Here is a 70,527-nt window from a genome sequence, read left to right as displayed (position 1 = left end):
AATAGTGGAGTGATAACTGTTATTATATGCAAACTACACTAAAGGTAAGTATCTGTCCCAGCTACCTCTGAAATCCAGTACACACATTCTGAGCATATCCTCGAGGGTCTGAATGGTCCTCTCCGATTGCCCATCTGTTTGAGGGTGAAATGCTGTACTGAAATCAAGCTGAGTTCCTAATGCCTCATGGAGTTTCTGCCAAAATCTAGAGGTAAACTGTGAACCTCTATCTGATATAATAGAAACTGGCAATCCATGTAGAGATACTATTTTATTCACATATATTTCGGCATACTGAGCTACTGAATATGTGGTTTTCACCGGTAGAAAATGGGCTGATTTTGTCAATCTATCCACAATCACCCAGATGGAATCATATCCTTTTTGTGTTCTGGGCAGCCCGACCACAAAATCCATAGTTATCCTTTCCCATTTCCACTCGGGCAAAGGTAACTCTTGCAAAAGCCCTGTTGGCTTCTGATGTTCAAATTTCACTTGTTGACAAGTCAAACAAGAAGCCACATATTTGGCCACATCCCTTTTTAATCCGTTCCACCAATATATGCCTTTGATATCATGATACATTTTGGTGGAACCAGGATGAATGCTATAGGGAGTATTGTGTGCTTCATGCATAATCCTCTGTCTCAGATCTTCCACATTTGGCACACATAGCCTACTGCCACACCTCAACATTCCATCTACAATCTGAAACCTTTCTGACTGTCCTGATTGCACTTCTCCTTTCAGTTTCACAAGGATTGGATCTAAATCCTGTGAAACTTTGATTTCATCTATCAACCTCGGTTTCACCTGAAACTGTGCAATCAAAGGACGAACCTCTAATAACTCAAAAGATAGTCCCTGAGCAAATAAATCTGCCAGATCTCTGACTATCTCTCTCCTCTGGATGGTGATGTGAGATAAACTGCCCATTGACTTCCGGCTTAATGCATCTGCTACTACATTAGCCTTGCCCGGATGATACAGGATTTGGCAGTCATAATCCTTCAACAGCTCTATCCATCTCCTCTGTCTGAGATTCAAATCTCTTTGCTGCTGAATGTACTGGAGGCTTTTATGATCAGTATATATTTCACATTTCTCACCATATAAATAATGCCTCCATATCTTTAATGCAAATATGACAGCAGCCATTTCCAAGTCATGAGTGGGATAGTTTACTTCATGCTTTCTTAGCTGTCTGGATGCATATGCAATCACCTTGCCATTCTGCATCAACACACATCCCAATCCCACTTTAGAAGCATCACAGTAGACTACAAATCCGCTTGTATCTGTGGGTAGAGTCAAAACTGGAGCTGATGTGAGGCAATCTTTCAGCTTCTGGAAGCTCTGTTCACAAGAATCTGTCCAAGTGAACTTAACCTGCTTCCGAGTCAGCTTTGTTAATGGGGTAGCTATTTTTGAAAAGTCCTTTACAAACTTCCTATAGTACCCAGCCAGACCCAGAAAGCTCCTGATTTCTGTTACATTTGTTGGTCTCGGCCAATCCATAACTGCCTCAATCTTCTTGGGATCCACCCTGTTCCTTCCTTACATATTATGTGTCCCAAGAATCCAACTTCTTGTAGCCAGAACTCACATTTGGTAAGTTTGGCATACAATTCATGTTCTCTCAAGGTTTGTAGTGCTATCCTCAAATGCTTTTCATGATCAGCCTGACTCTTAGAATATATGAGGATATCATCTATAAAGACTATCACAAATCTGTCAAGATAGGGTTTAAAGACCCTATTCATCAAATCCATGAATGCTGCTGGGGCATTTGTCAGCCCAAATGGAAGCACTAGAAACTCATAGTGCCCATATCTCGTTCTGAATGCAGTCTTCAATATATCTTCCTTTCTTATTTTTAACTGATGATACCCAGACTGCAGATCAATCTTCGAGAAGTACTCAGCCCCTTGTAATTGATCAAACAGGTCATCTATCCTGGGGAGTGGGTATCTATTTTTGATGGTCACTTTATTCAGCTGTCTATAATCTATACATAATCTCAGCGATCCATCCTTCTTCTTCACAAACAGAACTGGGGCACCCCATGGTGATGTACTGGGCCTAACAAACCCCTTGTCTAGCAGATCCTGCAACTGGACCTTCAACTCCCTCAGCTCTGTAGGTGCCATACGATAGGGAGCAATCGATATAGGGTTTGTACCAGGAAGAAGTTCAATACTGAACTCAATTTCTCTATCAAGTGGCAATCCTGGTAATTCTCCTGGAAATACATCAGGATACTCCCTAACAACTGGAATCTGCTGCAGATCCACAGACTCTACCTGGGTGTCCATCACATAAGCTAGATAGCTTTGACACCCTTTCTCAGCAGCCTCTTTGCTTTTACTGCAGACCCCAAATTCATTGGGATCTCACTCCTGTCCCCTTGATATGTAAATTTTCCCTTATCTAAAGGTCTGAAAATAACACTCTTTTCTTGGCAGTTAATGGTGGCACGATTGTCTGATAACCAATCCATGCCCAGTATGACATCAAAGTCTAACAATGCCAACTCAATCAAATCGACTGGGAGTGTCTTACCTTCTACCTCTACCACACAGGTAGGATACACATATCTCACTTCTATACTATCCCCTACAGGTGTGCTAATAACTAAGGGAATATGCATCAATATCTTATCCTTAGCTAACTTTTTAGCAAAATAAGGGGACACAAATGAATGGGTAGCTCCAGAATCAAATAACACTCTAGCTTTAATCTTATCAATGAGGAGCATACCTGTCACAGCTGCATTTGATGCATGTGCCTCCTGTGGATTTACCGTGAACACCCTTCCTTGCCCTCTGCCTGCTGGAGCTAACAGCTGAGATGGTCCAACACTCTGCTGTGACGTTGGTGTCTGACCTCTGCCTCTGCCTACAGGCCCCCTACTACTAGGCCTGTCCATCTGCACAGAAGGGTAGGATGTTAAAGGCACAAACTGCTGGGTGGCACCCTGCGGGCATTCTCTGACAAAATGACCCGGCTGTCCACATCTGTAGCACACTCCCTGACCCATTCTGCATCTGCCAGGGTGCTGCTTCCCACATATGCCACACATTGGCCATGATTGGAACTTAGATTCAGTTCTGGCCATAGTGACCGGAGGACGAGGTGCTAATGGTAAAGAAGCATCCTGTGACTGACCTCTTCTCCTCCACTTCCTCTTACGTGGGGCAGGTGGAGCTGAGCGTACAGACTGCTCTGTCGGGCCCTCCGGGAGACTTGCTCCCTCAGATCTACCTCGGCTGCTTTGCCCTTTCCCCTTACTCATTTTCCTCTGTTCTATTTCAGCCCTTTCCTCTTTGTTTCTGATCTCCCACTGTTTTGCTTTATCAATCAGCCTAGACAAGGTGGGGACCTCTACTGCCAGTATTGCATTATAAAGCGGGGAAATCAGACCCCGCCTGAATCTTTCTATCCTGGCAGCTTCAGTGGGGATGATGTAAGAAGCATACTTCCCCAATCTAGTGAACTCACGAGCGTACTCAGATACGCTCATTTCGGGCATCTGCTTCAGCCTCTCAAACTGAAGAGCCCGATTCTGCCTCTCAACCGGAGACAAAAACTCATCCATCACTGCTTGCCTGAACTCTTCCCAGGTTGGAGGATTCCTACTGTACAATTTATCCTCCACTTGTCTCTGGTACCAGTCCCAAGCATCTTCCTTCATTGTAAGCCCTACAAGTTCTATAGCTCTTGCATCAGAACAGGGCAGTCTCCGTATCATCTTTTCAGTCTCCTCCAGAAATCTCTGAGGATCTTCACCTTCTTCCCCCTTAAACTCCGGGGTTCTGAGCCTCAGAAATTCCTGTACAGTAATCCCCTCATCATCTAGAGCCCGCCTGGCCAAACTTCTTGGCACAGGTACAGGAGGTGGGATGGATACTACTGACGGGGCAGGAGATTTCCCCCGAGCAATCTGCTCCCTCAGAGCCTGATTCTTCGCCAGTAACTGTTCCATCAATGTATCTCTACTTCCTACATCTCCTTGATCATCAACCCTCCGTCTATCAGCAGGAGGAGGTTTTTCTCTTTGGGGCTCGACATGTGCAGAACCCGCATCCAATGCTATATCTGGCTCCATCCTCCTTCCAGGACGAGCAGGTCCTCTCCTTGGAGGTATTCTTTATATCTCTCTAAAAAAGTCAAAAAGAGAGGATGGTCGTTACACACTGAGTCATGATATATTTTACTGAGTTGTAAATGACTCATAAAATAACATACAGAAAAATCCTATGCTCCATAGTATAATCCTATACTTAATCCTGACTCACCCTATTGCTCTGACAGGACTCTTGTTTAACCTTTGCTCTGATACCAAGCTTTGTCACGACCCCCGCCCCGTTCCCGGCGGGCCGCCGCGACGGTCCTAGGGTGCGGGTAGGCATAAGGCCACCAGCCACCGCGTAGAACCCTACTACCTATCAATCATCAATAGATCTTGAAAAATTTGGCATGATACATGCACAAAAATGATCACTTTTCCTATAGTGACCTGTCAGGATTATCTCAATACATACAACACACTACCTATCAGAGCATTAATCACATAATCTGTCACATAATAAACCTGGACAATATATAGCAATACATTATCACAGGCACACAACTGATCTGCACACACATATATATATATATACCTGCTTCCTAATCCATCCATGGTCAAACCCATATCCACAACAGGATCTACGACTGTAACTATGCACTATATACAATAGAAGGTTTATAATACACCAAAAGGTATAAACCTCTATCTACATTATACTATACTATACTATGGAGCGGCACAGCTAGCAGGCAACCACTAATCCTGCTCCTCTCTATACAATACCTGCCCTGCAATCAAAAACACCAAACTGGGGAGTGAGTATATAAATACTCAGTGAGTGGAGTAGAGAGTACTATGCACATGAGACAGAATATAATCATGGCTCGAGATGAAATCTCAAGATCAATAACAACATGAACATGAACTCAACATAGAGAATATGGAATAAATCATCAATATCACCTCAATCAATATCAACTCATCTGAAGCATATATGGAATAATCAAGCAAACATATATGCTACTCATGAATATGCTCAACAGATCATAATGCTGGAACATACAAATCAGGTGTCAATATGCTGAAATCATCACTAGACAGCTGTCGGGAGGTGGGTTTTACGCCCCAGGCGAACCAGCAACAACTCCTTACTGTCACATGCATATGCAGGATAAGACACCATACCGATAACATAAATGCTAGACAGCTATCGGGAGGTGGGTTTTACGCCCCAGGCGAACCAGCAACAACTCCCTACTGTCACATGCATATGCAGGATAAGACACCACACTGATCATATAAATGCTGGCCAGTATCCAGAACAGAAATCCATCTTACATCTACATACTAAACGGCACCTCGCGGGAATTCTACATCCGCGGAAAGCCATACTGCACCTCGCGGGGTCTTACTATGCCCGGCGGCAAGCAGAATATAAGTCGTAGGACCGGCCGATCCTACGCCTAGGGCCGTGTCCCCCCTAGGAAGGGACTGGGCTCCGCCCACCCAGAAGGCTACTATGTGCCCAAAGGCCGATGTTCAACCCCATCAACTATAGGTGTCCTGCAGATACTGCCAAGCCATGCATAAATGCCATAATGCACCCTCCCAATACTCTACTAAAAAGGAGCATAATCAAGACTACCACTCACTCGATCATGACCCAATCATAAACTAACATCAGGGTTAGGAGTGAGGGTCAAGAAAGTGCAACACAACTCAATATACCACTAAAAAGGCTCTACAAATCTTTGAAATAGAGGAAATGAAATCAATTTACAAAAGAAATCATTTCACAATTCGGAATCAATTTGATTACTCATCAACCCCTCGTAATTCCTCTCAATGTTTCCTCAAATGCATGTACAGAATAATCAAGCATGGAGAATCAAGATTATAGAGGAATCTACTACAACATCAATCAATATGCTCAAGTGGAATCAATTCACACTTAGCGACATTCATGAAAATGAATTAAGGAAGCTCATGGTGCAAAGTACATGACTCCCACTCACCTGCCAATCCGGCACGGCCTCGATACGCCTCTAGAATTCTACAGCAGGCAGTGGGGAACTTCTTCCTCTCGTTCCCTAGCTTCTTGCCCAACTGTGACATGCATTTACCATACATTTAGTCTTGTATCAAGGTCATAATCTACGTGCCAATTATAATATAGGGAACTTTAATTGATTCAACTCCCCCGTTCCCTAAATCTTTTCTTTTCTTTCTCTTTTTCTTTTTCTATTAATTAACTCATCATTTATGTGTATTAGGGACTCCCTTGCACGAGTACAAGGTCTCCCTTAGCCTAATCTAGGCTTAATACCCTATTATGGCATGAAATCCCTTATTTTCCACCCGGATGAACAGTAACCCGAACTGACAGTGGGTTACTTCATCTCGGTTTTGATCCACTTTCAGGACTCCAAATTTGATGAAATTTTTACCTAACATTCTACACTCATAGAGGATTCCAAAGAGATAACATGCATCATCATCGGAGGCCGTTTGACCCCCTAAATAATTCGCCAAAGTTGGGACTTCGACACAGTTTTTCCGTAGTGCCGGAAAAATTTGTTAAAATCCGATTCTTCCTCTTTTAACCACCTCTACAATCCTTATCCGACCCCTCTAGACTATATCCACCCTTTGTATAGCCTAATGTCATCAAAAGACTAGATAGGGATGGATATTTACCTTTTTCTTTTTGGAAATCGAGGTCCTTGCGTAGAGGGGAAGGAGATCTACGTTTTTTCCTTCAGCTGGAAGTGCAACCGGGATCCCCCTCCTCCTCGAATCCCCTTCCTCTTCTTCTTTCTTCTTCTTCTTCTTCTCCTTTTCTTTCCTTCTTTCCTCTGTTTCACGCCTGAGAACCCCCTCTCTGTGACTCTCTCTCGGTTTCATTCCCGTGAGCCACCAACCACCCCATTTAAATCACATCAAAGCACTATTCACCTTTGTTTAATATTATTAAATTTCCATTTTGCCCCTAACACTTCAACATATCTACAACTATGCCATTATCTTTTGATTTCTTCCAATTTTACCCCTAATATCAATTTTAAAGGACTATTCTATCCCTTTTTATATTAAAAAAAATTTTGGGGTTATTACATTACTCCTCTGTTTGCTTTGAGAAAAACTTCAATCCTTTTTGGTGGATGTAAACTTGAATACTCTTTTAATGGATACTTTGTTCTCGTCTCCTTTCTCCTTTTAAACACGTTTCAGAGTCTTTCTTTTTGAAAACTAGCCGTTACAAAAGGTGAAAGAGCCATTCTGACTCAACTGTGTAACCTGATAATATGACCATTAAGATTAGAGTCGACTCGCGCGACTTGGAGACGGCTCGACTGTGGTTGGAGTCGACTCATGTTCTTCAGGTGACGACTCCCTCACTTTATCTTTTAAAAGTACTTACCCGACAGTCCTCCAGGAGTCGGCTCGTGACATTTCGGAGTCGACTCTCCACAAGCAGGAGACGGCTCACATCTTTCAAGCATCGGCTCGATCTCAGAGTGCCAAAGACTAATCTTTCTATCTTTTCTTATTGGAGTCGACTCGCGTCATCTTGTGTCGAGTCACCAAAAGTTGGAGGCGGCTCGCGGTCTTTAGGAGTTGATTTGATCTCAATGAGGTAGAAAAAAACACTCTTCTGTCTTTCTTTTTGGAGTCGACTCGGTAACGGTTGGAGTCGACTCGATATCAGTTAGATTGATAAATAGATCTTCTGTCTTTTTGTTGGAGTCAACTCGGTATCATGCGGAGTCGACTTGATATCAGTCGGGTTGAAATGAGTCTTCTGTCTTTTCTTTGGGGTCGACTCAATCTCAGGTGGAGTCGACTTGCGCTCTGAACTCGGTAATTCTGCTTTTAGCCAATCTATCCAGAGTCGACTCGCCCAATCTGGATGTCGATTCGAGGTCGTGCTAGATAAAATCTTTTATGCCGGAGTCGACTCGAGTGCAGGTCAAGGTAAAAATGGTTCCAAACATTATAATAACTGGTCTCAATAATCCTTAACCATTTTCTAAGTTATCCTAATGTATATAGCAATATATTCCCTAAAAAATACTCACTTGAATTCATTAGTATAATATGAAATATACTCAAGTGTTTTGGGCTCATCAAAATCAAATCAAGAAACAACAATCACTTAACAGTTTCTATATCCTGAACATTATTCTCCTTAACAGAACTCTCTAACTCCACCTGCACCACTTGCTTATTGCTGCTGCAACTTTCTGGCATCTGCTACTCTTCTTCTTAAGTACTTTTCAATATAGCTTTCTCATCAAAAACCACATCTCTGCTGATCACCACCTTGTGTTGCCTTCAGATCCCAAAGCTTGTATCCTTTCACCCCTTTCTAATACCCCAGAAAGATACACTGTCTAGACTTCGGGTCTAGCTTTGACCTCTCCTCACTAAGAATATGCACATAGGTAGGACATCCAAATACTTTCCTCATTACCTGTCCATACCTTCTGCAACCTTACCATCTAGTGCTACCCTCGGTAACCTGTTAATCAAGAAGCATGTCATATTCACTACCTCTGCCCAGAAGTTCTTTGCAAGCTCTACATTTAACCTGAGACACCGTGCTTTTTCAGCTATAGTCCTGTTCGTCGTTTCCACCACACCATTCTGCTAAGGTGTCTTGTGTACGGTGAAGTGTCTCTTAATCCCATGCTGCTCACAAAACTCTATGAACTTTGAATCTGTGTACTCAATCTCATTGTCTGACCTGAGGCATTTGACCTTTCTTCCTGTCTGATTCTCTACTTCAGCTTTCCACAACTTGAACTTGGCAAACGTTTCTGACTTGTGCTGCATGAAGTACACCCAAATCTTTCTGAAGAAATCATCAATAAAAGTTACGAAATATGTATGTCCACCCCGTGATGCTACTCTGACTGGTCCCCAAACATCTGCATGAACATAGTTAAGAATACCCTCTGTCTTGTGCGTGGAAGTCCTAAATCGAACCCTGTTCTGTTTTCCAAGAACACAATACTTGCATAAATCCAGTTTGCAAGTTTTAACACCCTTCAGGAGATTTCTTTTATGTAGTTCCAGCATACCACATCCACTCATATGACCCAAACACACATGCCACAAGACTGTATTATCAGACTCAGACTCTACAGTAGCAACTCCACCTACAACAGTAGTCCCTATCAACCTGTAGATGTTCCCTGCTACTTTTTGCCCTTTCATCACTGTCATAGCACATCTACTAACATTCATTACTCCACCTTGAGACTTGTAACAAAACCCGTTAGAGTCTAAGGTACCCAATGAAATTAGATTCTTTCTCAAATCTGGAACATGTCTAACATTACACAACGTTCTAACCACACCATCAAACATAGTATCTGATATTCCCTATTCCAATGACTTTGCAAGATGCATCATTCCCATCAAATTAGAATCAGAATTAACTAACATGTAGGTGTCAAACCAATTTTCATAGGGCGTCATGTGATAAGAACATGCTGAATCCAGAATCTAAGAATCCGCGAGATAATCTGAACTACATGAAACTGAAAGTGTATCACCGTCACTGCTATTTGTGTCTTCTTTCACTATATTTGCAGACTTGAACCCTTCAGATCTGTTGTCATCTTTATCCTTCTTTCTTTCAGAACAATTTCGCTTTATGTGACCCTATTTTCCACACTTGTAGCACGTTATGCTCTTCTTTTTTTTGAATTTAGATCGAGATTTACTACGATTTGATCCATTCCTTGTGTTGCTTCTTCCACGCTCCTCATTACCCTTCGCCACTAAGCCTTCTTCCTGAGAACACTCAGCACTGGCTTTCTTCCTCTGATGAAAACCTAACAAGGCTCCAATGACGTCCTCTAACTCTAGGGTCTCCTTTCCCCACGTTAGAGTTGTAACCAAATTTTCATTTGTAGGAGAAGCGAGTAAATAATACAATAATATCAACGTTTTGTCTTCGTCTTCGAACTTCACATCAACTCGTTGCAGATCACTGATAATCTGATTGAACACGTTGATATGTTGACTTAAATCAGCACCCTCTGCCATCTTAAGATCGTACAGTTTCTGCTTAAGATAGAGCTTGCTCATCAATGACTTGGACATATACCGACTCTCTAATTTTGACCAAATTGCCATCGGCGATTCCTCGTCCATGACATGATACATCACGTCATCAGCTAGACAAAATCGTATATTTGAAACAGCCTTCGCCTCCAATTCCTTCCACTCTGCATCACCAATGTCATTTGGTTTCTTTCCGTATAGGGCCTTTACCATACCCTGCGATACTAACAGATCTTTCACCCTCCTCTACCATAGCCCGAAATTTTCAGTTCCATCAAACTTTATCACATCGAAATTTGCAGAAGACATCCCTGCAATTTTTATATTTTTGCAAAATAAAATAGAAAAATAGGATCTGATTAAAAATAAAAAATACCAAATAATGCTCATGTTCTCCGGATTAGAATGTGGGCAAGATATGGTCAGAAAACTCCTTTTCCTTCGGATCAGACGCGCGGTAACGGCACACATGGAGTCGGCGCCCTCCTCTCCTTTGGATCCTGCCACATGAGGCAGAGATCCTCTCCTCCCTTCTGACACACGGTTGCGGTGGAAATGCACGGGATCAAGTGCGCAGCGGCGGCGTGGGACGGCGAGTGCGGAACACACGGGGAGTTCTCTCCTTCCTTCCATGCGGAAGCCGCCGCAAACAAGGAACCACCACAGGGAGAAGAAACTTGGGTTTCGGTTTTGGGAAGAAGACGCCTTGGGAGAAACAACCCACCACGTGAAGCAAACCTCCCACGGCTTGGAGCAACCCCTCCTGTGAAACAGAACGCCCGAAAAAGAAACCACTGGACCTTCGTTCCTTCTCTCACGCTCCTTCCTCTGTTCTTCTTCTCGTTTTGGGAAGAGAGGACACCCAAAAAATATGAGCCCTCCACGTGAAGCAAAGTTTTTCCCTTCACGTGAAGCAGAAATCACCCATAGCACCGTGGGGATTTCGTTTTGGGAAGAAGACACCCAAAAAACCCACGCAGGGAGAAACGATGTTTTCGGCTTGGGAGAAGACGAGACGCCCTCTGATCTCCCCACGTGAAGAACACCGCCCACGGTCGCAGGAAATAACACCTGAGCTCTTATACCAGTTGTTGCGGAAAATATAGGATCCAGACAGCAAACAGAACAATGCATAGAATTGAGAGAAGAAGAGGAAGAAAAAATGAACACAGAGATTTACGTGGTTCGGCAATGTGCCTACGTCCACGGGAGCGAAACGGCCGTAACTTTCATTATCTCTCAAATAACAAGGGTTACAAAATATTTATAAATAAACCCTAACCCTAGAGTCCCAATCCCTATCAGCATCCCTGGTAAAATAAAACATACATAATAATTCCAAAGATAAACATATCACGTCGCTTCGATCCGCTCCATTAGAATACCAGTATTCACTCAAATAAGAATACCACTTAATACGAGCTACTTATTCTAGCAACGTCACTATATCCCAACTAGAGAAAATCTGTATTGCTTTAGACACAATCTGCATGACCTCCTTTCTTCCGTCCGATCGCAATCCAATAGGATTTAGCATATTGACAGTTAGTCTTTGCATGGTGGTCAAAGAGAACCTTCCCTTTCTCTTTATTCTTGACGGCAAGTCACATGAAAGCTTTAAGCATTTCAGGTACTACAACGACCTTCCAAATAGTAGGGGTAATGCGATATATCACTCCACCATGGTTAAATAAATCTACAGTATGATTTCACTTGGCATGCTTCTCGCTCGTAGGAGGAATGAGAATAAAAAAAAAATCATGTTTTTCCAATTTGCGATGCATATGCAAAAAAAATAGTATATTCCCATATGACATTATTCAATTAAGTTGTAGAATTTTCTTTTCTTTCTTTTTTTTTTTTTTTTTGCCTAAAACGAATATTTCATATATTACGAATACAGATACATCCAATAAAGTCAGAAAATAATAAATTTTGAAATGCTCTAAACAGTTCTGTCTAAAATTTTTTTTTATATTACTCTAGATTTTTTTTTAATGAGTTTTGTCAAGAAACATAATCACTATCTTACATCATTTGCGACCATTTAATATGGTTACTCCGAGAAGAATTCTCCAACATAGCAGAAAAAAAGAACAAAAAATCTATGGTATATACACCTAAAAAGAAGATGATCGAAATACTCTTATGTAAGATCCACGGGCTAACAAGCGGGCGAGCAATGGTCGATATCGACCAAACCAAAACCTAAGTCCACCGTAGAATTATATTTAACTCTCCTTGTTTTTTTTTATTTCTAAGAAAAAGTAATATAAAACACGTGAGGCGAGCATCCAACCACCCCCGCCTGCAGCGACGCGTTTACATTTTGCGGTTAAACAACGCCGCAGGGGGATTGAGAATGCCCCCTGAGTGCGGGGCATGCGGAGCCGATGAGTCGATGGACCATGCACTGTTTCAGTGCACATGGGCGAGGACGGCGTGGCGTGCGGCGGGGCTGCTATGGGAGGGTTGGTCTCGGGGGATCAATTCTTACGGACCATCCGTTAGTGGTCGGCCAACCCATTGACACGCCAAGAGGCAGTTAGAGCGTCCTGCATAGCATACCAGATATGGCTGGCAAGGAATGCTCGAACCTTCGGCGAGCAGAGCATGTCGCCAAGGCTCGTGGTGGAGAGCGCCCGAGCGCAGGCGGCAGAGATTAGTCATGTCTTCTCCTTAGAAGGACTTTTGATAGGTCAGGATATCTGGGGTTCCCATTTTGCCTCGGCAGCTTCTCATACGGTGTTTTTCACCTGGGAGCCCCCATCCCCAAGCTTTCTCAAGGTCAATTTTAATGGATCGGTGCTGGATGGTGGCACAAAGGATGGAGCGGGTTTCATCATTAAGGATCCGAACTCCAGGGTCGTGGCAGCATGAGGCTGTCAGTTATTTGACTATATAGTTTCTGAAGCGGAGCTGAGAGCTACCTGGGCGGGTCTTCGACACGCTCAGCGTGTGCTCTTAGCTAGTTTAGTCATTTTGGAAGGTGACTCGGCTACGGTTATCAGTTAGATTCAAGGAGGTCTGAGGGTCGATGCTGCTGACCATCCCTTAATTCACGATATCTGGATGATGATGATGGACGAAGGGATTGTTCAGGCGAAGTATGTGTTTAGAGAAGCCAACAGGGCTGCGAATTGGATGGCTACGTATATGGCTAACCATGCCAGTAGTACTCTATGGGCAGGAGATAGGGAGCTGCCTCGGGAGCTCCGTGATATTTTGTTTTTCAATTTTATTGAGTGCATCCGTATACGTGTTATATAGATCACTCGGTCTAGAAAAAAAAAAAGAAAACAATGCCGCGGGGATTTATCTTCTTTCGTGATGTTGCCCGTTGGATCGTAATATGCACAAGTCTCAAAGTTTTTAAAACAATGATCAGACGGTGGATTCGGACGAAGGAAGGTGAATCCTTCAACCCCTATCCTTTCCTAGATGGAGTCCAATCCGCAGCACGCCCACGGGAAGCGGCCGCTCGGTCCTTGACACCACCATCCGCGGAACGGCAGTCCTCCGTCTCCGCATGGAAATTCCTCTAGGATCCCCTCCAATGCAAAGGGAGTAGCGGTTGAAATAAAAATATTAAAAAAATATTATTATTTTTTAATGTCAACTTACGTAAGAGTGCACGGAAATCAAAGAGCAAAAGTAAACGCCACCAAGGTGGTAGCCTAGTGGTACTGGGCAGCAATTCTAACCACAAGGTCCCAAGTTCGAATCACTGCGGCGACGATTAAATTGTGGACCGGAGCTCACTACTTTGGCCACTGCTTGGACTTGTGGTGTAGGACCGCTCTTGAACCGCTAGTAGCCGGGGTGGTGCCGGGTGTGACGTACTCACACGTGGGACTCGAGCCAGAGCTCAGAGGAGTAGCTGAGCCGGGCCCACGGGTGGGGAGGGTATGAGTAAAACCGGTCGGGGTGCCCAACACACGGCCATTTCTGCCCGCATCGAACATTCTCCTGGCGGGACGGGGGCCCAGTGGGGGCTGCTACGCGGGGATGGGCTTGTCCCTTCCTCCCCCTACCCCTTTTTTTCCAGCAAAAAAAAAAAAAAAAAAAAAAAGCGCAAAAGTAAACAAAAGAGATGGAAAATAGAAAACTTTTCCCGGTGGTGCATTGCATAGGATGCAACTTAATGGAACGTCCATACCATTCATCTTTTTATAGACGTGAATTCATATGTATCGAAAGACGCTGGTCGCCTTATATATGGCACGTCGTTTTGAAGACGTCATATGGACGAATTTAGCATGTGTTTTCTACTGGCTGCTTTGCAGAATGTACTCAAATTTGGGTTGTTGGAGATAAAACGCGGTTTTGAAAAAAAAAAAAAAAATCGCTTGATGGGGAAGTTATACCTATATAAAAAAAAAAACTACGGCTTTTTGAACTTTGGGGGGAGGTATGCTCCGTCCAGGTTCATGCACCTTCCCCACATCTCCTTTTATCACCGCCGCTCTCTCTCTCTCTCTCTCTCTCTCTCTGTGATACTTTTTATCGCTGTCTTCTTCGCCTATACGCTACCTCTACTTGCTCCGTTATCTCAGATCGGATGTTGGTGTTTAAATCATTATCCTCGTCCAAGAATAGAGACAGGAGACGTAATCTGCACTCAAAATCTTCTTCTTCTTGATCCGAAAAAAGGTCAGCTCTTATCCAATCTCCTTAACTTCGGTTAAGATTTGGTACGCATGTGCTGTGTTTCTCTTTTGAATTTGATTCATGTTGATGCTTCCGGATCGATCTTCTTCTTGTTAGCTTTGGAAGTTCTTTCTTGTGTGTGTGTGTGTTGGGTGTGAAGTTCTTTTGTCTGTTTATTTTTTTGTGTTGTCGATGCCCTAGGAGTTAAAGGGTGTTTGGATCATGTGGATTGGGGGATTCGACTAGCATGGAGAGAGAAGTAGAATTGATAGGTTTAGGTGATTAGTATGAGTGGATTCATGTCCATCAAGGGTTTGATTTTTATTTCTACGAAGACTACAAAGAAAAAATGGCAAGAAGGAATGCGCCGCTCGAGTGTATTGGATTAGAGAAGATGTTTTGGATATATGAAAACAATTTTAGGACCTGTTTGCTGAAAAATCCCGTAGGAATTGGAACCGTTGGTCTATCTATCTTGCATTTTCTAAAAGTCTGTCCAAATCCTTGGCTTTGGGATGCCGGAAGGGAAAAAAAATATCTATGAATATTTGGGCTGGATGGTATTTGGTTCGTACAGGGATATGCTTAAATAGACGGTCCAATACATGAATCCTACAGGATTTTCAGCATAATCCTGTAAGAATACCCTGGATCTCCTATTGGATTCTTTACTAACTGGACTCGAGGATACACACTATTGGTTAGTAATCTGTGGCTTTTCGTATTTTTAAACTATAGCCTGGTTTTCTGAACTATGGCTAGATTTTTCCACATAGCCAGGATGGGCGATACATGTCATGTCTCGTCGATTCATTATCTCTGCTTAAAATCTTTGGTTGGTTGCATCTAAAGTAGTCCATTTGACAAATAATGAATCTGATACCTGATTGTGAAATTATGTAGATACTTGTCATGCCCTGGGGCAGCCTGCTTGCCAAGTTGAAAATAGTGCTCCCTGCAAGCTTACTCTTATTTAGCCAGTGGTTGACCATGGTAAGCATGAACAATGTCTGAGTTCAGCTTTATTGTTGCTACAGAATTATAGACAAATTCAGTATGTGAGAATGTCTTTGATTGCATGTCAGGAGGATGGATCTTGTAGGCATATGCTGAGGATTTAGTCCTTAGGGTAGTTGTCAGGATTTTTTGAACTGAGCCTAAAACAAATATCATCTGCTTTTTTTTTTTTGGTTGCAGTTCCAAATAAATTGGAATTCATTTTGACAAAGGACCGCAATACATAGCAAAATGGAAACTATAACTGTGACAGCAGATAATGGGAATATGGGATCACACTATTATATGCTGCATTATGCACTTGACAAGAAGTAACTGATTATATAGTTAGATGCTAGTTAAGAAAGAAAAATTTAAATTTGATTTTTAAACTTTGTGTCAGAGAATATTTTGAACATGTAAAGTTTGCATGTCATTCTCATGTTCTGTCACCATCAAAAGTCATTTTTGAGTGTATGTTATTTATGCTAAATTATTGTACAGGTTAAATGCTTCCGAAAAAGGTCATCTGAGACAAAGCAGGAATGCATGAAAAAGTCCCATGGAATTCAAATGTTCACCGATCAGTTATTTGTAGTTGTGCAACCTGCTTTTTTAATTCTTTTAGGTGCCATTCTCAGTTTGAAGAAAAAATTAAGCATTCTTCTCCATATGCCGATGCAGAACATGAGTTGATTGAATGTTGCATGGGGTTTTAGCTCTATATGGCTATGTTTCGACAATCCAGTGAAGGCCGCATGTCTCCAAAAACAGTTCCAATGGAGCTTGAAGCTGCTGTTGACAGTGAGGATGCTAGTTCTAATCAAAGATTGCATGATCTGTGGCCGCTGGGTGAAGTGGACCCAAAGAGGGCAAGATTTCCTTGCTGCATCGTCTGGACTCCTCTTCCAATTGTTTCGTGGTTGGCGCCATATATTGGTCATGTTGGAATTGGCCGGGAGGATGGGGCAGTGCTGGATTTTGCTGGTTCAAACTTTGTTAGTGAAGATAATTTTGCATATGGAGCAGTTGCCAGATATCTTCAACTAGACAGAAAACAGGTACGATAGAGTCCCTAAGTTTCACAGTCCTTTCTTTCTTTTTTCTTGTTTGTGTTCACGGATCATCACAAGTTATGAGATTAAGTTGTCAATATCTTTTCTCTAAAATCTTTTAAATCAAACTGTCAATTATAGTTTAATTCATTCTCTTTATTCTATATTTTCTTCTGGCACTGTAGCATATCAGTTCATTGTAGTCCGTGGTTTTACAAGGTGCAAGATGAACAAAATAAATCAGCTAATCTCTGTGAGCACTGATGGATTCAAGCTCCTTGGATAAGCTGCAGCCCGTGGCACCAACAATTGGCACATCTGAGTTATTAGCTATAGCCTGTCCCAAGTAGTCATAGACTGGTGGGCATTTGTATCTAATGGACATGCTTTACAATATCACACCACTGGATTTCTGCAGGAAGAAAGCAATAAATTGATTAAGTTGAACTTAGGTTTCATGTTTACATATATGTGAAACATCGAGGAGACCCTGACTAACCTTTGATCTTTGTTGGAACCATTGGACAGTGCTGCTTTCCTCCGAATCTGGCGGGGCATACATGCGAGCAGAATTACAGGCATGCAGAACGTGGGACAGCAATCTCATGGGACGATGCATTGCACTCAAGCATGCAGCATTTCCAGCACAAGTACTACAACCTCTTCACCTGCAACTGCCACTCGTTTGTGGCCAACTGCCTGAACAGGCTTGCTTATAATGGGTGTGTGAGATGGAACGTGGTTACCTTGGCTTCTCTAATCCTGTGGAGAGGAAAATGGGTGGACGGCAAGTCCGTTGTCCGGTCGTTCTTGCCCTTTGTTTCAGTGTTATGCATTGGGATTTTGATGGCTGGTTGGCCATTTCTTATTGGGATGGCTGTTTTCTCATCACTATTGGTTGGCTGGTTTCTTTTTGGGATATACTGCACGAGGAGTTTGATAGAATGATTCCCTGTCATTTTTAGTGCGGGAAAAGTGAGGTGGATTATGAACAATTGTTCTGAACATTTTGTTTACCCTTACTTTCTATATATCTTAAAACAGTTGCCAATCAGCACTTATTATCCTAGCATTTCAGTGCTTCAAATTTTGAGACAGCGAAAGGGATGTTAACCTTTTAAGTACACTGATGTTTTTGTTCCCCACTTAGAAACATTATTGTATTTTAGATTGTTTATTTTGTAGTCTGTCATATATTTTTTTAATTTTTACTTTTCAGTGCATAGGTAGTCTAGGGGTGGCAATGCTTGATCGATTCAACCCATTGTAGATCAGATCAGGTTATCTGTCTAATAAAATGATTAAGAAGTTTGGATTTTTGACTGGCTTAATAAAAATATTGAGTTCAGATCGACATGTTTTAGATTTATTATTTATTGAAAATGATCTGTATTTTGTCTGATCTGACTTGATTGCCGATTTTTTTTGTTTTTTCCTATTTTTGCAAGCTGAGTGCTGCTTGGATGCTGTCATGTTTCCTGTGTTATTGTCTCAAGATCACCTTTCTAGGAGCCACTGTAAGCTAGCATGGACTTACTGAGTGCGTCTTGTTTGGTGTTGGATTTCCCGATCCTTCTTAGAATCTTAGGTGTTATTTGTTGTTGATCTCACTGCAGTCTGTTTCTTTAATCCTTGCTCACAGCTTTCAGTATCATGCAAGAAAGAAACCATTTTCTATATATTCAGGCCGTTAGATTCAAAAAAGTGAGGGGAAGTTTCTTTAAGACCCGTTTATGGTCATCGCGCTTGCTTTCTCTTGGCATGCTCTGATCCACCGTGGGGAACGGAGAACTAGAGAAAGAAATTGCGGTAAAATTGTAACTAAAGAAAGAAAAATTGCCGGAAAATCTTTCTGACTGTAGATTTCTCACCACTCCTCTTCCCGCTAGAGGGCACCTGCTCCTAGTGGTGGTGGTTGGGAGCATTCGTGTCGTATTATGAGGACTCTGTTTACTCTGACATTGGATATTTGTTGAACAAATTTTGGATGTTTATATAGAACTAAATAATTCAAAAAAAAAATCTTTGGGCTAGTCTTTATGAATGAGGTGCTAGGTTGTGACAAATAGTATCAGAGCAAATCTAGCTCATAATTTTTGTAGACTAGAAAATATTGCAGTACGAATTTTTTAGGACTGACCACAGACCGATCGTGGTGCTTGTGGTTAGATTTAAACTCTTAGCCTGACGAGGATGTTAGGACTTAAACGGAAAAAGAGTGCGAAGAGCCGTGCGGACATGTATTTAGTTCTATACCGATTATTTGGTAGGTAGATTTTAGGTATTTGTATAAGATTAAAATATCCAAATAATACTTGGATGCGGTTCTATATATATATATATATATATATATATATATATATATATATATATATATATATATATATATATATATATATATATATATATATATATATATATATATATATATATACATGTACAAGGTTCTGTGGATGGCTCATTCACTTCCTAGCTCCAGTTTTTGTTCTAATTCATGGGCTCACCCTTTTCTCCTGAAAGAAAATATCTCAAGTTTTTTTTAGTAAATCCTGATCACAGAATCGGAATAGGGAATTCGATGTTCCTCCTCCCATGCAACTCCAACTCCGGATAAGCCGATGCTCTCTACCTTTGCACCGACTGCCCAAAATTTTGGCCGTCTCCCTCAATGCTGGGGACAAATTTTGGGAGCTCATGAGCTCACGGCCTACGTTAAAACAGCAACAAGCGGGCCCTCATTGATTACGCTCGGCCACAAATCCACGCTCCAATATCCGCCACGATTCCAATTTTGGCCGTCTTCAAACAAAAACCTTACGGCCACCACCGGCAGACCGCGATCCTCGCCTGCGACGCCGAGCTCCGTCTCTCCTCGCCGAGACCCAACGATGCCGGGCACCATCCAAGTCTCTGGTAAGCAGTATGAACCCAACCACCTCCCTTAATCTCGCCGTTTATAATATAAACCGAGTCCACAAACGACTTGAGCCCGAAGCTCGCCTCGGATTGCAGTGCTGGAGTTGGTGGACCTCCCTCCACCTCCCGCGCCGTGCCCATCGGAAGCCAATTCCAGCTTCGTCTCTTTGAAGGGTGCGCCGTTTCCTCTCAATCATGTCCTTTTCTTTGTTCGGTTCTCTGCGTATCTTGTTAATCTTTGTTTGGTTGCTGCAGTTGTGATGGGGAAGAGAGAGTACCAGAGCGTGGGCAGAGGGCACTTCTTGTTGTGAGTGATCTTTCCCTTCTTACTTATCCTGTCTATGTTGTTGTTGTTGTTGGTTTTTTTCTTGGGGGGGATTGAATCCAGCTTTATCCTAGCATAGACTTGATATAATATCATCAGCTAGGCCTGTGCAATGAAATCAGTTTTGGACATTTATGATGACTGTATCCATCAATCCTATCAACACCGTGGATCAAATTTCTGGCTTGTGCGATGCCATAAAGAAACGACGATAAATGATGACATGTAAAAGAAAATTGTAGTTATCTTGGTGCTGACTTTGTGGGTGCAGCCCGGTGACTTCTCTGCGCGAGAATCTGATCTTGATGCTGCACGACATGGCGGGGAATTTGTTATCCCGGACAGGTCTTCATTATCTCAAATGGATCATGAACTATAAACGAAATCTTCGGTCACTATTGCTGATGAGTTTTTTTTTTTTTTTTTTTAACTTTTTTCTCCCCCTGACAGAGTTCAAAATCAGGTTGGTGGTGGAGAAGGGAATTTGGGATGATGTGTTTCCCCTAGAGGGCGGTGGAAGTGTCCGCATGAAGCTGCAGTTCGTACTTAGTGAAGAAGAACGCCAAAGGATTCATGAAATGGTATTTTGTGTTCCTTCTAAGTTCTAATGAAAGTTGTCAATCTTACCCAGTTTAATCATAAAAGTTGTCTACTTTGATGGATATACATTGAATGTTTTATAATTGTTAGAGGTACTCCGCACTAAAAAGGAAACACATGGAACTACTCAAGGGTGGCTGTGAAAGTCCTGTTTCTGGTAACATTACAAATTCAAATGATCTCCTATCAGATATTCCATGAATTCATTTGAAACAGTTGCTGCTGCTTAGTATTAGAAAGCAGATTACTAAAAGTTTGGTACCATATTGCATTACAGAACTTAATGCAGAAGGAGATGGGATCGGCCGGTTAAAGCAAATAGACCCAGTTAAGGATTCTTTCTCAGTGCAACCTTAGCTTTACTGTCTCATTTGAAGAATCAGTATATGAAGATTTAACTGGTTATAATAGCAAAAAAGATTTGGTCATGCATAGGATATGAGGCTTATGTGAGTCGAAGTACATACACATGGGTGCAGTTGTGTTTGTGTCTATATGTTTTTCCATTTCAATAAGCATCATAACATTTGTTTATGCATTTGAGTTCTTCAATGCTAAAGGTGGCTGTCAGATTTTAATTATATGAGGATGTTGCCACAATCACCCATCCCCCCTTCCCGCCTTCCCCCCCCCCCTCCCCCCCGGAACACACACACACACGCACTTGGTAACTCTTAATTACAGATGAATGCAGAAACCCATCGAGCAATCCACGTATGCAAGATCTTGAACCACACTCCGAACACTTGTTTGTGCAGGATGTCCCTGATTTTACTGGAGTAGACGAAGAAAAAAACAAGACACAAACAGCTCCTGGTGGTATTATAGAAAGGCAATTTTCTTCATGTGAAGGTTTGGATCCTCATATAGGATGCTTAGGATCCCCAATATCAGGGAATGTTACTACAGACAGCATTTCTGTTTCTGCTGAATTGGATGATCACATCTGTAGCCCCAAGAAGAAGAATTTGCTGGAGAGAGGTTCAAGCAGCAGTGTTAGGAAAATAATAAGTGCCTTCGAAAATAGTCTATTTCAGGTGATTTTTTCGATTTTACTATTTATATGATGTGGGGTCTGTCAGATTTGTATGCATGTGTTCTGTTTGCGGTTAGAGATGCTCAAGTATATGAATGAAATGCAGGGAACAGGATATCATGTTGGCCAAGGATCAGCATCACAGTCAAGCAAGCTCGAGAGTGGAGGTTCGACGAAGAGGACATCTTCAGAAGAAAGTGTTATAAGAAAGTTAAAATTTCCCCAGACCATGGCAAAGTCCTTTTCTGCAGAGATGCTCTCTGAGATTGATTCACAATGCAATCCGATGTTTGTCAAATCACCCTTTTTAAAGAAACAAGAAAGACTGCAGTACTTTAATAATGTTACCAGGCAGGAAATGATTGGAAAGAACAGACCTTTTCGGAACTTTGCAGCGAACCAGAATTTCAAAAGCTTTAAACCTGATAAACAGAAGTCTGTTGGAGTGGCAAATGATGGGAGCTCTTCTTTGGAATCTCTCCATACTGCACAGTCACATAATTCTAAGAACATAGATACTGTTTCAGAATCTGTCAACACTGAAAATGTTGTTAGCTTTGGTGGCTCTGCGGAACATATGAGTAAGAGAAAAGAGCCCATTTCTATTGAGAAGAAAGTAAACATGGGTTCTTTTCCAAATGAGTGTCATAGTCTGATTGCCTGCACTGTACAGAAAATTCCAGGTGAAAGGTCCTTAGTTTATGATGGTGAAAAACTGAAGGCTTTGGGAACCAGACGGAAACCTTGTGAAACTGAACAGACGGGCAGCCTGGGTGGATCTGTCAGAAACATCTCTGAAAGAGAAGATTCTCTAGCTAGCAAAGTTGGGAAAAGCCCTTTGATCATATCCAAGCATAGAAAGTCTAGCGCATTTGAGGAAAAACCAAAGGTAAATATTTTTCTGAAGGAAGCTTATAGTTTGGATGCACATACTTCTAGTCTGTGCACATGCAACCAGGGAAGTGCTATCAATGCATTTACAAATGAGAGTGACAGGAGATGCTATAGAAGTCATGTGGAGGAGCGAATTATTTCTAGAAACTCAGAATTCCTGGAACTCTTATCTTCTTATAGAGAAAAATGTTTATTTGGAAAAGTTGGTGTCTGGGTGCCACGTCATTTGTGCATTACTACTGGCAGTAAACAGTTGATGAATCTTGTCGAGTCTTGTAGTTTATGCCTAGGAACACCACCCTCAGAGAAAAACCCGTTCACAACGGAAGCTAATAAAAAGGTCCATATTTCTTTCTCCCAAAGTTCTGTACCTTTTCTTGTATGAATAGCTCTCCTTGAAATCTCGTCATTATATGAAATGAAATGACTCAGATGGCTATTTTAGTTTTCAACCATTTTCAAATTTGGAGAAAAGTAAGAGGCTAAGTTTGTTTAGAGTGCTACTGAGAAAGCGCAGGAGCGTACCAGTTGGAGGTAAAAGTGACTGATCAGATTTGGGTGGTTACAGTAGGGTTGCTACTTTAGTGAGGTTATCTCATACATGGGCCTGACACAATATTCATGTTGAGTCGGGAGCTCATATTTGGGGTTGCTAATGGCTCGAGCAACTTAACCAATTCAAACCTAACTAATATTTGTATCACTTTATCTCAACTAAAACAACTGAAATTGTTACTGCACAGAACAGATTATACTTGACCCAGCAACCCAACCTAAACTATTTCACATGTGCACACATGCTGCATGCCACATACGACAGACACATTCAGCATTACTCTATCTGTTTGCCTATCTATATCAATATGTAAATAAAGATAAAATAGATGTGGAAGCTTCCACTGTTATCCTTTATAGCAATGAATGGTGAAGAAGTTTCCACAAAGCTGACCCCTTTAGAGCTGGGATAAGGATTGTTCTCATGCTTTTTGGTTTTACTGTTTGAGTCAGATTGCAAAAATTTTGCAAAGAAATATTCATTAGTTGCATGTTATTAGACTAATAACTTATAAGAAAATATTTCCTGGCTAAAATTATGTATCTGTACCAGTGTTAGATAACTGCTGCTTAGAGAATGATCATTGGATTTCAGATGAGTAGAATCTTTGATAGCCATCAAGGAATGATCTCGAATGTTGCAAGGACTTTACATACATGGTATCATAAGGAACATAAGATTTTTCCCCTCTATATAATTATTATGCTGGTAATACATATAAACATAGCAAGCTGATATAGGTTGTTTTTGTGAATCCTTTATTGCTTTTTTATATTTTATATCCAACCAAAGTCTTTAGACTAGAAAACTTTCTTCAAATCTCTCATCGTGAGTTTCCATCTAAATCTTGTTGAATCTTCCCCACATGTCATATTGCCTTTAAACAGAAATAAAGCCTTGCTTGTCATTTCTTTCAAACTTTCTGAAGTGGTTTTCTCTTTCTTTATATTCTTGAGTTTCTTTTATGTACTCATTTGTACCATATTCTTCCTGATTTTACCATAATTCAAGCCCAAAACATTCATGTCCATTGATTGTAGTTGGTATTGCCTCCATTACTGCTTAACCTTTGATTCATATGGTAGAGGGCGAGCCTTGGTGCAATGGTAACGTTTCTCTATAGTGAACTAGGTGTCGCATGTTCAAAATACGGAAACAGCCTCTTCGCATGCCGGGGCAAAGCTGTGTACATTCGACCCTCTCTAAACTCTGCAGCAGCAGGAGCTTCGTGCATTGGAATGTCCTTCTTAAAATACCCATCCTATATGGCAAATATCTGAGAATGTAAGTGAACTAGTAAAATTATAATTCATCTATTGCATATAAATAAAAAAATGGTTTCTTCTGCCACATCACTTGTAATTTCAGATAACTATATATATCTGTATGAATAAATTCACTTCACTTTTATACTTTAAAATTTCAGATCTGATAGTTTTTTGGATGCAAGCTGCTAGTTTTTACATTAATCCTCTTAACATCAGGATACATTGCTAATGTTTAAAAAAAATATTTGCAGCAAAAGATGCACCTTGAAGTGACTAGAAACGAGAAGTTTTCATGTAGTTCTGAAAAATTCAACCATGAAAACAAAGTGAGCAATTCAAATTTTAATGGAATGTTGATTGAACAGGTAACTTTTTCTTCTTTATCATATTCTGATGTATGGTTTGATCTCATATGGGTGTTGTGTGATTTATTCTTGCAAATAATTCATTCTGCCCATACCATTTACATATTAGTTGATCACAAAGAAGCAATCACTTGCAGTTGTAAGAAATATCACATTTGTTGTTACACTATAAGTCATCGTCAATTTTAATGGTGTTTGCATTTCATCAAATGGTTCAGATAGGTTTTAGTAAACTCATCTAGTAGTTCAGTATAGCCTCTCCACCTCTCTATGCAAATGCTTCAGTTAGTTGTAACCCATAGATATGTTATTGCATCTTTTTATTGCTGTCTATTGGGACATTATGTGCTGTAGCATGGTATTTTTTCTTGATTATCTTGGCTTGTTTCACATACCCTTTTTGTTTTAGTTCCAACATCATCAAACCCCTATTTTTTTCGGTGATACATCATCAAACCCCTATGAGAGACACTTTTGTTTTAGAATGTCGTTCCACTTTTGTTCTTCTGGTTCTAGCTCCACAAAATGTTTGATATGTTTTAGCCATTTTCTGCTAGTGCTAAAATTAGTTTCAAGTTGCTGTTACCTAATAGATGGCTCTGATGCCTTTTGTTAGCATAGATGACTGATAATGATAATAATGTCTCACACACAAGCAAGCAGAGCTCACTAAACTTGATTGCCACTTTGTCCACTATCTTGAAGTGGACACTTTTTCTCATGCATCTTATTAATTATTATTCAGCTTGCAGATTCCTTCATGAAGTCCCCAACAAGGATGTCCAACGTCATTTTATATTGTATGTTATATGTAGTCTTTCTACTGCATTATTTATCTTGGATCTAGGAGTAGAATCTATCGCTCTTATCATTAATTTCATTGAGTTTGTAGATGTATACGTAAATTCAGCTGAAATCTTGTTGAGTTTATTACTAGCATTCTCCCATCATTCTTTTTAAGTCTGAACTAGTGATCTTTAGCCATGTATGGCTAATAACATGATATCCCAATACTGTACTGGTTTCCCCCTCCAATTACAGGGAGTACGAGTTATTGTTGTAATAGTAGCTTGTGCGACACTTCTTCTCAATACAAGATAAAGAAAGCCCAGGTCCGTATATAACTGTTACAGCTTTATGTCCAAATATACTTTCATCTGACAGCATGTCACGCTATGTCAAAGTTTTTTCTTGCATAATGATTGGGCAGTGCTAGCTCTAAAAGCAAGCAAAGGGGCAGTTATGGTGCTGCAAGACAGGTACTTCGAATTCTCATCTTACCGCTAGGCAATTAGCCAATGAAAAGAGGATGCAAATTTGAGTTAGCTTCTTGTGTATTTCAGATAATAAATGTCAGAAGTTCAGTCTATATGAATCTCTTCTCTCCAGCAAATTCTCCAATCACCAGTCAGGGACCGATAACTGAAGTTTTTTGGAATCAACTAAAGTATACTGAGTTTATAGAGCTTGGTTCTGAGTTGGTTTAGCCATCTCATTTTTCCTGTGAAGTTCTCGATGCTGATGGCAATGGAGATATGGTCATAAAGACCTCTCGAGTGTTGATGGATTATATGAGATGACTTCGAATCTGAGATTAAGGTGAAGGAACCATGTATCAAAGAGGTTTGGATCAAGAATCTCTTGATATCCATGACTTGGCTTGTGGACCTGATGAACTTAGAGCGATGAAATAAGAGCTAGCAACAGCAAAACCATTCCAAGGTCTATAACAATTCTTTTGTTTTTTTCTTTCTGCTGTTTTCTCTCCTGAGGGCTTCTCATGCCTGTTATGTAAAACAAAACAATGTTGATGAAAAAAAATTAGATTTTATCTTTCCAAAATAGGGCAGTTATTCAACCAAATGCAAAGGATATCTCAGCAGACGATGAACATATGATTCATGGCAGAAGCATGGCAGGATTAATTTTGTCTGGTTGCAGGAAAGCAAATAAAAATCATGGAAGCCACTTTCAAGCGTCTAGAAGTATCAGTAGTGTGCAAGGTCTTCTTGAATTCAATCCTTCTGCAAGATCCAAGCCAATTAAGTTGCAATCAAAGTCTTGAATGCGACCCAAGCGAAGATTGTGCTGTTTTCTTGGCCTTTTTTTTTTTTTTTTCCGACCTAACCTGACCTGATCCAAACCAACCAAACACTAGTATACCCGAGATCTATTTGAGTTGTGTATGTAGCACGCTCAGCCCCACATGCGTCTCTTAATGAAGTGCCTTAAATTTTTCTGAAGAGACGTGCAAGAGAAGGAGATCTAACAAGGTTTAGAGCTTCAATTGGGTTGGGTCCAGATCTAACAAAAGTCTGTCGAGAGCAAAGCAATGCCAAATCTGAACCGGACAGTTTGCTTCCTACCATCGTACTCCTTCATTAATCATTATGCATGCTAATTTCTAGATCCAGACCCAGTAAGCATATCTCTGATTCTTTAATGCAAACTACTCTGAGCTATCTCCTACATTCCAGAGCCTTCAGTAATTAATAGAGGCAGGAGAGACCTAATTTCGATGTAATTGAAACTTTATTTCATCGTAGGTACAACCATAAGAATCAGCATGTAAAATATTTACGATAATTTTTTTAAGCATCATGCCCTCTATTTAGCAACTAGATATTTAGGATTCTCATCTCAAGTATTAAGACCTAAATAATTATGGTATGCGCATATATCCTTTCCTTTTTATAAAAAATTACTAATTAAAAATGATAATATTGTCGAAATAAATGTCGGAGCTATCAATACTACGGTACTTCCTCTAATATATATGACAACTATGGATCATTTAATATTTCTTCTCATATAATCACCACTATTTATGCTTTCTATCATATGAAATATATCTGTAGTAACTTATGGAGACAAATATACATGCACGAATACTGCTCGGCGTAGTCCTTATTTTGACCAGATTTCCGTATTCCATTTGGATGGTATGCCATACATGGCCAGGGAGATGATTCATGAAGAATTTTATTATACCGTACATGGTATTCCTCGACATCATCCCGCCTAGTCTTGGTGCGCGCATAACGCACATCTATGTCGCATAAGATATCCGAATCAGCTTCCTTTAATGGACCAGAGATAGAGAGATCCATCCATCGGCCACTCCAACCCGCGTATTCCGTTCCGCCTATAAAATCCTACGCCTACTTCTCCTGCAAAGCCCTCGCTCGCTGGCTAGGGTTTCTCACCAGCGTAGATTGGGCAGAGGCGAGGGCGGAGGCGCGACTTCGGCCGCCATGAGCGACAAGAAGGACGTCCCCGATCTCTCTGATCTCACTTCCGCCCTCCCCTCCGCTGGTATCCGCCTTCCTCTCTTACTCTCTTCTTTCTATCTCTTCTTCGCTTTTTCTCGCTGCCTGATGTCTTTAAGTGTTCGAACTTCGCAGCTCTGAGCGCGGAGGATAGAGCGGGCCTTGTTAGCGCTCTCAAGGTGCCGTCTCTGGTTTTCTCTTAGTTTTGTTTCTCGTGATTCTGATTGTTTTGCGGCATGATAATATTGATATTGATGGGTTATTGGGTTGTAGAACAAGCTTCAGAGCCTGGCGGGGCAGCATTCGGATGTGCTGGAGACGCTGACACCCAAGGTCCGGAAGCGCGTCGAGTTCCTGAGAGAGCTCCAGGTTTGCCGCTCTTTCTTAGCTCCGTTTTGATCCCTTATATGTGGATGCCCTTTTTTTAGGGTTTCGTCTTTCTGATCAAGAAAGCTATACGTTATTTTATTTTATTTTATTTGCAATTCTTGCTAGGGTTCGTGGTTCCTACCTTTCTTCGTTTGCTATTTTCTAGGAAATGCTCGTGTTAGGATCTAGGTTTCTTGATCTTCTTTAGCTATTAGGGTTGAATCAGTATGCTAGCTTTTCGTGAATTCCCAATTCGTTTAACAGCACTTGTGATCTCTGAATTGTGCTACTGAATTCAAACACTTGTTTTTTTTCCCATTTCTTTTTCTTGTTGGCCGTCTGCTTAATTGCTGTGTTGGGGCTATAGTTGTATCACTCCTGAAGGATAAGTTATTTACACCAAGTGTACTTTGTGCAGAAGGCTAAAATTTCTAAATCTTATGCCTTCCACCTGCTAATCTCCCATTTCTTCTGTCGTTTTCTTATAACTGCAATAAACGTTTGTCCTAAATGATCCTTAAGGGCGAAGAGGCTGGATGTTGTCTATGCGATGCCATTCTTTTATAAATGACATGATCCATGATAGACTTGTTTGTTGTAGTCTATAAGTGGCCTGCCCGGCAGGTTTGCAATCCATCATGCCCTTGTTAGGGGTTGTGACAATCAAAATACTCGTCAGGACTTTGAGACTATGGTGTGGCTGCATAAAGTTTCTGAACTGTACTGTTATCCGAATCTTTCAATGTCACTAGTAAATTAAGATTTCTGCAAACATGGAACGAGCGTACAGCTCTTAACCTGTACTGTTTTCCATGCCTCTTAGCAGGTGTTTGGTATGGAGTGATCGTCCCAGGATCAAGGGTGATGTGGGTGGAGGTGATGAGAATATCGCGTTTAGTTGCACCATGGTGATTCTATGTGGCAGTGATCCTAAATTACCTCTACTCCTCAAATCACTGCCCAACCCGGTGATGGGATATCCATTCTTGAGGTCGGAAATCTAAGATCACCCCAGGACGATGATCCTGGGTTGAAAGTTAAAAGACAAAAATATCCCTTAATTTAGCAGAAAAATTAATATATCAATATACCATCAATATATTATGTCAATGTTATATATATATATATAATATTATGTTGATATTATATATTAGATTAATGATATATATTATATTATAATATATTACTAATCATATTATTATGGAAGGATAATTTTAAATTATAGTAGAAATATATTATTATATTTTATATTTATATAATGAAAATATTTAATATATTACTCCTATTTACCTTATTTTTCTAATCAAAATAATTATTAGTATTAAAAAATCTATTATAAGTATAAATAAAAATATTAATTCTATAATGAAAAATAACATATTTTTATAAGATTAATAAATTATAGGAGTAATAAATATATTTTTATAGAATATATTAATAATTAATATATTGATAAATATGTTAATATTTTATTATAATATATTTTATATGATTAATAAATATATGATAAGGGCTACTAAAAGTAGAATATGTGACAAAATTATGGAGCTATTATAGGAATTAACTTACATTTTTGATTCATGAGAATTAAAAGCACATAAAAAATTTATCTAAGATATATCAGAGGTATTTGTGGTATTTTATGGTCGGTGATCTTGGATTTTCGTACCATACCAAACAAGTTACTCATAGATACTCGGAGATTTTTAATCACTGGATCATGGCCTACCAAACACATTGATCTTAGATCATTGGGGATCAAATCACCCCAGCATTCGGATCACTGGGGATCTTAAATCACCGTGGTGATCCTGTTGGGGTTACCAAACGCCCCCTTAAGGTTGCTACTTGATGCTGAATTGAAACCTTCTTGGTCTTGTTGCTCGATTGGAAATGTTATTTACCACCTATATGCTTCTGTTTATCTGATGTACTTACCTCAGATTGCAAAATCATAGTGAAGTATTAGTTATGCTGCCTTAAAGTTCTTAAGCATATAGTTTATGCCATTTTATGCTTATTTTTCTAGTCTAGCTTTTCTTTGTTATGGGCCTGACACTCAGTTTAGATAAAAACTCTGTAAAATCAATAAGGAATATTTATTTCTACTTAGCAATGAAAATAGTGAATGTTTTCTTTCTTCTTCTTTTTTTTTTCTTTTTTTGCACCTTTAATATACTTGCAGTGCAGGAGACCAATGCAAAATAGATAATCCCAGGTTGCAGTATCAGTTATATGACTTGTCTGTTTCAAGTTGTTATCCATTTAAGACACAAGTTTTGGCACAGTGCCGATTTTTCATTCATTAGCTGTGGGAATAAGATAATCAAATTGGTCAGAGTGGAGTTTTAAATAGCAATAAATGATGAGCATTGTTTAATACGTCAGGTGGTTTTTGAAATCCTGGAGTCTTGTTTAGTCTTCTTGTGACCATGGACATAAATAAATCTTGAAACTTAATGTTATATATAGAAAGTGGATTGGCAAAATTAAAACGTTGGGAGTTATGGTGAAATTTTTAACAGGGATGCATATGAACATTTAGTGAAACATTCATATTGAATGGAAATTTGACAGAAAATTGTTAAATTTTGGGTTCAATGGCATGCAAAAAGCTGCCTTGCCTCTCTTGACCCTCAATATAATAAATTAGATCCTAAGATCCCCATATCACTAGGAAGCATTGGGTTAAAGGTAGGGATAGAGAACTTTACATTTGTAATGATGAATGCCACTTTATTTGGTTGTGCTAGGGCAATTATGTCCTTGTTGGTTACATGTAGAAATTCCAGGTCATAGGATGAGCTATGATATGTGGATAATGATTGCATTATATATAATTTGCATTCCAATTCTAAAGATTAAGGCAACATGAAACTACAAAAGACAAGCGCTATCTTTTTATATCAAGAGGTCATAACTTGTAAGGATTTCTGCAAGTATGCAATGAAGTTTGCTAGGATATGGATTTTGAGATGGTTGTATGGTAACCCTAGGTGCTTAGAGCCATGATTCACTGTACTGAAATGTACCATACCATACCATACAGGGGGAGGCATACTGAGTATCAGTTAGAGCTGATCACGGGCCTTCTGGCCCGTTCAGCCCGGCCCGAAATTTTTCGGGCTTGGGCATTAAAAAAAGGCCCATGGGTCGGGCCTGGGCAAGAAAAGCGGCCTGACAAAAAAAATCGGGCCGAGCTTGGTCGGGCCATTTTGGCCCATTTCCAGATTCCAAACAAAGAAAAAATCGGGCATGTCGGGTCGGGCCGGGCTATACGGGCCTAGAACCAAATTTATAAAGTCGGTTCGGGCCTGGACAAAAATTTAAGCCCGACAGTCGGGCCGGGCCGGGCCGGGCCTAGACATAGCCATCGGGCCTAATTTCTGCTGTAGAGCCCGGCCCGAGCCCGGCCCGGCCCGGGTTTTGATCAGCTCTAGTATCAGTACCATGAACTACCTGTACCGACAATGTGCTAGCATGACAATGGTGAGAGTTCTGAAATTGATACAGCGAACCATGGTTAGATCATAATTACTTGTTTGTTGGTTTGAATTCTGTTTCTTGTTTGTATAATTTTCTTCTTCTTAAAGAATCAGCTTTGCCTTTCTATCAGATGAGAAAATTTATTTTTTATTTATACAATTTGATGTCAAAATTGACATTAGATTTATAAAAATGTTTGATAAATTTGTTTGGGATCAAGAAATGTCAGATATTTCATGTTAGAAGAGAGGAGATTAGAAGATTAGGTATATTTAGGAACTAATTGGATTGACCTTCATTTAGGTTTCTACTTGGCTGATCCTTTTGTATTACACCAGATCGTATTACAAACTGTTCGATTTATACTAATTTGCAATTTTCTTATGAAATTGCAAACAAGGCAAATGTGAATTAGAAATGATTGGGAATGGCACCTATGAAGGATAATGGGAAGGTGGGGTGAATTTTGAATGAAGATTCTTAAGTACAAAGAGTTGAAAAGTGGAAGTGGGAGGCTAAAGATGAACGAAAGTTGTAAAAAATGACTTGAAAAACCATAGTCTGAAAGAGTTCATCGGAAAAGCTGCTCCTTTCTCTCTCTGTGCGTTTTACAGAACTCTTCACACTAGTATTGTGTCAAACTGCAAATACAACTCATGCATATGTATTTGTGCTGGAAACATGAGATCCATCTTATCAAGTCTCAAGAGGAAAATGGACTTCACTAAGTCATTTTAAGGAACATACCTTCCTTACCATCTTTCACATATGTGCATACCTTCATGTCTGGATCAGACACGGTATACTCCAACTTGGAGATCTATTACTCATTTCTCAGTTCAAGTAGCCTTCTAGAACTTACTTGGCCTGCTTCCAGCTCTGTTAGTCCTGGCTAATTTAACAGCCTGTTCACTTGTCCAAGGTGGCTGCAACTTGCAGGAGCATCTTTTCTTTTCTTTTCTTTTCTCAGAGGAATCACCATAGGTTCTCTCCTTTCTACAATAGCCTGAACTGATTTACAATACATGGAAAAATTGGTGAGAATTGCTTTGAGTAATTTATTCTTTGATTGGCAGGAGTGAACCTGCAATTAGTGCATCACCTACTTGTGCATCCTAATCTTTCCTTTAAATCTTTTCCCTGGGCTAGGCTAACTTACCCCTTTTTTTTTCCTCCTCAAATCTTTCTTTTAATCCAGGTGAAGGTTTTTGGACATTAATTCCTAAGATTACTATCAACTAATGGGTTTGAAACTGCCTCACCATGGCACTTTGTTTCCTGCCAAAATTGCCACTTGTCGTGTGTTTTGAGAATTTTCATGATTATTGCTTGCAATACTTCCCTTGTTTAAATTCAAAGAATACTTATTGTACTAAAGAATTTGGATGGGCATAGGAATACGTGACGACTGAAGCAATTCTAAAAACTTGCTAATTGAGGAAAAGGAGTCTATGACTCTTATTTTAAGTTTATAAATGCGGAATACGAAGCAAAGGAATTGAAGTTTATTTCAATTGTTTGCTGGAATTGTGCTAATGATTTCTTGTTATCCAGAGTCAACATGATGAGCTAGAGGCGAAATTCTTTGAGGAAAGAGCAGCACTTGAAGCCAAATATCAGAAGCTCTATGAACCATTATACACTAAGGTACCCTTTTGTTATCAGTCAGTCTAGTTTCTGGATTATTTATTTTTCTTCGTCTCCAAAAATCACATTGTGAAATACAAAACATCTAGGTGCATTTGAAATTTAAATACTAATATTTGAGGCTGTCTATCTCTGGACATGTGGTGCATTTGTTGAATGTAGTATCAAATGACATTATTGTTCTTGATATATATATATATATATATATATATATATATATATATATATATATATATATTGTATATTGTGCAGCGTAATGAGATCGTGAATGGTGTGGTTGAAGTTGAAGGTGTTACAAATGAAGCTGCAGAAGGAGCCTCTGCAGTGGATAAAGCCAGTGAAGGTTTTTATCAGAAGTTGCTTAAGTTGTTATTTAGTTCATATTTGCTGTTTTAGATTCTTATTTTTTGCTTTCTTGCCTCAGAAAAAGGTGTGCCTGATTTCTGGCTTACTGCAATGAAAACTAATGAAGTGCTGGCTGAGGAGGTAAGCTGGATTACAAGAGGCACATCTTGTTACTCTCATTTGGTGAAACAAATAATTTCTAGTGATGCAATTTTCTTTCTTTGTTTCTTGATTTCAGATCACAGAGCGTGATGAAGGAGCACTGAAGTACCTCAAAGAAATCAAATGGTGCAGAATTGATAATCCAAAGGGTTTCAAGCTCGAATTTTTCTTTGATACCAATCCTTATTTTAAGAACTCTGTCTTGACAAAAACCTACCACATGATCGATGAGGATGACCCAGTTCTAGAGAAAGCAATAGGGTAAACTTGTTTGCTATCTGCTAGATACCAGGCGACGTTTGGTTTTTAAAGTGCAAGAACTCATCCAACGGTTTTTGCTGTAGGACTGAAATTGAATGGTATCCAGGGAAGTGCTTGACTCGGAAGGTTTTGAAAAAGAAACCTAGAAAGGGATCAAAGAACACCAAGCCCATAACTAAAACAGAAGACTGCGATAGCTTTTTTAACTTTTTTACTCCACCTCAAATCCCCGATGATGATGATGAGATAGATGAAGATACTGTAAGTATTATTATTTTTTTATCTAGAGACGAAAACAAAGGAAAGGAAAAAAAATAAATAATTATACGGTTTACAAGTCAATTTTATTTTTCCCATTCTCCTGGACAGGCTGAACAGCTACAGAATCAAATGGAGCAGGATTATGATATTGGGTGAGTCATTGCTGTTGTTGTTGATACTATTTATTTATGAAGAAATGAGGAATGGATACTTTGAACTTGTTTATCACATTGAAAGACCATATATTGGTTAATTGTATTCAAAATAAGAGATTCAAGAGCTTGAATTTAGCTGATTCTTCTATATTTTTGAAGGTCTAAGTGACACATTTGTAACCATGTTGCATTTCCTTTAGTAAGATACTAAGCAGGCTGTTTTGATTCACAGATCTACTATAAAGGACAAAATTATTCCACATGCAGTTTCATGGTTTACGGGAGAGGCTGTTCAGGCGGATGATTTTGAAGGCATAGAAGAGGAGGATGATGAGGAAGAAGATGGAGAGGATGATGAAGATGAAGAGGATGATGAAGATGAAGAGGATGAGGATGAGGATGAAGATGAGGATAGGGAAGAGGAAGACAAGGTCAGAAAAAAGGTATGAAGAACTCTCAAATTGTCTTTTTCCTTGATAATAATTGTAGTTAGTAGTTTTACCATCTTCATTTTGAAATGTCCCAACAAATCAACAACTGGACTGGATGTGCCAAATGAAGTTTTTGTTTATTCGGGTTATTTAGCATGTGTTTTAAATATGCTTTCATCTCCGATTTGTTTTGCTTATTCTCTGGAACTGCAGAGGAGTGGGGCTCTTGCTGGGGGAGGTCAGCAGGTGGAACGTCCAGCCGAGTGCAAGCAGCAGTAGTATGTTTTAAAAATGAAGGGACTGTAATGTGAGACTTTGTTTGAGTGTTAGTGTTTGAGGATCTGTTTGAGATTGTGACCAAGCAGAGCTCTTCTGTTCTGATTCCCTATTGTCGCTTTATTGGAAATCTAGAGGAATTGGAATAGGGCCTAGAAATTTAATGTCTATCGTATATCTATATCATATCATTGGTTCTTTTCATTATATCATCTTGCTTTCTGGGTTCTAAAAATGGGCCTGAGTGTGTAAGTTCGTTAGACTGCTGAACGCCCTTCTGGCTGGGAAAGATCAGTGCCACCTCTGCAACGTTCGGTGCGTGAATTTTTGCATTTTGTTCTCATCATAATTAATGATTCTGGATTTAAAAAATTTCGGGTCGTCGCTTCTGGTCGAACGTGGTTTGTTATGGTTCACAGATGTGATTTTGCTTTTGTCTTGCAAGACGGATGGTATATACCGACATTCGACGACTTCAGCCATTGTGGTTGTACAGAGCTAGCCATGATACCCACCGGAGATCGGGGGTTTCTGGCCAGCAATTTGCTTGAAGAGTTGGGAAGGTTACCCACGGTGCTAAAACTATCCAGTGTCTTGGGACTGCGGTGCCGATGAGGGCACAAAAAGTAGTCGCGGGATGATAAAACTAGAAACATATCTGTATTGGCACGAAATTGTTTTTTTTTTTTAATAAAAAAAATTAACTCCATTTTGAAGATATAATTGTGACAATGTTTCTGTCATCGGTAAAATTGAGTTTGTAATGTTATATTACTTGGTGCTTCGAATAATCCGAACATCCTTGGAATTCTGCTATTCTAAGCAAGCTTTTAGTTTTCAGATACTGCACTGCTGTCGGCAAGCCTCCCCATCCATAAATCCAAAATCATACCCAATGCGAACGGCATCTCCTGTCATCTCAAGTTGATGCGGACGCTGATAAAGCCTGCACCTTATAATTCCTGCTTGGTGGTAATTTCCATCTCACTGAAAAATTTTCTTGCTTTTCTTGGTTCTCCTTTGAAACGAGGGATTATACTTTTTTTTGAAAGTACAAAAGCTTTGTCCTTCTAAGTTGCAGCAGCATGGGAACAGCAGACACACAAAATACACATCAACTCAGCATGTTGCAACATGATCTACCCTTGGCCTGCATCTAGGATACCATTGGCCCGCTCTTCTCTTGCAGTCCGGCTCCTGTCAACTGGGAAATGTAGTTAAAAGAACATTATTTTAAATCACAAGCCAGCCCAGCTCATTAACTTGTTCACCTCATCACATAAAGCCAGTACAGCAGCTGCTCCAGTGCTGCGGTACATGCTAGAGACCGCTCGACGGTAACAGGAAGCTAAGCCCTCCGTCCTATAAATGTTCCCCCAACAATCCAGAGTACGTCCGTTGCTCCATCATTCTGCTCCGTACGGTATCTAGTGGATAGGAGGACCCAAGCCCGCCCTAGCATGGTCGTGACTGCTTGGGTTCTCTCACCCAACGAAAGAGGAGTCCTCCAAAGTAGAGGGGCCCCGGCCCCGGCCCCGGCCCCGGCCCCGGTGAACAATCATCCAATGGAGCGAGGCAGCAGGTAGGCCCTGGTAGATGCCGCTGACGCCGTCTTTCTTGTGGAGGAAGAGGGAGATGCCCTTGCATTGGCGGGCAACGCAGGGTATGGGCTATGTAGATGATGGCCGAGGTTGTGCAGCCAGCTGCAGCCCCCGCCATGAACTTGGCACCTGCGACTGATGTCCAACGACCATCTACTGATGCTTCTCCACCTTTCAACATTTTCCTGTACAGATCCTGAAAAGAGTGATAACAAATTGCATTGGAAAAACGAGCAGAACCGAAGTACGGCATATAGCTTGTTGACACAACAACCCACACAATACATGCCAGACAGACATCAACCCAATAATATACAAGTACACAACCAACCAAAAACAATTGGTTCCCAATGCAAATGCAATGCAGTTAGAGGGCAATTATGGGCGGCAGTGCGTTGTTTTTTGTTAGACAGGTATAACTGGTGCAAAGTGGTACACTAGTCCATAAGCTAAGCTGGCAATAGCGAAAGTTGCCAATAGCGGCAAGGATCAACAACATTTGCAATTCTGCATCATATATTTACATTATCATAGACGAGCTCAGGATATACAAATGATGATCAGAAATGGTCTGCCATGCTCAGATACTAACACTAACACTAATAATAACAATAACAATAACAAGAAATAATAATGAAATTTGCACCACTAGTCATGACTTGAGCATCTTACAACGCATGGACCAGAATTTCATCACAAAACAATTCACGTATCCTGTTAATGAAACTATCCATATCTTTATTGACATTCCAATTTAAGGCAATTATCATGACATTAAAATTTTAAACATTATTAAGCAGCTTGACAGGACTGGAATTAGGCATTAGCATCAAGTAAACATGAACTTACATTGTAAGATTTTTTTTTTTTTTTTTTCGAAAAAATCATCAAGAAAGAGAGGAAATAACATAAATAACAACATTAGCAGAATGCCTTGATGAAACCTAGTTACTGGTGCAAAAGAAGCTACATTATCATTTGTGAAAATATTCTAACAAGACATGATATTCTAGAGAAACGGCAGAAGTGAGTGGTGGACCACCAAGGAATTTAGAATGACATCAGAATAGTTGGAGGCAGTTTATCATAAATAATTCAAACTTGTCATACAGGAGGAGGATAAACCATGATCACAATTTTATCATGGATCATTTTGGCCCTGATAAAGTTTTGATTAGCACTCCTTCGAGTCAAGACTACTACAAGATTTCCTACATTATCTATGGTCACAATGAACTTGGCTTTTCTACATTCTCCCATATCCTAGTCCAACTTTGTGAATAGTTGATTGACTTAGATATGACGGCTTTCCTCTCGCCTACTCACTGGTGGATTTTTTTTTTTCAGTGTGCATTTTGAAGCTTTAGATCACAATACTAGATGATAAGAAACAGACCTCAAAAATGTTATTCCCTCAACTAGTACATGAAAGAGATTTGCAAAGAATAATTTGATAGCATTGAATGTGCAGTCAATCTATCCTTCCAATTGCACATAATTAACAGCAGGAAGTACAAGCATTCTGTTTATATAGATAAAAGGCAACATAAAGAAATCGCATAAACTTGCTGCAGAACAGTACATTGTTCTTTCTCCATACATTCTGTTCATATAGATTAATTTTTTTTTGTCAAATATATGACAATTTGGATGAAGCTTTCTCAGTTGTTGAGGCCTCCAAATTATCTGGTTATAGAGGATGCGACCAACCAATTTCTCTTTATTATCTTTTAACTTTCATAGAACATCCATTTACGCATTCAAAAATCCTTAAAATAATGAGTTAATTTGCATGCTCAAGTTCGCTAACCTTATCCTTTTAACTCCGTCCAAGGCTATCACAGGCTAATTACAAAAATGTTTGCATGCAACCCACTGTGTCCTGCTGGGCTATGAGACAACTCAAGTGTCACAAACTTGCCAACTCAGATGATGTCTATTTCTATAAAGCCCTAACCAAGTAATGACCTCAAAAAATTAAAAATAATATACACAAACCATGTCCAAAATACCATGATGTATTGTTATGCTCAAGACTTTTAACTTTGAACTACAAGTTATCACACCAGCAAGGTTCAAAGTAATAGTATCCATACCCATATCAGTACCTTACTGATATGGTACAATATTGTATTGACACACAAAATACCTATCGGTCCCAAGGCAGCAAGATATACCATTTGTCGGTATGGTATCAATATGGGGGACAATACTGGTATGGCATGATCCAGTATGGCCAGCATGCACAGGAAATGAAATCCTCGCTAGCCAGTCTATAATATAACCACTTCTACAAGTTCTTGCTCCATCTTAAGGCCCGACAAAAAACACATCCCAATAAGAACTATGACTGCCTTGGCCCAAAATAACAGCACATTTGGATTTTTCACTAGATTCCTCAGATAAAAATTACCATACATGGAAACCATTTCCCTTTTTCAACACTATTAACCTTCTCCTGTAAAAACTTCTATTCACCAGATTTCTTCTAATCAGAGAACTCCTCCTAAGAACTATCACGCCTCATATCCGGGACATGATATGACCATGCTATTGAGGGGTACAACCCACGATAACACGGAGCCGAATATTTCATTTAACTTTCAAATTCATCTCAAACAAAATATAATAAGTAAAAGTTCAGTTTCATTATCCATTAAATGCACCCAATACTGGTTCAAAGTGTCTAAATCCAAACATAAATACCAAACCCATAATTCTCAATATTTAGAAAATTATTAACTACAAATTCATAGTCAATTTAAAATACTAAAATTCTTCTACAAAATTGTCAAGCTTGCTAGCGTGAACTCCAAGCCTGAGCCATCCTTCGTTCCTATCGACCCTATTCGTTTGGAGAGAGAAAATAAAAATAGAGATATAGAAGTGACATAGCTTAGTAAGTAAATCTTACTTTACCTTACTGGATCATGCATAAGTTCTTATATGATTCAATGCATTATTTGGAAAGTAAATTTATATTGTAAAATAAACATTTCATAAATATAATAACAAACTCTGTCATAGCAAACCAATAATGTATGCACATATCATGTAAGTTTGTAAAGCTAAAAGTGCAATTTAAAATATCCATATTCATCAAATATTTACCATTTATCCATACTTTCAATTAAAATAGTGCTCACAGATTTGCGCTATGGTCACTACAACCCGTGATAGGGCTATCTTTGTAATCGACAAGATATCATAGTTCGTATTTGTTACCAACTTTAACCTGTTAGCAGAAGGCTATTTTCATTGGATGTTAGCTCGGGGGTGTCGATTGGCCCCCATTTCTAGGGACGGTCATAAAAATTTGAAAACCTTTAAAAAACTTATATCTTTTTTTTTTAAAACATACACATACATAGATGAAAAATACTAAATGGTACGATCACATTCATATTTCATAACAAAGCTATTTTCATCTAAATATTCATGAAACTATTTTTCATAATCAAGCATGATTTTTATAACACATACACTGATCCGTAATTTTAAGAAAAACATAACTTCTTTATTGGAAATATCATATGCATGAAAAACATAATAATTTGAAAAATAAGGAGTGCAAGATCTACTTACTTCTTTTGCCTTAGACCATCAAATTTCAGTTAACCCTATTTAAAATATTAAAAGCAAAATTAATTTTTATTTGATGATTTTAATAAAATTAAAATAATAAGAAAAGGAGATGGTCGGTCGGGTGATAGTGTTCGGCGGCTCTGGGCAAGTCAGGTCTACGCAACTCGACCAATGAATCATGAGGTATGGCTCGATCAGGCCCAAAATTGTTCGACAAGATTCATCATCGATGGATTACAGAGATACTTAACAAGATTAGGGTGATCGGTCTAGTAGGCAACCCGGGCAGCAGAGCACTTTAAGGCCTCTTTTTAGGGATCAACTCGGATTCATAGATTAGCCTCCTTTTAGGAATCAACTCGGATTCATAGATTAGGTCGATGGGACTCTATACTGAGATCCATAGGACCATTTAGAGAGACAAATAAAGAGAAGAGAGAGAAAGAGGGAGAAGAGAGAGAAGATAGAGAGAGAACAAACAAGAGAGAGAGAGATAGGTTCTCTTCTTCTCTTCTTTTCTAACTTTTTTTTCCTCTTTTCTATCGCTCTCCTGTCTTTTCTTTGCGGAACAGGGGAGGGGGTGTGAGCCTGCCGCACCGAGAAACAAATGAGGGGAGGAAGGGCCTCCAGCCCGACGGTAGCTGCGACCGAGGACAGTAGCACGACAGCGAGAGAATGGCCACCGACGGTGACCAACACAAGAGAGAGAAACATAGGAATTTTCCCATGTTCTTTCTCCGAATTTTGGCCATTGCCGGGTCGATCGAAAAAATGAAGAACAAGGAAGGAGACGGGGACCTTACTTTGGCTCTAAGGAGGCGTCGGCGACCTCGATTTCTAGCGAGCACAAAGACGGGCAGCCGCGAACTTCAATGGAAAAAAGAAAGAGAAGGGAGCTTGATGATAGTCAATGGAGGAGGAGAGGTGGGGAGGTGCTTATATAAAGGAGACCTAGGGCTCCGGTGGCCTTAGGTCTCCGACTCCTAGTCGGAGTCATCGGGGAGAAGGAAAGAAGAAAGACTTCTGATAAGAGTCTTCCATCTGTCATGTGCGAAGCATGCACGAGCCTAGCATGGGCCAAGCCCGGTCGGGCCGGTCAAGTGGACCGGGTCCGGGCAGGCCTTCACAAGAACTGAATAACCAGTTCACATAGCTTAACTCCAAGTGGATCCGACAAATTATCATTGACAAATGGTTTCAGGATGGGTAGATAATGATTTTACATTAAGCATGTCCAAATTGTTAGGACATATTGAGCAATTTGACTCAGTGTTCCTCAATCAAACCTTTGCAAACATCGTTTCTTATAAACTATTCCGCTCATCATATAAATTCTAGGTTTTTGCACGTAGTCCAATATTAAGTTAATCTGCATTTGTAGATCAAACATATGAAACTAAGAACCAGGTTAATCTGGATTTGCAGCCAAAGCATATTAACCTTGACCCCTTTTTTCTTCAGTCAAAATTAAAGCCCTAACAAATCAAATAAAATGTCATCACAACATGGAAAATTGAGGGCCAAGCAATCTGGAAAACATATCTATTGTCCTGATCCACACATCCCTGCTTTCATTGGCGAGGGTCCTTTGCTAAATCTAACATTAGCGAGGGTCCTTTGCTAAATCTTATTATGCTTCATGCTTGCATAAGTCATACTTGTATGCACAAAGATAGCTTTGCTCATACAGATTAGCATGAAACACATGTTCCCTTCTCCTGTTATTTAAGGAGTAGCACTACCTGTGTTAAATAATAAAATGGATAATATTTGAATAAACCATGCCATGCCACCTAATTTAAATCCAACCTTCTTGCAGGATTAAGGCCGTTTTACTATGCTACCTAACAATTCTTTATGGTAAGACCAAAGTGCATACTTCCACCCACATAAGCGGTACAGGCCAGTATATTATTTAGTTTTTTCATGACATTAGGCAAGATAAATGGCATGTTATCAAACTAAGATTTCCTGCATAACTCAAAAATCAAAATATACACAGTGAGCATATTCAAATAAGGGATCTTTAACAATCTTTGGGTCATTTCCACTTCCTTTTGTCATCTCCTCAATCCATATAACCCGATATTCAACAACAATTTGTTCTGTTCATGTATCTAAAGTAACAGCAACTGCTTTATTGACACATTAAATGCCAGCTAAAGTATGCATCCCAAAACATCCAAATTTGTATGATTTAATAAATATTCTCTCATCCAATTGGTAAAGGTGGCATGAAAGACACCCCAGATAGCACGACATTAAACAATCACCAAATTTAGAAGGTTATGTGTTGTGATGTCTTTTTCATCTTGATAGGTGATACGGGTAATAAACGTATAGATTGAAAGAAGAGACACAAAAAGTGAGACATCTTAAGCATCAAAGATTCACTACGCAATCCCTTAAGTTTCTCAATAAAACAATACATGCAAGCCCTTATATTTTGGTTCCCAACACTGTTACAAGTAGCTGCAAATACAGAATGCCACAAGTTAAATGTTTGAAAATCCTGAAAATTTAATTTTCTACAAAAAAATCAATCAAATCTTTAAAAGCAGTAGTCAGTTGGAAAAACACTAGAAATTTTAGCACTAATTATTTATCCTAATATAATGGGAAAAAATGGAAGGGAAAAATAGAGAGAAAGCCTCAGATGCAACCCCATTTAATCCAAAAAAACCAGGCCTGGCCGACCTGTAGATAGAGGTGAATCAACTAGCCTGCATGAAATAAACTCCATTCTAAAGAGCATCTATGGAGTCATATATGCAGCCAGTAGGTGTGTGTAGTCCCTTAGCCACCAAGCATAGGGCCCAACCAGCTCTTACATGCAGATGGGGTGGTCAGTGGGTGCTCTGTTGACCCATATAAACCTGAGTGCCCATATACGCAGCCTAAAGTGACGGGCAAAGTGGGTTGGGTGCAGGCCAGATAATGTCCATGTTGAATACAAGGTTTACAATCTCTCACTAAGGGTAATAAATTGTAAAGCATACTCTATATCAGAGGATGAAAGAGCTGATGGTGGTGAGCAATCTTTGATGGTAAATAATGAATGGCAAGAGCTGATGGACAAAGGAGGAGCAACAAACTCTAGTCCTTTTTTTCCTCCTCTCCTCCCCTCTACAATGTTCACTTCCAACAGGTAGACTCCTTGTTCCATTTAGATGATTCCATTGCATATCACAAACCCCGAGCAAAAGTATCATGCCCCGAGCCCGAAACGCGGCAGACGCCACACGCCCGCACGACGGACCATACAGGCAAGAAGGCTGCGGATCATATCAAAGCAATGACAAATTTCTGAAATTTATTTTTGTTTAATCAATAATTTACTCAAAGAAATCTTTCAAAGTTTCAAAATACTATCTTATATTATGAACTAAAGAGATCCAAAATTTTAATTTCTATGTAAAGCCCAAAAAGGAACCTTTGATTCTCGTCCCTTATTTTACCTCGAGCACGTCCATCTAGATTAACCCTCGAGTCAATTGATACATTCAAAACCCTCATATAGGTTAATTACTATAATTCGAAATGAATTGAATTTTAATTCTCTCATTAGTTCAATTAGATGATTCCAAGTCAAACTCCTTCAGGTAAAAACAACTACAAGAATTTTCTTAATGCTCCACCAAATTAAAAGGCTTTAATTCACACAAATGAGTAAAACCTCAAATACCTTCCATCATAACCATGTAAGTCTCTAAAATTCAAATTCTTCATGCAAATCTAGATTTCATCAACAACCTCAATAATATTGACAAAAGACCCTAGATCAAACTTTGAATTGAAGTTTCATATACATCCTATAGTCTCCGATAGACATCAATAAGATCTATTTTTTGGATCCAAAGACGATAATTAAAATTATTAATAATTCCACCAAGATGAATACTTTACAATCTCCAATAGAATCAATTCTTCAAGATTGACATATTCTTGAATTCTTTCAAAAGCATAAGCTAGAAATATATGAGAAAGAGATCTATACTAAAACATTCCAAATCCAAGATCTGCTAATGCAAGAACCATTAATCCAAGACTTGAGATGCCAAATTTCACCTTTTTTTTTTAAATAGTAGATAGGACCTACTAATAACACAATGATATCCATATCAGTCAAAATCAAAAACACTATTCTTTTCTCTGACAACAAAATTCTCTTTAACAAGAAAAACCATCAAAAAATATTTCCAAATCATAGAGTTAATTGTCGACTAGCTTAAAATAATTTAAACCTCCATTATTTACTAAATGACTTACAATCAAAATACCAATTTGTATAGTAAACTGAAAAGATCTAAAATTTCAAATTCTATGTAAGGCCAAAGAAAATTCTAGAATCTCATCCCAAATATATTTTCCTTCTTCATAAGAGTTTCATGTATGATCTATATGCATATATCAATCCCTGAAGAATATTTCAATGTATATCATCAAATATTTTTAGCCCAAACCTTAAACAACATTTTATATGAGAACCTTAACTTGCCACCGAATTAATTAACTTCAAGCTAGAAGGAACATCACAGTACCCCATATCAAGTTGAACTTCCAAACTAATAATTTACAATGCACGATAATATTCCATGGTTAATACTCCTTCACTTAATTTAGTCAAAATCCAATTAATTTTAGTCAAAATCTAATTTAATCATAACCCGAAATACAATTGGTCCATCGAGAAACTCCCAAAATAGTTTATTTATACATTGGCCATGAGCACAGTTAGCTAATATTCTGATTTTAATAAGCATCTCAAAAAAATTCAGATACAATAATGCAAACTTATCAATAACAAAATCAAATAAAGACCTTCATCTCATTGCCTAACGTCTACCCAATCTCAAACTTTCTTATGAATCCTAAGGATCCTAAAACCAAGGCTCCATACGACTATTTAAGTAAGAATCCCTAGTAATCTTAAACCTAAGCTCTGATACCACTGGTAACAACCCATGACCTCACGCAAAATGGTTAGTCGGAAGATATTATTTGGATACTTAATACAGGATCAAGGAACCCAAATAATACCTTCTGGCTAGCCATTTTGGGTGAGGTTCTAGGTTGTTACAAAAGGTTTCAATCTTTATCTGCAGTATTGTTTACAACATCAATAATGAGTAGGAATTTAGACAACTTACCAAGAAGACCAGCGTTAGCCTTGTTACTATTACACCCTTATTCATTAGTAGTTGTTTATTAATTCGATGTGAAAGTTGTCTTTGTCTTTCCACCCAGTTCACTTGAAGTAGGAAAGGACACAACTTCACTAGCATTTCAATTTTTGTATGTTTGACATCTTTGTCATGTCATATATTGCCTCAATGAACTCTGGTGCACGGTTTGGAAGTTTGATGAAGCTGATCTAGCACCCAAGTCCATATGCCATGAATAAGACCATGCTTGGTTTGTCCACAGAAGTATTGTTCCATGTTTAACATATCGAAAGGCTCCTATTCCATTTGTGACAGGTTTTGGGAAATTTTTAGAAGAGGCAAAAAAAATTGGTAAAACCAATCATTTAGCAAATCAACCTTTTGTCAACGAATATCCATCAATAAGGAGTCCTGTCATCTTCCTCTTGAAGATGTCAATTTAATTTGAAAGTTATTACCTACTATCAAAGGACATTTTCATTTAACTCTGCATGCCCTAATTTGAGTCAAAGCCATCTCCAAGATTTGCATAATTACAGCAAACACACAATCATCTCTGAGTGTTTTCACTCTTTCTTCACGTAATTTTTTGTGCTACTAGTAAAATTTCTTTTAAGACTGCAAAGAAATCAGTCGGTCATTCTCTGTTCTTGTTTTAAAAACTATAAATAGGCAATTCACTCCCCAAACAATATGGGGTTTTGGGTTTCCCATCAAATAACTCAGTAACAACAAAATAAAACTTTAGATAACAGTTGCAGATTGAGATGGAGATACACAATTCTACATGTGATGAATAGCTTCCTATAGAATCATTCCATTATAAACAACTCTCTTGAGTTGATTTCCATGTGGAAACAATCTTATTCATAAAACCAAGTGCCGCCAACTTTGGGACCATCATTAATGGCTTTTCCCCACAAAGACTTCTAAAATACCACCTGAGATTGCCCCCCTACATAAATAGATTCTCAAGGAACATTCAAAGAAGCTTCCAAACATGTAATTCCTAACCAAAATCCAGTTCGCTTGATAGAGAGACTAGGAGAAAATAGAAACAAATGCAAAGAAATGTCCAAGAACCTAATCTAGGATTCAAGAACTCATCCACAAACATATTTTGCTCAAAAAGATTTAAATCCCACAAATATCAAGAATTCAAGAAACTTCTAAACATGTAATCCCTGATGACGTACAGGAAAATTAACATTAACTCCAAGAAACTTCTCCAAGCACCGAATCCAGCGAATCAAGAACTCGTCCGCAAACGAACAACACCCCAGAGGAAACCCCAAACACATCAAGAATTCAAGATCCCAGACATATGAAGAAATTTAGACACTAATCCAAAGAATCGCACACAAGAAACAGCAATAGAGGGAGAGAGAGGAGCCATACCATGAGGGAGAAGTTGAGGGCGACGGAGGGGTAGTAGCGGAGGACGCTGGTGCCATTGCCGCGCCAGAGGGAGAGGAAGCCCTCCTCCCGGACGGTCCGGGAGACGCAGTCGACCATCCCCTGGAAGCGCTGCCGCCACGGGTGACCGGGCAGGGCGGCGTTGCTCTCCTGCGTCTGGCGCAGCAGCTTCGCCCACTCGATCGGCGCCATCACCGTGTGCACCACCCCTCCCATCACCGCCCCCGCCACCAGATCCCTCTCGGAATGCTCCACCCACCCCCTCCTTCCTCCACCACCGTCGCCCCCTCTCCGGCAAGGGTCTTGACCGCCGTCGCCGCCGCCCTCATCTTCCTCTCAGCCGCCTTCTCCATCCCCTCTGCTGCCTTTCTCTCTCTCGCGCGCGCGTCGGCGTTAATCGCCCGCGCCCTCCACACTCCAAGACATTTCAGCGACGAGCTTCCTCTGAGACTGCGATCTCCCTCGCCTCCCCGGGATATATACAGTGGCATGGACACGTGTGAAGGTGACGAGGGAAAGCCCGTTATTACCGACCTGCCCCATCCTAATAATGGCACGGCCCTCATTAGCGTTCTGAGAATTTAAGAGCGGCAATGCTCAACTGTTGTTTAACTTACTTCAACTCGGCGTGCATTGAATATAATTATTTATTTAATAAAACAATTAAATTTAATTTTCAATTTTCAATTTATTTAATAAATAAATTGAATTTAGATCGATAAAGAATTGTCACCTCCAAAATTTAGACCTTCGTCGATTTTGGTTCCTGGCCTGTTCTTAGAACCAACCAATCGCCCCGTTAAACCAGTCGAGGGATCAGAGGTATCAATTGTAAACGAGTCAAGAAGCACAAAAGGTGAAAAGAGAGCAAGAGTTTTTAGATTGGGAATCTGCCCATTTCCTGCGTTCAAGAGGAATAATTGTGTCCTGCGGCCGTTCGGGCGAAAATAGATCGGCTATCTTGAAGCGGACAGCAAGCATCATGTGACGCATAGATTTACAGAGAAGCCTTTGCTGACATCTCCACATTATTGTTGATTTGAGTACACGAGACAAATTGTACCAAGAATATGACGATGATAAAGGAGAAGAGGATGGAATGATATTCGACGGCTCAAAGCATACAATTTTTCACGACGAGGCCAGCAAATGGCACCTTCAACAGATACACTCGAATATGGATTGCTTTCTTCTACGATCAAAATTATGTTACGATTCTTTCACCCTGTTTCTCGAATCAGTACCGGATAGCCAGTGCAGAGAAGCTATATAGTGTAGCAGGGGGCAGTGCAGTTGACTGCCTCATGCCATATACCTTCCGACCCCAATAAGCCCTGGTCTAACGAACTACAAAATGTTTAAACCTAAAGACTCGTTTGGTTCGCAGAAAGCATTTTTTCTCATAGAAATATGATTTCTGAAAAACAAATTTCTACGAAGAAAATACCTAAAAAAATACTTTTGGCATATTTGATTAACCATGAAAAAGTAACAAATTTCCAAAATATTTTATGTTTGATTGGCCATCCACTTTCCTGAAAAATTTATGTATAATTCCTATTATACCTTTAATAAAAATTAGGTTTTTAATGCCTCTTTAATGCTTTTTTAATGCTGAAGGATTTTTTTGGAAATCATATTCCCATGGAAATACAACTTTCCTGTCTCTCTCCTTTGAAAACTCCAACCAAACAAGAGACATCTCATTACTTTTCCGTTGACCACACTTTCCCCCTTCTTTTTCCGCGAACCAAACGAGCTCTAGGTGTTATATATAAATGCGACACAACAAAAACCAGAGAGCTAAGGAAGTTAAACAATCGGGCATAAGTCCCTGGAAAGGTTATCCATATGACAATGAGTGGCTAGAAGTTGAAATGATACTTTTTGAGGTCAACAGCAAATACCTTACAAAAATACACAATCCAAAACTAGAGCACACATCTTAAGCTTATATAAAAACTGCTAAGCTGATTGTCATTCCGAGAGACTCGTGTTCTGCATAAAGGAACCATGCATATAAACCAAACCAGAAGTATTACACGCTGATTCCTGCTGCACCTGCAAACAATTGGCAAAGGTACATCAATAAGGGTGGAACCTGTGCCCACGGTTACTATCATTGCTCTTCCGACCCCCAGTAGAGCTGGCACCCCGATTACCACCTTGCTGAGGTGCGATTACAGGTACTCCAGATTGTTGCCTACAAAATACATGGATATAATTATGAAACAAGATAGATGTTATTCGTGAGTTTTGACAGTATGGTGCGAATTCTAGCTACAGTGGATCTGTTTAGATAGCAGTTGCAAGCAGGGCATTCAGAATTTAGTTAGCTAGGTGGAAAGATGTAATATCCTTTGCTAATAAGTCCGGCAATATCCTTTGCTAACATATTAAAAAAATGAACAAAAAGATAAAAGAGATGTAGAAATTAGACATATCCGTGTACACCGACTGACTCATGCAGAGACAATATGGAAGACAATGCCACATACACAGACAGAATAACTAAATCTATGTGCTTTGGCAACAGACGAGTGCCCCATATACCACTATCCAAATAACAGTCAGAAGGAGGGCATTCAGAATTTAGTTAGCTAGGTGGATAGGTTCAAATTTTTCAAAAAGAATTAGGTAGCCAATAAGTCCAATTTTCCTTGCTAACATATTAAAAAAATAACAAAAAGGTGAAAAAGATGTAAAAAGTTAGGCACATCTAAACACTGACTCATGCAAAGACAATAACAACAAACTTTCAAAGAGACCAGACTAACAAAAACAGGAGATGAATTTGTAACACATGAATATTTCACAACAATTTCTGTAAATTTTATGTTTTTTTCTTAAATACTTATAAGTTTTAATTTGCTATGGAATAGCTCAGGCTTCCGAGAATAATATATCAAACGATAAGACTGAATAATTCAAGAATTTTTCAACAGTTCACACTAGTAGAGGTGGCAAAAGATTGACCCGTCCTGAAAACCAGACCTGACTGTCCCCTATTTGGATTGGGTTTGGGTCAAGGGTTCTTTAGTTGGGGTCTGGTATGGGTCAGATTTTCTGACCAAAATTTTAAATGTTATCATTATGGGTCCATTAACCCGACTAGGTCATGAGGGTAGAGTTCATTTGGGTCGAAATAATTTCGATTGGGTTGAGTCACAACTGTGGATAAGAATTTTTTGGGTGTTTGGTGTTTTTCTTGATACCATAGGTTTAAATCCTTTTAGAAATTAGCCTGTAAGAAACCGTATATGTAGGCTCATAATGAAGCGAGTCTTGCAAAATAGATTAGGCTAGGGTGGTGAGTGGTTATGGGTCGAAAGGTGTTGGCCCGATGTCAGGTTAGGTCAGCTATGGGTCAAGGTTTTGTACATTGTTGTCCTTACTTAACCCGACCCCAATCCGATCCAAGCCAAGCCACTGCCACCCCTAATTCACAATATAGTGTCACTATCTCTGAAAGCCAGACTACAGATCAGGGGAATCTCTAGCTCAATGCTCAAGGAGCCAGGTTAAACAAACATGTTTTCATTTGCGAAATGATAGATCTGCAAGGTGATGTAGTAGAAAATACCAACACAAGGCTCAGAAAAGGACAATGTACAGTGTGGCCCCTGCCTGGCAGGTTAGGCAACCCACTGGTTCTTGGTGGGGGCCTTGCACAAACTCCAGGGACATGAAGTAGTCTATTATAACAGTTTCACACCTAGAAGGTCAGATTAGTCCAAGCATCTAGAGTTCCTCTTTTTTCCCTTGCTTAAGTAGTCTCTTTAGCATGAGGAAGTTTCTGAAACACCAACAAAAAAAGCCTAGTATCTTTACTGTACTCACAATACATATCCAAGGCGCCCATCAGGTAATATCATTGGCACCATTGCCATGCCACCAGGGGTCTGCCCCCTTCCATAGATCATCGGCTGCAAGATAACCATCGTAGTTGTATGATATCAATAACAGATCTAGCAGAGATCACATAGATCAGTATAAAATTGACTTGCAGCAGCTGCTGAAATCTACCTCAAAAAAGGCATACCAACCTGTGCAAACCCTGGTGCTAAAGCACCATAAGGCCCCATTACACCATATCCCATGCGAGGTGGATAATTTGGCAGCAGAGGACCCTTCTGAGCATTGGATGCTGTTTCACCTTTCTTATCAGCTGGAGGCTTTGCTAGAGAGCACTCAAGAACATCACCTATTTATGAACAGACACAAGGAGGATCAGAATGAGTCATGAAGACAAAAATTTACAGCCAGACGTAACAAAGAATGCAAAATAGCTAGCACCAATAATCACCATCAATTTCATATCTTTCAGTGTTCTTAAGTGCCTTCATGGCCATTGACCGCTCTTTAAAATGCACAAAACCAAACCTCTTCTCCTGGCCAGACTTTGCAGGAGGCAGCACCACCTTTGTAATTTCACCATGGTGTTCGAAGAGCTTTTTCAACTGATCTTCGTTGACATTCTTTGGCAAATTCTTTACATAAACTGCCTTCACCTGAAAATTTTGATCAGCAGAGACATGTAACAGTGCTGAAGAAAGGTAGCCTGGAAAAACAAAAGAAAGGAACAGCTGAGCTGAAAAAGCTTAACAGGATTAACTGAAACCTGAGAACTTAAAGAAGAATCCCCACTCCTAGGGTCAGCCCAGCTCACTGTAGGAGCATTGGAATCAAGCTTGAATTTTGGGGTTGACATCTTTATTCTTGAATATTCCGCACATGCATGGTTATAATACTCGATGAATGCAAAACCACGATTACGGCTAGAATTTTGTGGATCCTGTATGGTAGACAAGTATCATATGCCAATAGCAAGACAAATCACCCACTTTAATAACATAGAAGCATGTGTTGTTAAAAGCTCTCTGCAATACTTAAAGTGATACCAACAGCCATCAACAAAGTAACATTTACTTAAACAATATCAGCAGAAACCTAAAAACATTGGGCAGATGCAAGTGCCATGAAAGGGAGAAGCAATTACCTTCATCAGCTCCACAGTAGTGACCCCAGGGCCAACCTTCATGACAGCCTTCTTTAAATCATCCTCCACCCAGTTTCTAGGAATGTTGCCAATGAATAATCGATTTTTTGCTTGAGATGTCGAGCACTTTACCTTCTTCCCCTATAATACATTGCATGCCCATAACAGTGTTCAGTTAAGAAAGCCGCAAGAATTTGACAAATTGATCGCCTTTCAGTTTATAAAATTCTACTCATTATTCTGCCTTTTCTTAAAGTAAAGACCAAACGGCGCCATGAAAGCATTGCCAACAACTTGTTTCAAATACTTCTTTTCTTACATAACAGCTCAAATATTTTGTTTTAAATCTATCCTATATATTCCATGCTCAAGCTAGTAGAATAAATACCCGGTGAGGTAGAATCATCTTGATAAAGATGATAGGCTTTCTGTATTATCAATAGAATCAATTATAACAAGTCGTAGACTCATATTCCAGAAATATCGAAACAAATAAATCAAACAATCAAGCTACAAGAATGGTCCAAAAATCTAAGTCAAGTTTTTTTTTTTTTTTTTTTTTTTGATTGAGAAACTAGGACTTGATAGTTCTTATGAACCGAATTCATTGCAATTCCATCTAGCAAAATAGAGGAATTATAAATTTTCAAAATAATAGATAGGATTAACACAAAGATAACCTTTGTAACTGACAACCCATATGTTTAGTTCCCCTGCCCGGTGCTACTTTACTATATTCCAAATTCAATGGTTTCAATAAAAAAATCCTCTATAGTAGTTCATCTTGGCCCAGACCTAGAACTACCCTCAACAGTTTGTGCAATCATAAGTACTATCTCATTGATTGAGATCTGTTGACTTTGCATACCATTTCATTGTAGTTGTAAACCGCAAACCTATATCTGGTTTACTTGTAAGCTTTACTAGGTATGCCTTACATACCACTTTTGGGAAACCTTCTCAACAACTTAAACATCCATTCATAGAACATGGGGACTAGTTTGAGTAATGAGTCTCCCATTACTTCAAAATAGTTTAAGAAAAAAAAAAATCAGAATGTGCTTCAAAATTTAAGAAAGAAGTCATACTACTAAACAATTGTTTTTCTAATACAAATAGTTGAACAGTAAATTGCACGCTTTGGTAGTTTTTTATCCATACTTCAATTATATTCTGATTTGAAGGATCAAAGTGAGCTTCATAGAGGCAAAGACAACAATTTAATAATCATCCTATGGAATCACTTGTGTATAAGATATTATGCAATTTTCTATCGAAACATTCCATCTCCAATAAGTATATTGAGAAAGCATGAAATTGAGAAAAGAAACAGCAATATAAAAAAAAGGACTATTCACCTTAAATTCAGTTTTATTCAGATCTTCAATAGCCTTTGTAGCCAACTCTTTGCTTCTGAAGGTAATGAAGGCATAACCTTTATTCTCTGATGAATCCTTGCCCTTCATCACCCGGACCTGTCATTTTCCAAATTAATATTAATATGATCTGCATAGTCAGCAGAAACAAAGTAAGACAAGGAGACCATAACGGACCTCAGTAACCTCTCCTACTGACTCACAGAAGCTTCTTAAATCTTCTTCTGATGCATCATGAGGTATGCCGCCAATATAAACCTCAGACCCATGAGGAGGAAGTGCAAGGAGTTCATCATGTTTTTCACTTTCATCCTCATCCTTCTCATCTTCTGTTATATCAACTTTTGTAGCATTACCAGCACCACCAGAAGCATCTGCATTGGTTCCATTAGCAGATGCTGTCTCTTCTTCCTCCTCTTCAGGCTCCTCTTCCTCCACTTCCTCCTCAACCTCCTCCTCTAGCACTTCCTCCTCTTCTTCTTCCACTTCCTCCTCAACTTCTTCATACTCAACCTCTTCTTCCATCATATCCTCAGGTTCACCAAGATCAACCTGCTGCTCTGGCTCAGGTAGCTTTACAGGCTCAGCTGACTTAGCAGCTACAGCACTTGCTCTTGTCCTCGGCATCTTACGGATCTAAAAGAAGCTTGCAAGGCAACTGTGAACAAAGCACAGGTGCCGGAAGCATTTGCAAGAGGAAGCATACGGATGCAGAAAGGAGGAAAAAAATAGAAAGGCCAACAGGAGTTGCAGAGTAAGAATCCAAATTCAATCCAAGCCATGGTTACGGCTCAAAGGAGTTTCAATGTGAAAGACTTTCTTTATGGGACGATAATAACAGTAGCAATAATAGCGACAAGCAGGACAAAGTATCACAAAATGATAAGCAAGAGGATGATGCTTGATAGATGCAAAACTGATGAAATGTATGCTTGCAAATCAGATACCAAGCTGAAGCCCAAAATAAACTCGCTCATTTAAGTGCATAACTATTTATATTCCCGCACAAGGAATAAAAAAAGGAAAAAAGAGAGGGAAAAAAAAAAAGAACACGGTGTGAGAATTGAGCACATGAAATTACCATATAAAGTAAAATGAAGAATAAATGCTGAGACCATATTTTTTGCAGTTTCCAGAGATGCAGAAATTGATTCACCTCCAGCCAAGAACCAATATGACTTGCTTGATATAAATAACACCAAAACAACTGATAAAAAGTAAAGACTTATTTAAAGGCAAATATTATCAGCATATTAACTGTCATCAATGATAAAGCCACCCATTGCCACGTAACATCGTTAATTAATATACCTTCCATTGCAAAGTAGATTTGAAGAAACCAAAATAATTTATCAGGGGATATAATAATACTGCAAGTTGACCACCACAAATACCAATAGAAGCATGAAGCTATGTTCATGTTATTAACCATCATAATGCATAAACTCATCCAAACCCCACAAATATATTGTCATCAAGAAAATGAAAAAAATACAATTTGGAAAATAAAAGTTTGTACGCAAATCAATGAACCAATAACTGATAATGAACAAAACACAATTTAGAACAATAGCATTTTGAGACACCACTCAACACTACAAAGAACACTTCTGCATGCCACAAGATACTACAGTGTGAATACACTGACAGCAAAGGTTAATCTGAAGTCATCTGAATTGACATTTTTGCTTAGTAAACAAATCAATTACAGAAGTGCAGTCCCATCAAATAACAGAAAAGATACGAGTCTGAGTGGGGGCTATATGCAAGTGGTTCACAAACAAATCGAGTAGGCATCATCCAAAGTTCATTTCATGATTCCATGCATTCAAACTCAATGAAACAGATACACTGTATATATAAGTAATAAATGCTCTAGGGAAAGGGGAACACTTTTAACTGTAAGAACGGATTTCAAGTAACCATAATCTATACGACACATTTTGAAATCCATATTATCCAGACAAGTTGTGGATGTTCCTTTTTATGACAGCAGTACTTGCAATTGCTCCAAATTAGTCACACAAACCTAGACCAAGAGACATTTCTTATTACTCCAAAGAACCACCCCATTCTGAGTTCTTAAACTATCTCGGCCATGCTAAAGAAGCTGACTTATCACACCCTAAAGTTGGGACCCAAGAGTTGATACCGAGTGGCACCCATTTACACAATGCAAATTAAACAAGAAGCATATCCTATGAAGCTAAGATGATGTCAATTAGGACTAACAGACCTGAAGAAAACAAGAACCACAAGCATTTCGAGTTTTCAGACCATCTGGGTTTCAGTAAGGCGGCTGTCTAAACCACATGCAAGTTGGCAATAAATGGCGGATACTGCACCATACTTCAAGTCAGGGATGAATGACTAGACTATGCTTGGAGCTAGGATTAGATGACCAAAATTGCGACAACAAGCCATTCACCTTGAAGAATGGATTGGAGAAAGCAAAAGATACAGTCCATAAGCTCCTAAACCATGAAAGGCTGCTTGTTAAATCACACTCAAGGGTCGGGACTAAACACTGCACAACAATAACTAAGCCATTTCCAGATTGAAGCCTAGTTTGTAAATAATTCTTCAAATTAATAGTTGAACTGATTAAATCATGGAAAAAATTCCAATCCAACTTTTTAAAACTCCTAAAACCAATTACGGACTCATCGAGAAGAACTAAAACCTCAAGCTAGCATTCGCAGTTGTTTCACCGGAAACCAAATCAAGAAACCAAGATATTCCCCAGAATCCCGCGCAAAGGGTAACATTAAGTCGCACAAATCTAGGAGATTCAACGCCCAAAGAAATCGAGACGAAGACAAGAATCAAAAAATCCTGCGAGCCTTTTCAGAAAAGAAATCTCCGATGACGAAGCAGGGAGGGAAGGAGATCGGAAGGACGACTCACCTGAGAACCGATTCAGAGAGAGAACGAGAGCGATGCCGGAGATTTGGACCAGCGGAAGAGAGGAGGAACCCTAGAATAGGGGTAGTTCTATATACACCCCCCCTATTGCTCAGGACACCCCCCAAAAACCAAAAAAAAAATACCCAAACTAACCTTTAGTGTAATTACCATATTGCCCTTGAAATTTTCTCATACACCCCCCTTCCTCCTCCTCCGTTTCGTTTTGAAAAGAAAAAAAAAAACACCCCTCAAACCCCCCTTAAACCCCTCCTCCCCCGTTCCCCCTTCTCCCTCTCGTCGCCGGCATTCTCCCGATCTCCGACCACCTCGCCGGCTTCTCCCGGAACCACCTCGCCGGCTTCTCCCGAAATTTTTTTTTTTCACGGTTCGTGCTCCGTTCGGCACTGGACCGCCGAACAAAAGGCTTCTGTTCGGCTGAACAGTGCCGAACAGAAGCCTTCTGTTCGGCAACCCTCAACCGAACAGATCTGTTCGGCTGCACAGTGCCGAACAGAAGGCTTCTGTCCGGCACTGTTCAGCCGAACAGAAGCCTTTTGTTCGGCGGTCCAGTGCCGAACGGAGCACGAACCGTGAAAAAAAAAAATTTCGGGAGAAGCCGGCGAGGTGGTTCCGGGAGAAGCCGGCGAGGTGGTCGGAGATCGGGAGAATGCCGGCGACGAGAGGGAGAAGGGGGAACGGGGGGGTTTTGGGCGTTGGCGAGGTGTTTTGGAGGGGAAGAGCGGGGTGGGGGGGTTTGGGGGGTGTAGAGAGCAATTTAGGTGAGGGGGTGGGGAGGGTGGGGGGTAATTTAGGAATTTTTAATTTTTTAGGGGTGTCCTTAGCAAATGGGGGGTGTAGAGAGTATTTAATTTTTTTTTAATTTTTGGGGGGTGTCCTGAGCAATAGGGGGGGTGTATATAGAACCACCCCTAGAATAGACGTGGGTATGGCATAATGGAACTGGGCTCCCGAGTCCCGAGATATGCAATTGTGGAAGTGGGTATAGGAGCCCGATTGGCCCATAATGTTTGCACGTGGGCCGGCGATAGCCCCAGTTGGGATCTTCTAAAGTTGGGAACGGCCCAGTTTCCGATCACGGTTGTCGCATTGGGCCCTTTTACTGCAGGACCGTTATCCAACGTACAGGATAGGCTAGGTGGCAATCGAGTCGGATTGGTATTAAAAATTCATCAACTCAAACCTAATCTAATTTATTCATCGAATAGGTCAAAAAATTAAATCTGAATCTAACCTATTTATTAAATAAATAATCCGATCCGACTCATATAATCCAATCCATATATTAAACAGATCAAGTCAGGTTAAACGAATTAAACATATTAAACGTGGGTTGGATTAAATATCATAGAAATAACTGGTATAATTGTTTTCTGGTCATGCTGGAATTTTGTTCTCACTTTTCGTTAATACACTCCTTTGTTGCTTTTCAAGACAAAACACAAGAATGCATTGAAAGGTAAGAAGCACAGGCATTTCTTCATGCATAAATGTTGCAGTTATGCGAAGATATTCATCATCAAATGATAACAGGGATGCAACAGTTCTACACCATCTACTACATTCATCAATGGATGTTTAATACATTCATCATTAGATAACATGACATTAGCTCAGCAAGTGACAGGAGCATGCAGCTGCTAAGTCATTCCAGTGATTATTGCATTCATACAAGTGACATGTAGATGCGCGGGCACCGAACACAGGTGGTGCTGATTCATAGCAAAAGAGCTGGTGAGAATCTTATGCAAGCATCTGCAATCTGCAATCCACAACCCATCACTTGTGCATATATTGCCATCACTCATTAGGTGAGAATCTTAAATCAGTTCAGACTTCAAATACAACTCAAGGTTCAACAACAGTGATGTTCCACAAACACGCAGCTAATCATCGGCAACGAAACTGGAACTACCATCAAGAGTGAAGCCACCCATGGTGCATCATTCTCTTGCAAAGATCCAATGGCTTTAGATGTCTCCCGCCGCACTGGCATCTTCAACCTGTATTAATTGAACTCCTTGTCACAATAAGACTTGCCTTAGAAACATGATAACAACTCTCAGCATAAAAAATTTATTTACACAAGTATCACCATCCCCCATAAAAATCTTCCACCTGTTAATCTTCTTCCACCAGATTTATAAATCTTTCTTAAAATATCTTGCCTTTACTTAAGTATTCATTATTCTGAGATTGCTGACTCGCTGCTGTAACTAAAAAGCCTCCATCTATACTTAATGCATAAAATTCATAATCTACAAATTACAATCTTAATTTCCTGTGAGCCTAAGAATACCTGATCAGATTTAAGGAAGTCCAGCACAACTGAGGCCAGCACTTCCTGATGTGCAGTATAGCAATGGTTGGCACCTTCAATAATACGTAGCTTGTGATTAGGTATGAGCTTAGCAAATTCTAAGGCATCTTCTGCTGGTACAATTTCATCTTCTGAACCATGAACTGTCAAGACCCTGTAAGTAACGGGGTTAATTCTAATTATATATAACCATCCTAGTACAATGGTCCAACTTCTCATCTCATCTAACTTCCATATCAATGCACAAACATTAAAGAGATCAATGAACTATGTCACAAGAAAAAAATGCAAACACAGAAATTGCCGGCTCAGCAAAAATAGAATACCACATACACCGCAGTATACAGAAAGGTACCTGCACGCTTTGTCAATGGAGATGCTTGCTGCATGCATGTCTGTGCTTAGTCGATCCATTAGACTGTCTTCAGTCACCCGAAACCCGACCTTTCCTGCAACAAAACAAATATTAACCATTTGGTACCAAAAGAAAAATAATTATTATATTTTTGTGCATAAGGTGTGATAAATGATTAATGAAAGAAGCAGAACAGAAGAAACAAAGTGAGATAAAGGGAAAAATAATTATATATAACTAAACAGCAAGAAAAAAAAGTTGGTACGATGATTTCCAAAAAAGGCATCATCCCTCACACTCAGAAATTCCTTTGACAACTTTCCCATTACATAATTTTGGGAGAACCTACATCATGGATGCCAATGTTCAACGGCATAATTGAGGCTTCATTATGCTCCACATTATCAGATTAACATGCGTAAGTTAATCTTGTTTCCTCCTATTACGAGTATCACATGGATGATATAGCCATCCTCCAAGTAAATAACATGTGCCTCTCTCCATTTAGAAGATCGATGCTCTCCATATCAACACGTGCACAAGAGCTATGAGGCAAACCTGGCAAATATGATGCACAATGATTTGCACATGTATAGGTTTAGATATCGAGGCCACTCCCACCCCCCCCACCCCCAACCCAAGACACGCTCTGTTTTTTGGGATTTGAAATGAACCCTATTTTATTCACACAAAAGGAAAAGAGAATGGGACCTCTTTTAGCATTATGTTTTCTTTTGTAAAATAAGCATTAACAACAGGCTCACTTAGGCGACCAATTGAGGGCTGGCTAACTGGATCCTACTTCAACATTAGTTCATATCCAAAACAAAGTTGCATCTCGAATTCAACTCTCATGACTCTTATCAAAGTCCCTTAACTCATGGAATCCAAGAAAACATGAATACATTTTGGCTGGTAGGGTATGGATGTCTCATAGATGTAAACTCGCAAATGCTTGCCCTACCATTGCATCAGTTTATATTTGCTTTATAACAAACTGTATCACATATACACAGGGCTGACTGAACCGGACCAAACCACCTGGTTCGGCCTGTACCGAGCCAACCCAATAGAGAATCGGTCAGTTCGAGTATTAAAATCGGGACTGGCCCCAAACCGGCCGGAACGGGTTCCGAACCGGCCGAAATCAGACCGAACCGGCCACGAACCAGTCGGTTTAGTTCGAACTTGGTGCGAACCATTCGGTTCATATTGAGTCGACCTGGTTCGGAACCGAGCCTCTCCCCTTTTTCTTCTTTTGTTAAAAGAAGATGTTGGGAAGGCCCCAAGGAAGGCCTGGGGCCTTCCCAACATTTCTTCTCTGTAACTTTAAATGTCTACCAAATCCCCTTTCTTCCCAATTTGCAAAATCATACCGATTCAGCGCGATTGAAAAAGATCCAAGCCTAAATAAGATATGCTTCATCTTTTCTATCCTATTCCTTCTATTTTTTTTTGGCTTCAAAAAACAGCTCGAAATTTGCAAAATAAAGAAAGATCCTGCCAAAATTTAATTCTTGCATTACACATAATTTTTAAAATTTTAAAATACATTTTTGGATTAAAAAATAAAAAAAATAAAAAAATTAAATTAAAAAAACTGTAAAATCAGAAGTGTATTTAGGAGCATACAAGCTACTCTCCAGCAAAATTTAGTGTCCATTTATTTAAGTTTTGATGTGATCATAAGCACAGTGGCCTATGCCTAAATTTGAAAAAAAATGAGAAATAAGTAACCTTTGATGCATGCCTACAAGCCTAGAAAAATATATGTAATATCCATTATTGGGTTCCATATGGATTTGAGCTAAAATTAATTTTTCGATCTAGCTGATCAGCCACAGCCATAGGGGTTACTGAGAAGCCGATCACAACATAACTCCTTGTTGGAGACATCCTATCTCGATCGAGAGATGCTTAGACGAAGCCACTATGCTACCCTATCGACTCGGTCAGGAGGATGACACATCCTCCCAACATAGCCAGGCAAAGAGGGGCACAAAAGATAAGCAGCTAGAGAGTGGCATGAAGGGTAAGCCGGTAAGCAGGCAGCAAGTGGCACGAAGGATAAGCAGAAAGCTGCTCGGCACATCAAAAAAAAATAAAAGGCATTTGCAGCCTCCATGAAGAGTGTGGAGGAGCCTGTTCACTCAAATTTAGAGTCCAGGAGTAACAGTTCTGGTGATCATAGATCTGCTGGCCAGAAAAAAAGTAGAGGATATAATACCATCGTTCATGAGACAGCCGCAAGCTGGTCTTCAATTCACTGGTAAGTCTCAGTTTATGCATGCTATACAGGATAGGAATCATGATACATGATCTAGTAGAGCCCACGAGGATATGATTGTATATAGAAGACAGGCTCCTTGAGGTCATTCAGGAGGACACGATACAGTTGCAGATAACCTCGTACGTAGAGTAGAATCCATAGACGTATCAAGTTTTGAGTCGTATATTGCATCTTATTACCTGCAGCCACAGACAACATATGACTAATACGGATACGGATATGAATATGGTGCGTCTGAGGCATCTTCCAATCGCTACTACCTTATGCAGCTCAGAGCATCTTACAAGTAGAATTTTGTTGTTGGATTATTCATATGGGCCTCTTCACAACCGTTTTATCAGATTGAGGACATCTCTCAGAGCTAAAGCTTTAGCAAGAGATCCGAGAGTGCTTATAACCCAGAGCGCGTTCCTTATGGGATGAACATATAAGACTATAATATCGTTTGGTTAAAGGGGTGGGCTGATGTGTCTCCTGACTATGCTAATAATCCGAATATCTATGAGAGGCATCGTCATTCCACGAGATTTGAGATATTAGTATGCATGTTGTACTTTAAATATATGTAATTGATTCTATTATTTTATATCTTTCACCTCACTGGTTGATTTTAAGATATTTCATATTGCTTCTTGTAGCATGCAACATTCCACTAATCATTTTATATTTTGTACCACTTTAAAACAATAAAATTCATCATTTAGGTTAAACCGGGATCATAGGAACATAAAAAAAAAATCAAATTAGACTTAAAAAGTTGAAAAAAATTGATTACCAATTAATTAAACTTGAAAAACTCAAAAAAAAGGGTGCCGGTTTGAAACCGGCAAGCCCAAACGTACCGTGTGTCGGTGCGATACCAAATGCTACTGTACCGACCCACCCGCCGACCAGTACGGGTCCTGATACTGGTTTGGTGAACCTTGCATATACATATTGTACAATCATTTTTAGTATTATTTGTTTATATATCATGACTTAAATCCTTATTTTGAAATTAAAGATCCACGTTTATTGGAAATCTTATGCATCGCAAATGTTTCTTGTTATCATCTTAAATAATCATGTTACAGAAGCATGGTGAGGTATATAAACCATCCAGAAAATAAGATAGAATTACCACCAGTCAGAGCCACAAAATGATCGAAACTGGAAAGCTTCTGACAAAGTTACAAATGATATCTGTAATAGCAAAACCTAGTTCAAGCTCCATTTTATTGTGATAGATGTATACCTGTTTTGTCCTTCACATCAATAAAGCCATCTTTCTTGATTCTCTGCATGAACTCTTTGCCTAAGCGGCCTTCGATGCCTCTATCTAAGGCAAAGCGACCAGAAAGATTGATGACTATAGGGACATCATGATACATGGAAGCATATAAAAGCACCACATTTCCTCCTGTAAGAACCATTTTTTAGTGAGTAAATGCTTCACATAAACAAAGAGGCATTAAAATGTTTTGGTATCATATGCACTCTAGATCCTTTCGCTGGAAGCATTTAAAAGCACCACATTTCCTCCAGTAAGACCCATTTTAAGTAAATGCTTCACATAAAAACATATGCATTAATTTTTCCTCTATGCCATACACAACTTGAAAGATCATCAGCTTGCACAGGAGATTATAGATTTCATCATGTCTCACAGTGAATGTAGTGTTATAAGACTGCTATATGGGAATATAATCTGTAGGCTTAGAGTTTATTGGAACACCACCAGGTTCAAGCATAAGTTTGTTGACACAAAAGAAAAATGAAAATCTATGCTAGGAGGTTATAGTTTTCAATTTTTTCATCATGTCTGACAGTGAATGCAGTATGATGAGGACTGCTACATGGGAGTGGATATCTGAAGATTAATGTCAATTGGAACACGACCACGTTCTAGCATAAGTTTGGTTGCCATGAAAATATGAACGTAAAGGCCAATATATGCCAAGGAGATTGCCTACCTTTACTGTGCCCAATAATAGCATTTACTTCATATTTTTGTTTAGACCAATATAAGACTACAGCATGCAAGTCATCAGCCTCTCTTCTATAGTTGCCATACTCGAAAACACCCTCACTTTCCCTGGAAATTGAATAGTCGTCAGCATGTTACTAAATCAACACAGAACTATTTGTGTGGTTATTTATTCTGGTGAATGACATTTCAATCCATTTGATATGGTAAACAAATCTGATGGTAAAAGATATCATCAGCATGGAATATTACATCCTACGAGATAGGATGTAAAAGTGCAATGCCAAATATTTGAAATAGAGCTTGTTATTCATGTTTATGCTTAAGCTAGCTAGTAAACATGGTAACATTGAGAGTTACACTATATGGGGAAAAAGCAGAACATGCTAACACAGAAATGTGTAAAGCTGCATATGAAAGAACAGATATATTCACAAAAAAACTCAAGATCAATCAAAGGCTACACCTCATTTGAACCAGAAGAATACATCATCATTAAAATGATCTGGAAAACCTCCATTCAATTTAATTTTTGCTGTGTCTGGAATGGATTAAAGAACAAAATTAGTGGCCATTTTTTTCCTGAAGAGTAGAAAACGAAAATGCTAAATAAATGGCAAGATATTATGTAGATTTTCTTCTAAAGTGCTAAGATTTTTTTTTTTATGAAAAAAAAAGTGGTAAGATTTCATGCATGACAAACTAATTGAGCTAAACTAATTAACTTGGAGGCCTCAGTGTAGCTGTTACCAAAGAGAATGACCATACGCCATCTAATCCAGAAATGTTAAGAGCAAGAAAAAGAAAATCTGCAGAATATTACAAACACTATATATCATTGTTCAGTTTTCAATATGGTAAAGGTTATCCCTAATCTGTTACTGAAACACATCCTTAGTTGAATAATTTTCATTTTCAACCAAGATCTACCTGTATGTAATAATTTCTGCCATAAATAACACTGTATGATCATTTTGATAAAAAAAGGAGGTTCTGAAAATAAAACAGATGCACAATAGTTGACTACTCAGTTCACAGCATGTAGGGTGAAAAGGCAAAACATTGCAAGATCTGAATTCGAAAGAATATATACCATGTAATGTATGTTTTTTTTTCCTTTAGTGTTGGAACTCATGACCGGTAAACAAGATACTGAGTTAAAGTACATAGTGTCAGAAGTGTAATAATATAATTCAACATGGATGTGGTGCTAGCATGTTACAAAGTGGTACTATCAAGTGAACACATTAATTCATTTCTCCTTGCCACTCTACAAATATTATCACGAAAACACTTCGAGCTGAACAGGCCATCAGATCAAGTATTTCTGCTGAATTTTTTTCTGCAATTTCTTTTGCAATATTTCTAATAAATAATAATTTAAGTCATGTCCTGAGAAAAATGCGAGACAAAAGTGTAAATTATAGAAAAATAGTTCAACTATGCCTTGAAGAGGCATGACTTTCCAGCCTTTCCTGCAAGCAGCTTACCCATTTCCAGCAAAATCAAAGCGAAAGACGCTGATCCCTTGACTTGTTAATGCTGCAGTAAGGTTAAGTAAAGTTTGATCATCCTGAAAATAGCAGCATTTTTACCACTGTAAGATAACCAAAAAGGAGATACCCAAAGTCATAATTCAATAAAAAATATCTAACTTTCCGTATGAATTTAAGGAGTACAGACAACTGTGGCATTCTTTACATGGAAGGAGTAAAAAAAGTCCAAACAATGCGTTCCTAATTGCTAGAGAAATTCTTAAATAATAAAACAGGCAATTAGATGTCAAATTTATTAAAATTTTCCATCAAACGTTAAACAATTTAAGCAAATACTTTTGCAATCGAACAATTAATTCCAAGATACCCAATAATTTATCTTTAATTTATCAGTTGAACGACTGCTAATGTCATGTGATAAGAAAAGTTTAAATTCAAATCGCAGTCGAGACATCTTAAATTTACTACTCATATTACAGCAACCTACCTTTGAAGCACGGAATCCATGGCACAAGATCGCAAGCTTCTTAGAACCAGTTTCATGTAGTACCCCAACAAGCTTCTCTCCATGTTTGTTTGGTATTAGAACTCTTTGTTGAGAAATGCCTGGAACATGAACATTTCACAGAACCGAGAACAAAAATGGGCAACACCCATATGAAACAAATCCAGAGACTAAGCATATAGTCATGACTCATACATAAGTTATTATCAGACGTAACAGCAAACATAACTACCAATCGATGATCTAGACGTTATCTATCAAAAGTAGAAAATTTTCAACTTCCTTACAAGATTTCAATACTGAACATCAGAAGTATCAAAGATTCCAAGAGTTTGGGAAAAAAGATTTGTCTAAAATAAACTGCCCGATGAATTTTTCTTCTCTCAGCTTTCGATAACACTTCTATTTTGGCTGATTTCAAAAGAAATTAAGGTTCAAAAATATAAGCGCTGGATGATGTATACAGCAAAAATCCTTGGCAATCTTTTTTTTTTTTATGAAGAGGATTTAGAAGAGCCTCGTTTAAGTCTAAGATGAAGCCATGTCGGAGGGGAGAAGGAATAATATTGGATCGACCGGGCTCACCGGGAAGCTCTTCAGCCTTGTCGTCGGAGGGGAGCGGCTGCGCCATAATATCCCTAAAAATCGAGTGACAACCGAAGAATCGGGAGATCGCGAAACCGCTTGCTTCTCCTCCGGTTCTGCAACTAAACTTCCGGCATTAAAAATATCGCGTCAATCGGACGGTGCTGTGCGCGCCATCAGAATTCACGGTTTATGTCTCGGCCGTCTGTTCATCAGAAACCCGAACCCGAAGCAAGAAAGAGGACCGGGTTGGGTTTGGAAACATAATCGGATATCCACGGGCACTTGTTAAGTGTTTAGGTGGTGTGTTTTTTTTTTCGAGATTTTTTTTTTTGATAGCACTAATTCCTATTTCGTGTCCTATATCCACCAACTTATCTTTCAAAGGTCCGAGTTCCTGTAGGTTTCATTCATCAAACGCCGTGCATCTTGATGCACCATCATGAGAGCCAGCATCCATGATTAGCTGTATGCATAACTATATTGGAGCACGCTGTGAAGACTCGTACAGTCATAAGTTGTTACAAATAGTATCCAAGCAGACCTAGCTCATAACTTATATGGATTAAAGAACATTGCAGCATGAATTTATTAAGGCTGATCATGAATAGATCGTGGTGTTTATGATTAGATTTGAATAGATTTAAACCCTTAGCCCGATAAGGATGTTAGAACTTAAATGAATAGAGTATGTAAAAATCCGTGCGGGCACATATTTAATCTCACATCGATTATTTGCTGGGTAGATCTTGGGTACTTATACATGATCAAAGAACCCAAATAATATGCCATTTTAGGTAAGGTCTTAGGTAATAATAATTTCTCTGTAATTAATCATCTTGTCCAAATGGCAAGAAGTGGTATCGTAAGATGATCTAGAGAAGAAAAAGAGGAGCAACAAGTTAAATCCGAGATGGTTTTGCCGAAGGGAACAAAGTAAAGGATAAAGCACCTTCCAAAACTCTGGCACATGCAACTAAAATTCAGATCACAGTCTTCTGGCTAAACTCTTGAAAAGAAGAGCACCTAAGCCCGTTAATTTCCGGTGGAACATTATTTTGCCTGAGAAATGGTACGGGTAAATGTGAAGGTGCCACCAAGAATTTAACAGAATGTCACGAGTGAATTAGAATTATATATGACAGGCTGATAGATAGGAATGCATGTTGTACAAGCTGGACCAGAGAATACCAGAAAGCAAAACAAGATGAAAATTAGAACAGACCAGCCTACTATCAGCAAACGAGCTGTAAAGCCATTATTTTCTTCTTCTTTAGCCTTTGGGAATATGTTGGCGGTATAAAACTGTGATGAAGCAAACTTAGGGTTTTTTTTCGACGGCGGCCTGATAATAAACTAGTGAACATCCATCAGCAAGGTCAGATTACAAACATAAACACTAGAAGTTAGAACGCTACAGCTCTTATAGTCCTCCATCTGCTAATGAAACTAGCAGACGGGCACTAATAGCACATGACTAGAATACGAAGAAAGTATTCAGGATGCTTCCAATGTGTAGAAATACATAACCAATAAGTTGCAATCCCTAATTACCAGTAGTTTCCATCATCCTCTAGCAATGAGTACATAATGTATTTTAGTTCTACTGACGAGTTGATGAGAATGCAATGTTAATCATATATAATAACATGCTAAGATTTAGAATCATAATAATACCGTATTCAAGTTTGAGAGATATACCTATGGAAGACATATTAAATACAATTCTTCAATCACCTGAAATAATAGCGGTTGGATCTTCTCTTTCTTACTTCTCACAAAAAATAGCCATCAATGGGACAAGCTATAAACCATATGGAGAGGAGAGGGGGACCTAGTCTTTATATAGAAAACATAAGAAAGCTTTCCCATTAAGGGCTCCAGAACTCTAATTGGGTTTCCTGGCTTACATACCAAAATTACCACAACAAATAGGACTCAATCCTATACATCCAAGCTGCACCAAAGCCCATAAAACAAAGTGATCACACATCATATTGGGTTTAACTATATTACTATTATGAGTCATGCGTCTAACCTGTTTTATAAAACAAAAATACGTAATCAGTGGAAGCCATATTTTGAAATTATTCTAACATTTTCCCACTTGGGCGAACACGGACTGCCATATTAATTTAAAAAACTTTGTTTTAAAAATGACTCTCGGGTTAGACTACATAGGTGGCCACATATATAGCTCAAATGATATCACCTCAGATATATGATCCGGTCCAACAAGAACATCAACATCGAACATATAAGTCGTTACACCATTTAATAGATGTAAGACCACTCCACAGCTACAAATGCTAACATCCTTATCGACATGGATCCCCATTCTCCAACCAATGTGGTAGTATGTAGTATGAACTTTGCACCAAAATGTGATCAAAAGGTGTGCTAATTCACATCGGTCCCCATAAATGCTTCAGAAAAGAAGCCACATGTCTCAAAAGAGACTCACATCATATCTTTATGCATTATATCTCGAGAACAAAATGATATCATAATAAAAAAACATGTGAAACGCATGCTCAAATATAATTATAATTTCTATGCACAAAATATAGAATTATAAATGGAAAGATAAATTATTATTGGAAGAGGTTGTACCCAAAGCATATGGGTTGCCTACATACCCCGTAAAAAGGGATCAAGCCAAAACGTAGTTCTTTTACATAATTAACTCCTACTAACCAAAAACATCAAAAGTTTCCACAATGTCCATGTTAGCAATGTGTGTCTTAAAGATTTTCGGTGCGAATCCCCTAGTCAATAGGTCTGCAATCATTGTGTCTGTATTTATATGCTCTACTTTTGTCTGCTCTTCTTTAACTTTATCTTTGATCATCAAGTACTTGATGTCTATATGCTTAGAGCCTCCAGAATTCTTGTTATTCTTTGAAAAGAACACCACTGTACTATTGTTACAGTAAATAGTAATTGGTCTTGAGATGGAATCAACAACTTTCAGTTCCGAAATAAAATTTTTCAACCAAATGGCTTGAACCGTAGCTCCATATTATGCCACAAATTCAGCCTGCATAGTAAAAGAAGCTACTAGAGTTTGCTTAATACTTTTCCAAGAAATAACACCACCAGCTATCATAAAAACATAACATAAAGTTGACTTCAAATCATCTTGATATTCTACAAAATCAGAATCTGAGTAGCCTACCACTTTAAGATGATTTGTATGCTGAAAAGTAAGCATATAACCTTCAGTCTTCTTCAAATATCTCATAACTTTCTTAGCTGCTTTCCAATGCTCTTGTCCTGGATTCGACTGAAATCTACTAAGAACACTAACTGTATAGGGTATGTCTGGTCTAGTACAAACTTGAGCATACATTAGGCTCCCTACAGCACTTTCATTCGGTATGTTCTTCAAAGATTCCCTTTTAAGTTCATTTCTTGGACACTGGGCTTTGCTAAACTTGTTCCCTTTTATAATAGGTACATCACCAGGTGCACAGTTTTGTATATTAAACCTCTCTAGGACGCGTCGTATATATATCTTCTGAGAAAATCCCAATAAGCCACGACCTCTATCATGTTGTATCTTAATATCAAGTACAAAAGAAGCTTTCCCAAACTCTTTCAATTTCAAAATTAGCAGATAACATTTTCTTTGTCTCATGAAATAACCCCAAGTCACTGCTGGCAAGTAAAATATCATCAACATACAAAAAAAGAAAAATGAATTTTCTCCCACCGATCTTGAGATAAATGCATTGGTCCACTGTATTTTCAACAAAACCAAGAGAAATCACAACTTCATCAAATTTCAAGTACCATTATCGGGATGCTTGCTTGAGCCCATATATGGATTTGTTCAACTTATACACCAAATTTTTTTTCTCTATGACAAAACTTTCAGGTTGTCTCATGTAAACTTCTTCACAGAGATCTCCATTTAAAAATATTGTCTTAACATCTATTTGATGAAGCTTCAAATCATAGTGTGCTATAAGTGCCATGATAATTTTAAAAGAATCTTTGGATGAAACCGGTGAAAAAGTCTCATTATAGTCGATGCCCTCTCGCTGAGTGAAACCTTTAGCAACCAGTCTAGCCTTTTGTCGTTCGACATCTCCTTTTGGGTCTAACTTGGATTTGTAAATCCATTTGCAGCCTATGGCCTTAACATGTGGTGGAAGTTCAACAAGTTCTCAAACTCTATTTTTTCTCATAGAGAACATTTCATCTTCCATGGCATTCAGCCATTTATCTGAGTCGGGTCTTATTAATGGTTCATTAAAAGAGACGGAATCAATGTTACGCCCAATATTAAAATCACTCTCCAGTAAATAGATAATATAGTCATTAGACAAGGTAGACCTTCTATCCCTTTGTGATCTCCTAACTTGTGATTCAGAAACTAACTTAACTGCTGTTGGAGGAGGAACGTGAGGCTCTTCTTGATGCCCAAGTTCTTCATTAACTATTGCAATCAGCTGAGAAATAACTCTT

The 70,527-nt window shown here is 39.2% G+C and overlaps 5 protein-coding genes and 1 pseudogene across 37 annotated transcripts; 3 read left to right on the top strand and 3 right to left on the bottom strand.

Annotated features, from left to right (window-relative positions):
- Positions 1-14,576: 14,576 nt before the first annotated feature.
- LOC103712839 (protein REVERSION-TO-ETHYLENE SENSITIVITY1) lies at positions 14,577-18,165 on the top strand. 15 transcript variants are annotated; one of them, XM_039125250.1, is made up of 5 exons: positions 14,577-14,800; positions 15,701-15,790; positions 16,298-16,380; positions 16,478-16,854; positions 17,377-18,165. In XM_039125250.1, the coding sequence occupies exons 4-5, from the start codon at positions 16,519-16,521 to the stop codon at positions 17,794-17,796; spliced, it is 756 nt and encodes a 251-aa protein (XP_038981178.1). In that variant the 5' UTR covers positions 14,577-14,800; positions 15,701-15,790; positions 16,298-16,380; positions 16,478-16,518; the 3' UTR covers positions 17,797-18,165. The 15 variants fall into 15 exon arrangements, with proteins under 15 accessions (XP_038981178.1, XP_038981180.1, XP_008797714.1 ...); XM_039125251.1 differs by lacking the exon at positions 14,577-14,800 and adding an exon at positions 14,848-15,497; XM_008799504.3 differs by lacking the exon at positions 14,577-14,800 and adding an exon at positions 14,848-15,497 and having other exon boundaries at positions 16,298-16,387.
- A 1,189-nt stretch (positions 18,166-19,354) lies between these two features.
- On the top strand, positions 19,355-26,650 carry LOC103712837. 16 transcript variants are annotated; one of them, XR_003386752.2, is made up of 14 exons: positions 19,355-19,761; positions 19,861-19,938; positions 20,020-20,071; positions 20,361-20,434; positions 20,540-20,670; positions 20,780-20,846; positions 20,967-21,016; positions 21,448-21,726; positions 21,832-22,614; positions 24,695-24,808; positions 25,554-25,608; positions 25,850-25,920; positions 25,993-26,067; positions 26,152-26,650. XR_003386752.2 is itself a non-coding variant. In XM_008799484.4 (14 exons), the coding sequence occupies exons 1-13, from the start codon at positions 19,467-19,469 to the stop codon at positions 26,022-26,024; spliced, it is 2,400 nt and encodes a 799-aa protein (XP_008797706.2). In that variant the 5' UTR covers positions 19,366-19,466; the 3' UTR covers positions 26,025-26,067; positions 26,152-26,650. The 16 variants fall into 16 exon arrangements, 2 of the variants coding, with proteins under 2 accessions (XP_026662641.2, XP_008797706.2); XR_003386755.2 differs by lacking the exon at positions 25,554-25,608 and adding an exon at positions 24,261-24,459 and having other exon boundaries at positions 19,359-19,761; positions 26,019-26,067; XR_003386756.2 differs by lacking the exon at positions 25,554-25,608 and adding an exon at positions 24,261-24,459 and having other exon boundaries at positions 19,359-19,761.
- Positions 26,651-27,908: 1,258 nt separating this feature from the next.
- On the top strand, positions 27,909-35,677 carry LOC103712836 (nucleosome assembly protein 1;2-like). 2 transcript variants are annotated; one of them, XM_008799480.3, is made up of 11 exons: positions 27,909-28,123; positions 28,213-28,256; positions 28,351-28,446; positions 33,487-33,579; positions 33,832-33,922; positions 34,004-34,065; positions 34,163-34,347; positions 34,431-34,608; positions 34,717-34,760; positions 34,996-35,206; positions 35,408-35,677. In XM_008799480.3, exons 1-11 carry the CDS (start codon positions 28,063-28,065, stop codon positions 35,471-35,473), a joined length of 1,131 nt encoding a protein of 376 aa, XP_008797702.2. In that variant the 5' UTR covers positions 27,909-28,062; the 3' UTR covers positions 35,474-35,677. The 2 variants fall into 2 exon arrangements, with proteins under 2 accessions (XP_008797702.2, XP_038981173.1); XM_039125245.1 differs by having other exon boundaries at positions 27,930-28,123; positions 28,363-28,446.
- On the bottom strand, positions 35,590-47,573 carry LOC103712866 (annotated as a pseudogene).
- A 1,476-nt stretch (positions 47,574-49,049) lies between these two features.
- Positions 49,050-57,464, bottom strand: LOC103712835 (heterogeneous nuclear ribonucleoprotein Q-like). Of its 3 annotated transcripts, XM_039125243.1 has the most exons (10): positions 57,447-57,464; positions 56,520-56,587; positions 53,790-54,270; positions 53,595-53,711; positions 52,237-52,377; positions 51,859-52,032; positions 51,544-51,748; positions 51,284-51,441; positions 51,078-51,163; positions 49,073-49,440 (listed from the first exon to the last, which is right to left on the bottom strand). In XM_039125243.1, the coding sequence occupies exons 3-10, from the start codon at positions 54,237-54,239 to the stop codon at positions 49,323-49,325; spliced, it is 1,449 nt and encodes a 482-aa protein (XP_038981171.1). In that variant the 5' UTR covers positions 54,240-54,270; positions 56,520-56,587; positions 57,447-57,464; the 3' UTR covers positions 49,073-49,322. The 3 variants fall into 3 exon arrangements, with proteins under 3 accessions (XP_008797699.2, XP_038981171.1, XP_008797700.2); XM_008799477.3 differs by lacking the exon at positions 57,447-57,464 and having other exon boundaries at positions 49,050-49,440; positions 56,520-56,609; XM_008799478.3 differs by lacking the exon at positions 57,447-57,464 and having other exon boundaries at positions 53,790-54,601; positions 56,520-56,598.
- Positions 57,465-57,992: 528 nt separating this feature from the next.
- Positions 57,993-66,222, bottom strand: LOC103712834 (putative uncharacterized protein YDL057W). Its single transcript, XM_026806839.2, has 8 exons — positions 66,055-66,222; positions 65,452-65,570; positions 64,959-65,041; positions 63,455-63,576; positions 62,737-62,901; positions 59,213-59,306; positions 58,837-59,011; positions 57,993-58,540 (listed from the first exon to the last, which is right to left on the bottom strand). Exons 1-8 carry the CDS (start codon positions 66,098-66,100, stop codon positions 58,508-58,510), a joined length of 837 nt encoding a protein of 278 aa, XP_026662640.1. The 5' UTR covers positions 66,101-66,222; the 3' UTR covers positions 57,993-58,507.
- Between the last annotated feature and the right edge of the window lie 4,305 nt (positions 66,223-70,527).

The sequence above is a fragment of the Phoenix dactylifera genome, chromosome 4 (assembly GCF_009389715.1).
Source record: "Phoenix dactylifera cultivar Barhee BC4 chromosome 4, palm_55x_up_171113_PBpolish2nd_filt_p, whole genome shotgun sequence".
In the NCBI taxonomy this organism is placed as follows: Eukaryota; Viridiplantae; Streptophyta; class Magnoliopsida; order Arecales; family Arecaceae; genus Phoenix; species Phoenix dactylifera.
The sequence above is the reverse complement of the archived record's forward strand: the minus strand, read 5'-3'. Positions and strand labels throughout refer to the sequence as shown.

Bases quoted from the DNA above. Each gene is read 5' to 3' on its own strand.
- LOC103712839 (XM_039125252.1), top strand. From the start codon at position 16,519: ATGGCTATGTTTCGACAATCCAGTGAAGGCCGCATGTCTCCAAAAACA. The intron at 16,855-17,376 runs GTACGATAGAGT...ACCATTGGACAG, and splicing joins TTCAACTAGACAGAAAACAG to TGCTGCTTTCCTCCGAATCT.
- LOC103712837 (XM_008799484.4), top strand. From the start codon at position 19,467: ATGCTCTCTACCTTTGCACCGACTGCCCAAAATTTTGGCCGTCTCCCT. The intron at 20,435-20,539 runs GTCTTCATTATC...TCCCCCTGACAG, and splicing joins GAATTTGTTATCCCGGACAG to AGTTCAAAATCAGGTTGGTG. The intron at 20,847-20,966 runs GTAACATTACAA...ATTGCATTACAG, and splicing joins CTGTGAAAGTCCTGTTTCTG to AACTTAATGCAGAAGGAGAT.
- LOC103712836 (XM_008799480.3), top strand. From the start codon at position 28,063: ATGAGCGACAAGAAGGACGTCCCCGATCTCTCTGATCTCACTTCCGCC. The intron at 33,580-33,831 runs GTACCCTTTTGT...TATATTGTGCAG, and splicing joins ATGAACCATTATACACTAAG to CGTAATGAGATCGTGAATGG. The intron at 33,923-34,003 runs GTTTTTATCAGA...TTCTTGCCTCAG, and splicing joins AGTGGATAAAGCCAGTGAAG to AAAAAGGTGTGCCTGATTTC.
- LOC103712835 (XM_039125243.1), bottom strand. From the start codon at position 54,239: ATGCCGAGGACAAGAGCAAGTGCTGTAGCTGCTAAGTCAGCTGAGCCT. The intron at 51,749-51,858 runs GTTTCAGTTAAT...CAAAATTTTCAG, and splicing joins ATTCTTCTTTAAGTTCTCAG to GTGAAGGCAGTTTATGTAAA. The intron at 51,442-51,543 runs GTGATTATTGGT...GTTCATAAATAG, and splicing joins TGAAAGATATGAAATTGATG to GTGATGTTCTTGAGTGCTCT.
- LOC103712834 (XM_026806839.2), bottom strand. From the start codon at position 66,100: ATGGCGCAGCCGCTCCCCTCCGACGACAAGGCTGAAGAGCTTCCCG. The intron at 59,307-62,736 runs GTATACATCTAT...GTTTTGTTGCAG, and splicing joins TGATGTGAAGGACAAAACAG to GAAAGGTCGGGTTTCGGGTG. The intron at 58,541-58,836 runs GTATTCTTAGGC...CAATTAATACAG, and splicing joins ACTTCCTTAAATCTGATCAG to GTTGAAGATGCCAGTGCGGC.